Source organism: Rhinolophus sinicus, chromosome 5 (genome assembly GCF_057876585.1).
Source record: "Rhinolophus sinicus isolate RSI-liver-muscle chromosome 5, RSI-T2T, whole genome shotgun sequence".
Classification (NCBI taxonomy): domain Eukaryota; kingdom Metazoa; phylum Chordata; class Mammalia; order Chiroptera; family Rhinolophidae; genus Rhinolophus; species Rhinolophus sinicus.
In genome coordinates this window covers 41,213,380-41,265,623 of record NC_142505.1, presented here as the reverse complement: position 1 = coordinate 41,265,623, position 52,244 = coordinate 41,213,380, and the positions used below count along the sequence as shown (strand labels likewise).

Sequence of the window (52,244 nt, the reverse complement as noted above, 5' to 3'; positions counted from 1 at the left end):
CCACCCAAAATTAAAATATTCCCTTCCATATGGAACAATGCAGCATGAGGCCCCCCTAGAGCTGATAGTGAATTTCTTGTGCAAATGCAGCAGCAGTCCCTAAGGTACGGCTGCAGTCTCTGTGTCGTCATAGGCAAGCCATCTCATGGGTCACTGTTTCCTCATCCATGCAACGGAATTAAAAATAGTATCTACCTTACAGGATTGTTGTGCCTTGTTGTGGGGACAGAGCCAGGAGTGCAGTTTCCAGGCTCTCGCTGTCACATGGAAAGGTGCTGGCTCAGGTAGTAAATGGCCATCAACTGTGATTGGATGGCCATCAGCTGTGGCTAATTGGCCATCAGCTGTAACCAGTGAGCCATTGGCCACTAATATAACTGCTGCGGCTACACTAGCAGAAAATGGGAGCTAGCAAGAAAATGGTTGCTGAGCTAGCAAGAGCGGATTGCAGTTAGCACGTCGGATTGCAGCTAGCAAGTGAGGTTGGTTGGCAGAGAGAGAAGTGGACGGCAGGTTGCAGATAGTGAGGCTCCTGCTTCCTGTGTCTCCAACCCAGCTGCAAGTGAGACTATAGTGGTGTGACTCCCCTATCTAAGGCTCCGTGGCCTCACCATGTCCTGCGTTCTTATGTGGGGAGCGGGCCCAGAGACCCCGCATGACACCCTGCATGACACTTGTTTATCTCTGAGTCCCTAAAATAGCTGGCACAAAGGAGCATTCAGTGAACATATACTAAATAAATGAATGAATTTTGAAGATTAAATGAGATGACATATTTGTACTGCATGTGGCAAATATTAGATTCTGTAGTGGCAATTTGACAATATATATTAAAAGCTTAAAAAACACACAGTTCTTTTGACCCAACAATTCCATTTCTGGACTTGGAAACTTAATCCTAATAACTTTAATAATTAAGTTAATGAATTAATAATTGACAATCTTAATTATTCAGATAATTAATAATTAAAAATGCACCAAAAATTTACCTACAAGAATGCTCCTGGAAAAACAGCCTAAATGTCCACCATTTTTTGGTGAGGAATCTGTGTGTGTGACACATAGACTTTTTATTAAGGAAACACCATATTTTAATTTTGATATAGATTCGATATCAAGAGAAAATAAAATCACTATTCAGACATCATAAGGATTCTAAAAGGGTGCCAAAAGTCATGCAATTCCCTTTTTTCTGAGAGCTAATAAGCACTGAGAATTTACTGTGTCTTTTGGTCTTCAAACATCTTTTGTGGCAAGCACTAATATTCCCATTTTTCAGATGAGGTAATAGGCGTAGAGAGGAAAGGTAATTTGCCCACGATCACACAGATAACTAGTAGCAGAGCTGAGATTTTGCTCTCTTTTATTATTTTTTTCACTCTTATCCTCACTTTATTTTTTAAACTTATTTTTCAATTTAGAAAGACTTTATAAGGCTACGCTAAGGCCGTGGTCCTTGTTCCCTTGGTCACCTAACTGTTGCCCTGTGTTTTCAAATTTTGCCACGATAAATAATGTGATCTGTGGATCGGCATCACCCGGGAACTTATTAAAAATGCAAATTCTTGAGCCCCACCACACCATTACTGAATCAGAAATTCTGGGGTGGGATCCAGCAAACTTGGTTTTAACAAGCCCTCCAGGTGGCACAGATGAATGTTAAAGTTTAAGAACCACTGCTCTGAGGTATTACTAGAGTGTTTTCTTTGTGAGTGGAAGTATTTTAATGTTCTTATATTTTCTGACTTACCTGGAGTGAGCATTACATTGCCAACTGATATAAGAAAAATACCCAATAATAGAAAAAAATGGAAAAGAAGGAAAAGTAAACTCAGTGTAAGTGAAAGGGGAGAAAAACATTATAAAAAAAACAAAACATAAAAAAAAACCATTTCTACTTCCCTAATGTTTTCTTCTTTTCCCCACTTTACTTCTACCCCCCACACCAATGGGATGTTATGTATTTACAAGCTTGATTAATGTCCAGGCCATTTTGTAGCTGCTTTTGTTTTTCATTTAACATTACACAGCAGCATATCCCATGATGCCACAGGCTTCAGCATCATAATTTTTAAAATGGAGACATTAATGTTACTAAATATAGTTGTTCCCTTAGTCACCTCACTGTTCACGTTTTCAATTTTTTTGCCATCATAAATAATGTTTTTTCTTATTTGCACATACACCAATATTTGTACATACACCTTTTCTCAAATTTCAAATTATGTCCTTTAGATAGGTTCTCAGAAAAGAGGTCGCTGAATCAAAGGATAGAAACATTTTTATGGCTCCTACTAGTTGTTGCCGGACTGTTTTCCCAAAGAGCTGCTACCAGTTTCCACTGCTATTAGAATTGTATAAGACTGCCAGTTTCCAAACAGCTTCCCTAGTGTGAGGTATTATGATTTTAAACAATTTTGCTAATTTAATGGAGAAAATAAGTTATCTCCCTATTGTTTTAATTTTCACTTCTTTATTAGAGACAATTAACAGCTTCTCCCCTTTAAAAAATAAGCTACTAGTTAGTATTTATTCTTTTTTTATTTTATTTTATTGGGGAATATTGGGGAACAGTGTGTTTCTCCACGGCCCATCAGCTCCAAGTCGTTGGACTTCAATCTAGTTGTGGAGGGCGCAGCTCAGCTCCACGTCCAGTCACTGTCTTCAAACTTTAGTTGCAGGGGGCACAGCCCACCATCCCATGCGGGAATTGAACCAGCAACCTTGCTGTTAAGAGCTCCCGCTCTACCCAACTGAGCCATCCGGACACCCTAATATTTATTCTTTGGTAGATTAGATTGGGAGGAAAGCGCTCGACTTCTCACCATTTAACGTCTCAGTTTCTTCATCTACAAAATGGAGTGATACTAGAATGATTGTGAAACAAGTGATACAAATCTGTGAAAGCTGGATTCTCTATATATTCATTATTATTACCCACCCCACTTAGCCTCAAATATACCTATTTAGAAATTATACACATTCTGTTTTGTCAACAATCCAGAAAACTTCCATCACATCCCAACTCGTGAAAGCCTTATTTTTTTTGTAACCTGGAGCCTTAGAAAGGCAAAGTCCCTTCTTAATTTCCTCTGTTGTTTGCGGGGAAACATTACTGACGTGTTTGGAGTTTTAAGGAGAAGGGCCTCCATCAAAGCCTGAGGGTGTCATTACCCGACACTAGCAGGAAAGGCAAGCTCAGCCAAGTGCAGCCTCTCTGCCTCTGTTGACTGGACCTTGCGTTTGAAAGAATAGCCCCTCTCATCAGGAAAGGTCAAGGACGCTCTAAGACCCAACAGAAATGCTCCAGGTGCCAGAAACTGACCTCAGACTGACCTGGCAGGTGCAGGAGCCAGAATGCATCAGTTAATCACTCTCAGGAAGTTTCCTCCTCGCTGTTTTTTTCGTTGCTAGGAGACCTCGCTTCTCCGAGGCTCACTGGTTAGAGCCCCCTCTTGTGTCCATGCCCTGTAATAGCACCTTCAGTAGAGCGAAAAGCAAAAATTACTTTTTGTTTTAATACTTGGTTTTAATCATTTTTATTCTGGAATATAACATACAGAAAAAGCATCCAAGATATACCTATATCTTGAAAATTAGTTATAAAATAACCCCTCGTGTAACCACCACCCAGGTAAAGAAATATAGCCCCGCCAGCACCTCAGATACCCACCACCCAACATCACACTCCTTCCTCTATTCTACAGATAAATATTCTTCCAACGCTTAGAGTATCCCTTTATCGCTTTCCTTCACAGTTTTATTACTTGTATATGTATCCTTAAATAATATAGCTTTGGTTTTGTCTGTTTGGGAACTTCCCATAAATAAAACTATATGGTTTTACTAAATATCACGTTTGTAAGGTTCATTTATGTTGCTGCACAAAGATGTAGTGTATCCATTTTCATTGCGTATAACATTCCACTATATGATTTTAGTACAGTTTATCCGTTTTCCTGTTGATGGACATTTGGGCTGTTTCCAACTTGGGACTATTTTGAACAGCGCTGCTAGGAACCTTCTCGTACATGTGTTTTGCTGTGTCTTTGCATGCATTTCTCCGGGTTATATATCTAAGGATAAAAGTACTGGGCCACAGAATGTGCATCTCTGACTACTAGATAATGCCAAACAACTGTCTGAAGTGGTTGAACAAATAAGTATACTTTCCCATCCAGCTTTGGATGTTTATTCTCACTGCTCCTTGGGGCTACAGTTGGTATTGTGAGACACTAATTTTTGCCAATTTGGTGGGTGTGTAGTGGTATCTCGTTGTTATTTTAATTTTTGTTTCTTCATAATTAATGAGATCAAGCAGATTTTTATATGTTTCCTGGCCAGTTGGATTTCCTCGTAGTCGAGTGTATATTTTAAAATGTTTATCCATTTTCTTTTGGGTTGTTTGTGTTTGTAGCAGAATCCCCTAGTTCCTGCTCTTGGCTACTGTCTGATTTCAGTAGCTATTACTGTGAGCAGTTTTTTTTTTACCTTTTATTTTAACATAATTTCAGACTTATAGAAAAGTTGCTAGAATAGAACCAACCAAAATAAATCTATATCCCTCTCACCAGAATCCCAAATGTTAACATATTACCATGTTTCTTTTCTCCTTTTCTCTGTAAGTACTTTTACTTTCTGAGTTTGAACGCAAGTTGCAGACATGGTGCCTTTTACCATAAATCTTTCGGTATATGTTTACTAAAAACAAGGTCATTCCCTTACTCAGTAGCCATAGTACAATTATCAAAACCAAGAAACTAACATTGATAAATTAATGGTGTCTTCATAGTGACATATTAATATTTTATCTGTAGACCTTATTCAGATTTTGCCAGGTGTCCCAATCATGTCATCCATAACTGAAGAAAATTCAAGATCATGTCTGCATTCACTTATGATATCTCTTTTGCCTCCATTAATCTGTAAGAACTCCTCTTTGTTTTGCATGGCATTGACACTTTTGAAGAGTATGGATTAGTTGTATTGTAAAGTGTCCCTCTATCTGGGTTTGTCAGCTATTTCTTCATGATCAGATTCAGCTTATGAATTTAGACAAGAATATCTCAGAATGATGTTGTGTTCCAAAGCATTATTATAATCCTAAAATCAATCTAATGCATAGTTCTTTTATTTTTCCAGAGGCAAGAGATTGTTGAGCATAATATTAGGGATTATAGCATCATAAAAAGTGAAAGGACGAGTCACAGAGTGAGAGAAGATCATTGAAATTGATCTTTTAGAGAAAAGATCTTGATCAAGAGCGGGGAATGATAAAAGTAAACTGATATCTTGGGATGCTTAACCATGGAGCTGGGAGGACTGTGGGTGGAGCTGGGCCCCGTTGACTCTCTAGACCTGACTTCCTGTTAAACTTTGTGGTAACTTCTGGGGGGAGGGATGCTAATAAACAGAAGAGCCATCTTGGACCAAGGCCCTTATTTTCCTTTTTCAAGTGGGAGCTGGTTGGAACCCTGGGTGGGAGGTGTGCGCTCCCCACACTGAGGTGGTGGTTTTTGTTTCTTTTTCCTTTTTTTTCCCCCTGAATAAACCATTTTTTCTTGTGGATTTATCTGGAGAATTGTTTTTGCCAGTTGATAAAACATACATATTAAACATTAAATATTAAATTGAGGATAGTCTCAAAAATACATCAAGAAGTCTTACAAATCCATAGAAAAAAGGCAGATAACCCAATAGGGAAAAAATAGGCTAAAGACTTCATCCAGCTCTTCCTAAGAGAGGAAATTCAAATGGATATTAAAGATGTAAAAATGTGCTCAACCTGATTAATAAACAGGGAAATACAAATTAAAACACAACAAGATAACATTATATGCTTAACATATTGGCCCAAATGAAAGTCCTTCAATACCAAGTGTTAATGAGGTGATAGTGCTACTGGATGTGCTACAATTTAGTTAATCAACTACTTTGAAAAAGAGTTTTGCTTTAAACTAAAAAAGCTCAAGATATGCACACTCTCTGATCCAGCGATTCCAAGACTTCAGAGAAACTCCTACACCACACATACAATGTTCATAGCATCATTGTCATAATAACCGAACACGGGAAACAACCAAAGTGTTTATCAGTGAGAAAAGGGATAAATAAATTGTGATATATTTGCCCAATTATACTCTACAACAGTGCTTCTTAAATTTAAGCATGCTTCAAAATCACCTTGGGGGCTTTGTGTCCACACAAAACTTTTACATGAATCTTTATGACAGCATTATTCACTATAGCCAAAAAGTGGGAACAAACCAGTGTCCATCAGCAGACAAATGGGCAAAATATGGTCTGTCTATACAGTGGGTGTTATTCTGCCATAAACAGGAATGAAGTACTGACTCATGCTACACATGGATGAACCTTAAAAACTTTATGTTAAGTGAGAGAAACCAGACACGAAAGGTCACATATATGCTTTCATTTATGTGAAATGTTCAGAAAAGGCAAATTCATAGAGATAGAAAGTAGACTAGCAGTTGCCAGGGGCTGAGGGAAAGGGAAATGGGGACTAACTGCTACTAGGGCTTTCTTTTTGGGGTGATGGAAATGTTCCTTATTAGATTGTAATCATTGTTGCTCAACTCTGAAACACTAAAAACCGTTGAATTATATACTTCAAATGGATGAATGTATGGTGTGAATGATATCTCAATAAAGCTGTTAAAAATCACACATGCAGATTTTGAGCTGCACCCCACGGAGTTTCTGATTTAGTGGGTCTCAGGGTGGGGCCCAAGGCTTTTCCTTTCAAACAAGATCCCAGAAGAAGATGATGGTGATGGTTCCCCGACCACACTTAGAGAACCACTGCTGTGCGGCAGTCAGAACGAGCAAGTTACAGATACACACAATTATTCCAAACCAGCATTTACTTTGCTTTTTGAAACCTTAAAACCTTAAAAATTCACCTCCTGGGACCTGGGCCTCCCTGTTTTACTCCCATTTGATTTACTAACGCTGAGAATGGTGACCAGCCAGGTGGCTGGGGCAAGGCGGGTCTCCCCCTCCTCCCTCCTTAGCCCCTCCTATGCCAGAATTGGCTTCTGCCCTATGTAAAAAGGGGTGGGAGTGGGGGGCAGGTGGGACTGCTCCCCACATGACTCTTAACCACTCTGTTCTCTCCTTGCTCCCCTTCCACTCCAGAGGCCACCCTCCTTATTAGAAGACTCTCCGGACCTCAAGGCTAGTTTCCCTCTTAAACTGCACAGACACTGCAGTCCCAGGTGCACCAGGTCCACCATCCGCTCCTCGAGGGCCTTTGTTCTCGCCTCTGAGCTCTAGGTTAAGTAAAAAGGGATGGGTGAGGGAAGCAAGGTTCATTTTTAACCTTTGTTGAGCTCTTGGTTAACCTTTGTATGAGAAGCCTGTGAGGGTACAGTGGGTACTTCTGAAGAGGTCAGAGGTCAGGGGCAGGCAGAGAGTGGCAGGAAGCACACTAGTCCAGGTGGGCGGGGCCAGATGGTAAAGGAGCCCAGGAGCTGGGGCTTATTCCTGATGGCAGTGGGGAGCTATGGAAGGGAATTGTGGGAGGGGCATGCAATAATCAGCTCTGAGTTTGGGGGAGGTCCTTCTGACTGCAAAGTGGGGACAGGCTGGAGGAAGCCTGGAGGAGAGAAAACCAAGGCAGGGAGATGGAGGGTATTGGTCAGGAGGACATGAGGAGCCCTGAACTGCTGCAGGAATGGGAGGAGGCAAAAGACTGGACAGCAGCAGGCTGGTGTTGTATAGGAGCTTTCTAGTTTGATGTAGTCCGGCTTGTTTATTTCTGTTTTTGTTTCCTTGCTGTTGGTGTCAAGCTCACAAAAACATTGCTAAGACTAATGTCCAGAAGAATCTACTGTCATTTTATTACATCACTTAGGCCTTTTGGATGCAAGGGACAGAAACTCCAACTCAAACTGGGTGAAAGAAAAGAGGGGAGTTTATTGCCTCATAAAACAGGACTAGCTTGAAGGGCAGATTGATCCATGTTGTAGAACACTGTCGTCCGGGCTTGGTTTCGTAGACTCTTTTGGTTCCACTCTATTCCCTGTGTGGACTTCATTCTCAGACTGACGCTGGTGGTAGCAAGGGGGCTAAGTTCACACCCTCACATTATGAAATACAACAGAAGAGAAGGTACTTCTCTCAGAAGCCCCAGTACAGTGGTTCATTTTATATTTCAACTTGGCCGGGCCATGGGTGCCAGATATTTGGTTAAACATTATTCTGAGTGTGTCCATGAAAGTGTTTCTGAATAACATTAACATTTGAATCAGGACTGAATAATGCAGGTTGCCCTCCCCAATGTGAGTGAGCCTTATCCAATGCACTGAAGGCCTGAACAGAACAAAAAGGTGGAGAAAGGGAGAATTTACTCTCTCTGCCTGACTCCTTGAGCTGGATATCAGTCTTCTCTTGTTCTTGGACTGAAACTTAACATCATCCATTCTCCTGGTTCTCAGGCCTTCAGATTCAGGCTGGAACTACACCACCAGCTCTCTTGGGTCTTCAGCTTGCCAACCGCAGACCTCCACAATTACATGAGCCAATTTCTTATAATAAATAGCTTTCTATATCTCTTATTGGTTCTGTATCTCTGAAGAACCCTGACTAATACACCCAGCAAAGATCTCTGTTTAATGATCTGTTGCAGTGTAAAAAACCATCACAATTTTTTTTTTTTTTTTTTAAGGAGGGAGCAGCTCAAAGTGGCCCATGCGGGGATCGAACCGGCAACCTTGGTGTCAATAGCACTACACTCTAACCAACTGAGCTAACCAGACGCACACCATTGCAAATCTTGATGTCTTAAATTTATTGGTTTTCATCATCCTTCAATATGGTCTGAGTTCAGTAGGGTGGATCTTCTGCTTCATATGGTGTCTGCAGGAGCTCGCAAGTCCAAGATGCTTGTTCATTCACACGTGTGAAGCCTCAGCTGGGATGGCTGAAACACTTGGGGCTGACCAGACCTCTCTCTACCTAGCTTTCCCTAGCTTGGGCTTTTTCACAGCATGGATGGCTTAGGATAGTCAGATTTCTTACATGGAGGCTGAATTCCTGGAGGAAAAGCAGAAGCTTCCAGGCATCTTAAAAGCTAGGCCTGGGACAGTCACATGTCACTTCTGCTACATTCTATTTCCATTGGTCAAGTCAAGTCATAGTTCCAGCTAAGATTCAGGGGGCAAGGAAATAGATTCCACCCCTTGATGGCAGAAATAGCACATGCATACAAGGAGGGGAGAGATGGTTGGGGTCAGTCTGTGGACACTAGTCACCTGGTGACCATGGGTTCTGTTGAGTTCTGACCCTGGATTAGTTGGTTTACAGACTTCTGCTGAGAGACCAAAAAGGGGAAAAGAAAGAATAGATGCTGGGGGTAACTTATGTCTCTGTCACAGGCCCCTCCCTGAATCAGTGACTGGAATATGCTGAATGCCCGCTGGAACCCATCCCTAGAGCTAGAGATGGGGTCAACCCTCCCAAAATCTATTGGGTGTAGAATTTTTTTTTTAATTTAACTTTTTTTTATTGTGGTAAAATATACATAACATAAAATTTACCATTTAACCATTTTAAGTGTATAGTTCATTATGTAAATTCACAATGTCTTCTATCACCATTATTCATTTCCAGAACTTTCTCATCACTCCAAACATAAACTCTGTACCCATTAAGTAAGCAATAACACTCTATCTCACCCTCCCCTCAGCCCCTGGTAACTTCTATTATACCTTCTGTCTCTGTGAATTTGCCTATTCTAGTATCTCATATAAATGAAATTATACAATATGTGTTCCTTTACGACTGGTTTATTTCACTTAGCATAATGTTCTTAAGGTTCATCCATGTTGTAGCAGGTGTCAGAATCTTGTTCCTTTTTGTGGCTGAATACTATTCCATTGTGTGTTTAGAGCATATTTTGTTTACCCATTCATTCATCCATCAGTGGACACTTGGGTTGCTTCCACATTTCAGCTATTGTGAATAACGCTGCTATGAACATAGGCATACAAGTACCGGTTTCAGTCCCTGTTTTCAATTCTTTTGAGTATATATCTAGGCGTAGAATTGATGGGCTCTATGTTTAACTTTTGAGAAACCCTGCCAAATTATTTTTCACAGTAGCTGCCCCATTTTTACCTTCCCACCAGGAATGCATGAGGGTTCCAGTTTCTCCACATCCTCACTAATACTTGCTATTTTCCATTTTTTTAAATAATAGCCTTTCTAATGGGTATGACATAATATTCATTTTCATTTCCCTAATGACTAATGAGAACTGAGCATCTTTTGTGCTTATTGACCATTTTAATATATCTTCTTTGGAGAAATGTCTATTTAATTCCTTTGACTTGTTTTCCTCCCATTTTTGAATTGGGGTTGTTTGCTTTATTATTGTGGAGTTGTGGTAGTTCTTTATATATTCTGGATATTCAATCCTTATCAGATACATGATTTGCAAATATTTTCTCCTATTCTGTGTGTTGTCTTTTCACTCTCTTGATAGTGTCCTTTGGTGCACAAGAGTGCAGGTTTATGCACAAACGAGTGTAGGAAGATTGGAGTGGCAAAAAAACACCCAGAGGGCAAATAACAAATATTGACTACAACCATTTGCCAAACTGCCCAAACTGGAGCTCTCAGATCATCCCAGGCTCCCCTTTTCCCTTTAACTTCATTAGTTCACTCACTCATTAACTCATTCATTTATTTATTGAACAAACTCAGAATCTAGAGGAGGAGACCAATATGGATTCCCATGCTGGGTGTTAAGAGCTCCAATCATGGGGAAAGCCCAGGGGGCTGCGGGTAGGCATACACTTCAAGTCATACTGTGGATTACATATCTAAAACGTCTTCAAATTCACCTTTCCTCTCTGCTGTTATGCCTACTGGTACCCCCGTCTCTAGTCTCACCCCATGAGTCTGAGCCCTCTGAGAAGCTGGTGCCAGGATGGAATGAAATGTAGAAGGACTTCATTAGGAAAAACACCTGTGGGAGAGAAAATCGGAAGGGAGCAGAAGGCTGGAAGAGTCATCAGGCTGTGGTGTAAATTTAGCCCCAGCTGAAGAAGACAGAGAAGGTGGGTGGAAGGATCTAGTCGGCCAGGTTGTCTAAGGAAGGTGTGGCAGGTGTTGGGGATCCTGTGTCTCCCAGGAATGAGCCTGCCTTAGTGTCCTTCTTGTAGCTAAGTCACCAACTGGGAGCATCCCCCAGGAAGTATGGCCTCGGTGCAAACACTGAGCACAGCAGCTCTCGGTCAATTACAATCCCTTGTAGTTGAAGGTCTACGAGTCTCATTTTCATGATCCCAACAGCCCCCACCAGGCTACCAGAGTGACCTTTCTAAAATGCAATCTCACTATGCTGTTCCTCTGCTCAAACGCCTTCCATGGCTCCCCAGTGTCCCAGGCTAAACAAAGTCCCAACTTCTTATCCCAGCTCTCAAGGACCTGCTGGGCGAAAAAGGACAATTCACCTTGTGTGCTCCATTGCCCATTAACCCTCACTCCTACTCACAGTTTATGTGCCTCAGTCACACTGGGCTGACTACCCGGTGTTCCCTATACACGTATCCTTTTTCTTTCCTCCATGCCTTTGCCCACACGGTGCCCTTTGCCTGGAAAGCCCTTCCCTACATCTCCCCCTTCAAAGCCTAGATCAAAGTCAAGTGCTTTCACCAGCTTCCCAGGTTCAGTCAGCAGCATCCCCTGGCTCTATCTCTGGTCCAGACCCAGGTCGTCTGGAGTAGACAGAGGATTCCTGGGGCCGTGTCAGGAGAACAGGACAAACAACTGCTAGAGTCAGTCCTCTTGGGCTTCTCACCTTTCCTTCCAGTGCAAGCTGGCTTTTATGGCCTCAAAATACTCTCATACCCCCGTCCTCCCTCCGCTGTGATTACAGCAGAAATCCAGTTCACAGAGTCCGGGGAAGTCAGAGGTAGAGCCCCACCCCGCACCCACTCCCAGCACTTTCCACCTACCCCCTCCATTCTGCAACCTTGCCTTCCTGGGCTCAGGACTCAACACTTTATTTTTAGACCACTTGTTGGACTGACTGGGGCTCTAATAATCCGCCTGACGTCTGAGGTGTAACCAGACCCCAGGCTGGCACTGGCGTTGAGCTCTAGTTGGGCAGAGGAGCGGCGAGAGGGTCCATGGTCAGTGCTAAGGGCCCCACGGAGGCAGCACGCTAGGGCGCACAGAACTTCTGCTGAAATCTGGAGAGTATGGGGATTTCTTCCAGGGAATGAGGTGCTCCAACACCTGGCCTTCCTAAACCCATTCTTGACAACTGGGGCCCAGAGAGGCCAAGGTTAGCAGCAGCAGAACTGGGATTGAACTCATGTTTTCACAATGCAGTCAGGCTGCCAAAAATTGGAAAGTGGAACAGAAAAGGTTGTGTCCTTGTTCTTGGTCTGGCTTTCTCTCCCATTCTATGTGTATCTTCGTCAGCTCCCGTCTCCGGCTTTACACTACGGAGAGCCCCCAGTGCAAACACTGTAAGCCGAAGGCCTGCAGGCCAGATCCAGTTTGGTTTTAACACAAATAATTTGAAATATTTTTTAATTTTGGTAAAACACACATAATATAACATTTACCATCTTAATCATTTTTAAGTGTCCAGTTCAGTGGTATGAAGTACTTTCAAACTGTTGTGCAGCCATCACCACCATTTGTCTCCAGAACTTTTTCATTTTCCCAGCTAAAATTCTGTACCTGTTTTAACACTTACTCCCCATTTCCCTCTCCCCCCAACTGCTGGCAACCACCATTCTACACTGTGTCTCTATAAATCTGACTACTCTAGGGACCTCATATAAGTATAATTATATAATATGTGTCCTTTTATGACTGGTTCATTTCACTTAGCATAATGTCCTTAAGGTTCATCCATATGGTAGCACGTGGCAGAATTTTCTTCCTTTCTAAGGCAGAATAATATTCAATTGTATGTATACACCACGTTTTGTTAATCCAGTTATCTGTCGAAGGACACCTGGGTTGCTGCCACCTTTTGGCTGTTGTGAATCAAGCTGCTATGAATAGAGGTGTGCAAACATTTCTTTGAGTCCGTGCTTTCAATTCTTTTGGGTCTATATCCAGAGGCAGACTTGCTTGATTATACGGTAATTCTATTTTTAAGTTTTTGAGGAACCACTATACTGTTTCTACAGCAGAATTTGAAATTAAAAAAAATTAGTTGCCAACATTAAAAAAAATCTGGGTTTCGTGCCTCTGTTGAGAAATTGGAGGACTGAGACCACTGGTCCTGCTCTCCTAGCACCAGCCTCATCAGGCCCCCCTCAGAGACACCAGCGCCAACAGACAATGCCTCTGCCTCAGAGGTCAGGGTCCCAGCTCTGTAGGACACTCTCCCAAGCTTCCTGGTCCTAAACTTCTTTCCTTTGTTCTCCCAGCCCTTGGTGGTAATTGCTTCTCTCTGCTAAAATACCTGGTGTGGCTCTGTTTTCCTGGCTGGCTCTGGTGTAGCTCTGTTTTCCTGGTTGGCTCTGCCTGGCGACATTGGACAGAAGCTGCCTCCTTTGGTCAGGTATTGGCTCTCTTGGTCCCCTCTCTCCCACTCCCCATTATTTTACATCTGGCTGACTTTGCCTACCTGAGTGTAAGGTATCTGATGTATGCCCCTGCTCTGATCATGTAACTCCTGCTTACTGAGCACCTACTATGTGCCAGAGACTGTGTATAAGACTTGATATAATTATCTCATGTACTCTTCTCCACTGTGAGGAGGCACTGCTGTTATCCCCATTGTATAGATGAAGAAACTGAGGCCAAGACAGGGAAGGCTAACCACACTGTCCTTAAGTCAGCAAGTTTCATATTTCTATCATGAACACTTGCGTTCTATTTATACGTTTGATAAATATCTGATCCATGCACTCCAGGCTCCCTTTAGAAGAAAGTGTTAATAAGTTATAGACAAGTGCTTGAAATCAAAACCTCAGAAATTAGCATTCCCTGTCTTAGTTTTCTCCTCTGTAAAATCGCAGATACTACCTCACAGGGTTTCGATGAGGATTAAATGACAGAATGTGCGCAAAGTGCTTAGCTCCACATCCAGCTCATAAAAAACACTAATCAAATGTTAGCGATTCCCTTATTACCTAAATATAGAAGGATTATTATGCAAAGCATGAAATACACAGTAGCTGGAAATGATGCTTATGGAGCGTATGTAGTAATGGGAAAATGCTTATTATATGTGAAAAAAACAGGGCCCAAAATAAAAATTAATGAACTCACACACTAAAAAGACTCACAGGAGGGGCGGCCAGATGGCTCAGTTGGTTAGAGTGCGAGCTCTGAACAACAGGGTTGCCAGTTGGATTCCCACATGGGCCAATGAGCTGTGCCCCCACGACTAGATTAAAGGACAATGACTTGGAGTTGACGGGCCCTGGAGAAACACACTGTTCCCTAATATTACCCAATTGAAAAAAAAAATCTGAAAATTATAAAAAAAAAAAAAAAAAAAAAAAGGTTCACAGGAAACACACCAAAATATTAACTGCAGTTGATTTGGGGTGCTGGGATTTGGCATAATTTCTTTTCTAATGAAAATGTAAAAAATGCAATCCTATCAGCATTCCCATTGGCTTCTTTACAGAAATTGACAAGCTGATCCTACAACGTGTATGGAAATGCAAGGGACCCAGAACAACCAAAACAATCCTGAAAAAGGCGCACACAATTGGAGGACTGGGCCACAGGCACGAATGTCAGGGCTGAGCTAAGAGCTGAGTGTTGAGGCTGTTAAGAGTATTCCCTACTTGTAGGTGACTATTCTTCTGAAAGAATGCCCTAAGCTTCATTGACACAAATATCTTAGAGTATGAGTAAAAATCTCCTACAGTAGGAGTTGCTTTGGGAGGTAGTGAGGCTTTCAGCACGTGAGGTGTGGGAGCTGAGTTGGAAAACCCCCAAAACAAGAGAATGTAAATGCTCTAGTCTTAGGGTTTCCAAAAGACAATTTTTTCACCAGACAACAGTGAGTTGAGGAAAAAGGACAGACAGTAATATTTTCATTAGGTTTAGTTTATTCATTTTGAACCCCATTTTGTTTCTGATGATCATTTCCCTGATTTTTTTATGTAAAACTGTCCTTTCTTTTATGCAATGATGCTGATACTTGATTTTTGTTGTTGTTTTTATTGTCCTCAGTTGGCAAGGTAGAGTTGGCAGCCCTTCCTTTCTCACTTTTAAAAAATGTTCTATAACTCTGAGAATCGCAAAGTCTGGGAGACACTGGGGAAAACTCACAGCTCTGCCACTTGTTTGCTGTGGAAACTTGAGCACATTAGTAAACCTCTTTGAATCTGTTTCTCCATCTGAAATGAGGACGATTCACACATCTCAAGGCTGCTGCGAGAATTAAGCCAGACCACATATGTGACTACCTGGACCATCACAACTGCTTGAGAAAGTGTCTTCCAGAGTCTGTGAGCTCAGGAAAGGCCCCCACTTTTCTCTTCTGCAAGTTGAAGAGTTCTTGTTTCTTCAATTGTTCTCTATATTCCCACTCAGATCTCTTCTGTGTGTTCTCAGTTTGTCACTATTGTTCTTAATACGTGAGTCTAAAACTGACCATGTTATTGGTGTGGCCTGGCCATGTATAGCAAACCTACTACCATCTCCTTCAATCCAGACTCTGTACCTCCATTACTTCTACCCAAATTTATAATGGATTTTGCTTTGTGCCCTTTTCTCACCCCTATGGTATTGGCTGAGCTGAGAGTACCTAATAGCCCCAGATCTTTTTCACAAAAATGTTTGCAAAGCCCTGTCTCCCATTCCAAACCTGTGCAATTGAAGTCTTGGACCTAAAATGAGAGGCTTTATATTGATTCCCTTTTATACTTTATTATATAGGACAAGGAGCCCTCCCTGACTAGATGAAGTCAAAGAAAGCCTCCAAAGGTATTCTCACACTCAAGAAACCTAAAGGAATATTGTACTGACTCTTTTTAGTCCAGGGAAGAAAATGTTTATTTGGATCTTAATAGAGTACAGGGCTGCATGCTGGCACTAGGGGATGGTGCCCAAATGCTGGGCTTTTGTCCCCAACATCTCACCAGCATCAAGCTCACCCCAGGGGCTCGACATGATGGCTCCCTGCCTCTCGGCAATGGACTGTCTGTCTGTCCTGGGATGGCTCTGTAGGAACTGAGAGCCCACCAGGACAGAGTGGGGATTTGAGACAAACCAGGAGCCCAGATATATTACAGCTTGCAGGGCCCAGGGGTCTCCTACTATCTCCTGAGAGTGGTGATGTCCCAGAATCTTCCTGCCAATCCAGGTATCACGAAGGGCTCAGACCCTGCACCCTCCCTCTGCCTTCCACCCTGGCAGCTGGATTGCATGCCAGTGCTGCCTGAATGATAGCTCAGCCTGCACGGGCGCCAATGTTCAGATCACGTAGAAGGAAAAGTGCTCTCTTTTTTGCCCGAGCCTGGCCTGCCTGTGGATCTTCCAGAACATTGCTCTGTGCTCGGAAGATGTAGTGGTAATCACACTGGGGCCTGGCTTGGCTGTCTGCCTGGCACTGGCCTCAGTCAGTCTTCCTGAAACCTGGAAGGGAAAGACCACAGGATGGCATGGGGTTCTGAAAGCAGTCAGGCCTCATCCCCACCATCACCCCATATGCCTAAATACTCCTCATAGCTGAGATAATGGAGTTACCCCGGAAGCCACAATTTCCATGACCCACAGCCATTGCAACTAATTTCCCCTTTATGAATTAAATGAGTTAAAGGAGACAGAAATCCCCAGCACAGAGACACACAACCCTCTGGCCTCTCAGTTGAGTAGGCACAGAGCTGCTGTTATGAAAGAGGATCTCCTTTAGTTCAGCTCAGACACTTTAGCTGTGTGACCCTGGGCAAGTCACTCCACCTCTCTGAATCTCAGTTTCATCAGATCAGTGCAAGATAAGTAAAGCCCATCTTCACCCCCAGTTGCTATTAGGCAAATAAAATCACGGAGAAGATAGCGTTTGGGGAAATGTAAAATTCTATGACAGAATACCCGACTCCCTTCACAGGATTTCACACGTAAGGACTTCTGCATTCATTCCTCACATGATTTTCACAACACCGTTGTGTAGTAGATATTATTACACTAATTTTTCAGTTGAGGAAACTGAGACTAAAAGAGGCTCCAGGGCCCCAGGGATGGTAAATCGGAAGAGGTAAGACTTGAACCCAGGCCCCAACTCCAGGCCCTGTGCTCTTTCCTATAGGCTAAGCCTGTTGGCAACAGAAGACCCTTATGGGGAGAGAAAAAGTGAACATAGGAAGGATGTAAAAGTTACCCATCAGCCTGAACTTCTGGAAAAGGGGGATGAAGCCATGCAGGACGCTGTGAATCCGGTACACTGCTCAGAGACAAAAGGAAAGGTGACTGAACTGTGTGCCTCCTCAGGGACCCGGGTTCAGACATCCTCCCGCCCACCCTTGGACCAAGGCCTAACTCACACAAACAAGGCTCTAATGGTGGAATTTCAAGCAGCGGCCTAAGCTTAAATAATAGAGCTAGAGTTATTATTAAAAACAACAGCCACGAATAGCAATAACAGTGCCAGGAAAAGGCAAATGCAGTACCCAACCCCATTAACTAACTTGTTTTCGATATCTGCCTAATTCTGTTTGTTTGCCACTTTCAGCTGTTTTTGTTGCATTTTTATGGAGCTGCCCATTTTTTTCCACAGGGTTTTGCCAGAAACCTCACAGTGACCTTCAGAGCGGTTAGGAAGAAAACAGGAGCATAAAGAAATCTTTAAAAAGTATTTAGGTTGTGGCTTTCTGGCCCTTGGCAAGCATCTGTAGTCCATCCAGCCACTGCCCTCCAAGAGTTGGGGCGGGTGACTTACCCAAACCAAAGTAGATGCCGACGGTCTCTAGGGAGGCAAAGGTGAGCAGGCCGACCCCAAGGGACATGAACCAGTCTGCAAGGGCAGCCAGGGAGAGAAACTGGTTAGCCTGCAGGTCTGGACCCCTCCCCCCACCCCCTGTTCCCACAGCCCCCCACTCACCTGCATAATAGTGATAACACACCAGCAAGGCCCCAATGGCAAAGCAGAGGAGGACGAAGTGGAAAAACTCATCTGTAAGGGCAGAGGAAGTGGGGGATTTGCTGTTTGCTTCTTTCTCCCTCTTTTTTAATTACTAAAAGGATTCCCATCTCTGCTGAAATGTCAGAGATGCTGCTTCTGACCAGCCCAACTACAATAGCACCCCAAGCCCCATCCCTTTCCAGTCTTTATCTCACTTTAGTATTTTTCCAACACTTATCACCATTCAACTGGTTATATTTTCATTTCTGTGTTTATTCTCTGTCCCCCTCAGGAGGATGGTGTGGGTGGGGATTTTGCCCGGCAACTAAAGAAGTGCCGTATACTTTTTTTGTGGAATGAATGTTACACACAATTGCAAAAAATACAAACGTGTCAAGTTTAAAAGTTTCACATTGCCCCATTCTCTCTTCCTAATCTCACTCTTTAAAATCAAGTGATAATTGGCAAAACCTTTCCATATTTTTAAAAACAAAAGCAGGGGAGTGGCTGGATGGCTCAGTTGGTTAGAGCAGGAGCTCTCAACAAGAAACTTGATGGTTCAAGTCCCGCATGGGATGGTGGCTTGCGTCCCCGGTGACTAAGATGGAAAACAACGATTAGACTTGGAGCTGAGCGGCACCCTCCACAACTCAATTGAAAGAACAATGACTTGGAGCTGATGGCCCCTGGAAAAATACACTGTTCCCCAATAAAAAATAATAATAACAAAAACAAAAGCAGGATCCATTTGTACACCTGCTGCTCTATAATTTGATTTTTCCCTCTCATTGATGGATTGGGGCAATCTTTCCATCTCATGTTCTTTTTCATGGCTGTATAGTATTCTATGGTATAAAGTTACCCTAGTTTATTTAACCAGTCTCCTGACAATGAACCTGTTGGTGTCAGATATTTGCTGTTACCACCAATGCTGCACCAAACATCACTACACATGAACCTCTGTGTATATGTGCAGGTATTTCTGCGGGCCAAATGCCCAGAAATGGAATTGCAGGCTTGGAATGTTATTATATTAACAGAATGTATTATAGTTAACAGAGATAGAGGAGCTGAGAGACAGGGCCCATGTCTTGGGCAGGAATTTGGCAGGGGGAGTTCTGTGAAAGAGGCCCCCCGTACTTTGTCAGGCACTGTACAGGGAGAACACAGGGCCTCGACCCAGGCAGGGGGCTGTGATTAGAAGAGATGCCAAGAAAGGTGTTAAGAAGAAAGAAAGAAAAAGAACAAAGAGAAGACAATTCCGGGGTGGTTCCCTGGAATGAGGCAGGTTTCCTGAGTGGGTGTTGAAGCTGCCTGGAATGTCGTAGTTTAGTCCAGTTCAGGCACTGATGTGCTGTGAAGCTTTGGACAAGTGTCCTGACCCCTCTGAGTCTCAGTGTTCTCACCAATAAATGGAGAACAACGTTTATACCACTGAGAGGATGGATGGGGGTCTTGGACGGGAAAGTACTCTGTAAATGGTAAAAGGCAGCGTGATACTGCATATCACTGCTGTCGAGCGACTTTCAAAGGCAAAGGAGTGAAAGGTAAGGAGGGTATCTCTGTGAAAAAACTGAAATGAGTATTTCTAAAACATTGGCTCTGAAGTCAGTTTACCCTTTAGGAAAAAGTGGACATTATGCAGAAATGGACTTAATGTTTAAGAAAGCGTCAGGCTTAGGTGTCTCCAGAGACGTGAAAACCTAGGGGTGAGGTAGACTAGAGAACTCTTTCCTTCCCTCTTCCTCACCCAATCTTTCAGAAATATAAAATGAGTTCCTAACAGAGAAGTTCTCCGTGCATCTTATTTTCATTTTTCTTACAAGTAAATATTTAGAAAATACAAGTGTTTGAGCGATTTGGGGGACATTAACAAAATGCAAGATCAAACAGAGGACTGGAAGGGTAAGATGGTTTAGTTTGAAAAATGAAAAAATATCAGAAACAACCTAAATGCCTATCCAGTGATGAATCGTGAGCACCTCATAATGTACCCATACTGTGGAATTTCATGCAGTTGTTAAGATGTAAACATTTAGGAGTCATCATGGCTGGCTTCGTGGAAGAATAAGAGTTTGAGCTGGGCCTTAACGACAGTCAAGGCAATAGGACTTGAAGGAGAGAGAAGGGAATGTGTGTGTGTGTACGCGCGCTACTTGGGAGGCACAGCATGAGACAAGGGAAGGAGGTGGGACCAAGGCACAGACCGAGTAAAGTGAAGGGTTGGTTCAACCAGGTGAGTAGAGGGCCTGTTGGGAACTAGAAGATTTGGAGGCTAAAGAGATCAAGCCAGGATAAGGGCTCCAAGGTTACGTTTGAGCCCGAAGGGACCTAGAGGATCATTCTTGTCTGATTTTTCTGATTTCCACACACTACCTTTGTGGTTTTTGCCATTTCAATGTACCACTGCTTACTGTCTTCACAATCTCATGCTAATCCAAGGACCATCTGTACTAATATTTACTTAAGAGTTTTCTTTAAACAGGTTCCTTTTTTCCTTAAATAGATTTACATTAAAAGGAAACTATGTCACAAAAGTAAATGGAAAACCAGGATCTTAATGGAAAACCTGTCTTAATGAAAAGTTCTCATGACAAGAAAAAGAAATTCTGTAACTATGTATAGTGACGGATGTTCACTAGGCTTATTGTTCACAATGTAGACAAAAATCAGATCATTATGTTGTACACTTGAAACTAATATAATGTATGTCAATTATATCTCAACCTAAAAAAAAATTGAACACCTAAATTTCATTCAGAGAGTCAGAGGCATCTTATTATAAAATTAAACAAATATAAAGCTCTGCTCCTCTAAAGAAAAGAGCAAAACAGCAGTATTTTTCATTCATAAGAACTATAGTTATTATTTCATCAAAAATAAGCATAAGGTAAATGGTAATACTTTATTTTGTAAAACAGTAGTTCTTTGCCCCAATTGCCAGATTTTGCTAAGAATGTAGAAAAAATAAAAATAAACACAAGGCATACAAAGCAAGATGGTGAAGTTCTAGCCAGCCCCACTGCCTGCTCACAGGGAAATTCTTGCTCTGTCTGAAGGGCAATGAACAAGGGTCAGGGTGGCATTAAAAGCATGAGGGCTCTGAACCGAGACCACGCTCTAAGAGAGTGGAAAGGGGACTCACCTTCTCACTTTGGGGGATAACGCCTTGTCCTGAAGCAAGTTGGACATGATCTGCACTCTGGGAGCCTCAGTTTTAGTTTGATGAGGCTCACTTTCTAGCCCAGGAAAGTTGAATAGTGTGTCCTGGTCATCTAGTTGGACAGAGGCAGAGCCAGGGGCTCAGACTCAGGTCTCTGCTCTTTGAAGTTGGGCTTTTGCAACAACTCAAAATGTTTCTAGAACTGCCATTTGTTTAATCAAAAATCATGGTCTCCCTTCCCACCTCCACGAAGACCCCATGGATTCCAGGCTGGAGTGGAGGGGGTCCCTCTGAGCCTCATCGCTCCTCCTCTAGAGTCTCGTCTAAGCTAACCTCACCGCTTTCTCAACCTGGCCATTTCCAGCTCTCCATCCTGGCCATAGGCCTGGAGGGCATTTATCATCCTAGTGACTCCACATATAGCAGAAAGAGGATAAAACCAGGATTCAAGCCCAGGTAGTGCCACTTGCTATCTGTAAGACCATTCCCCATCCTTGAGTCTCAGTTTCCATATCTGCAAAATGGGAGTCATTGTACAACCTTCTCGAGGTGATTCTAAGCTGAGAAGTTTGTAAACTGCAGGGCACAGGACAGAGATGGGTTATGATTACTGTTGTTCTCAGCCACCGGCTGACTTTCTACTCATAGAAATCTGGACCTGACAGGTGAAAGCAGCTTTGAGACACCAATTTCCTTACCATCTTTCTTTATATTCAGTCTTCTTAACTGAGAGGCCTCCACTTCTCCTTAGGAACAAGAGACAGACGAGTGTTTAACTTTGATGTGGGACAGCAGGTGGGGTTTTACTCTTCCCTGCCTCTGAGAATGGCTCTCCTGAGTTCTTTTTCCTGGGTCAGAGGGCACTCCCAGCAGGACTGGTCAGGGCATAGCTGTGAAGGAGGGGGTGGCTGTCCTTAGGACCCCCACTGACTCCCTCCTCCCTTCACACGCCTGAGTCTGCATTCTGTTCCGTTTCCCCTGAGCTTGGAGATTCCTTTCCTGAATCATGGTGACACTGGCTGGCGATGGCATCCCTACTGTTCAGACCCACCCTTCCAGGCTGGCTGCGGTCCCATCTTACACCCCTGGAATCCAGGCCTCCTCCCACTCTCCTCTTGGAGTTTGCGTACTTACCACTTGCTAGGTCTGAGTCTCTCCTTCGGAGTCCTTGAAATTAGAAACTAAACATTAGTGCCCAGGCCAGCTTGGGTTCTTAACAGCTGCTTCCACTCTGGGGGAGGCCATAGGTGGCCTATGAAAATGCCCTCCATCAACTCCAGGCCCCAAGGGCTCTTTCTATCCATCCATTGCATTGTTTGTTGTGATCCCTTTACCTCTTGCCCAAACCTCCTTTCTAATATCCACCGGCTCCCTGCCTTGTGCCGCAGCCAGTCGTGCCTGCTTGCTGAGCCCAGGTCAAGAGCCCCAGGCCCCCAAGTGGACTTGGAGTCCATGTCTCACAGCCACGAACCCTGATAGCAGCTGGCAGTCTTGGAGGAAAGACAATGCCCAGACGTCCCTGAACACCAGCACCGATAACCCCTCTCCCCAACTGGACAGTCACCTGATTCTCCAGAGAGCATCACTTCCCCAGAGGCACCTGCACAGAAGGAAAATCGGTGATCACAGATCCATTATCCTCTGGGGTGGGGAGAAATTACACTGCGAGGATGGTGGATGTCACTCAGAGAGTTTCCATTTGATCTGAGTTAGGCTGAACGGTGCCTGGAGCAAGCTGGAGGGTTCCTATTCCATCTACAGCGCCAGGCACCACCCACCAGCCGCTAAAGCTGCTGTCTTTGATTCACTCTTTGTATTCCAGTGAATCAAAGAGTTTGTGAGACATGACATGATTTTATTTTACTATGTAAGGAAAATCACTGCCAATTATCATTGCAAGTTACCAGTGATTTTAAGATGCATCCTGATTTCAGATATGTCCAAATGTGAAAAAGTGTGGGTTGTAGAAATGATGAAATATATGAATCATAGTTTTTAAAAACACACTGTGAGCCAGATAAAACACATGTGCACATACGTAGGCCAGCAGTTTGCAACCTGTGCCTGTTCATGCACATCCAGATCCAGGGGATGACACCTAGCCCCAACCCCACCAGGCCCTGAGCTCCTGGGAGCCAAGATGTGTTATACATGGGAACCCCCCAGCCCCCCACACTGAGTGTCAAGGCCCTGGTCTGGGTGAGTTGAGCCCTATAAACCTGCTCTGAGCGGCAGTATTCCCAGTAATCTGGTCTGGGGTGGCCCCTTGTCCCATTTACCTTCTGGTTCTTGGTGTCTATTCTAGGTCCTGGTGACCTCTTTTCTAGCCTGTCAACTCCTTCCCCTCAAGGGCAAGCAGGACACCTTGTAACCAGCCCCCACCACCAGGAGCCCCCACTCCTGTACACTTCCTCTTCTTTAGGTCAGCCCCAGGACACTCAGCACATGACAGTAAACATTTAGCACATTCAACTGCCTTTAGAGCTAATATGCAAATAGGAAGTGACTAGTGACCAAAGAGTGACCAGTACTGAGGTAGGAGCATATTCCAAGAATGGCCTGAAATGAAACTCCAGCTGTGTAATTCACTAAGCATCTCCAGTGCCTTGGGGGTGGGGTAGGGGAGAAAGTAATTCACAAATGTGTGACAATACCTACATTTTCTCTTTTTCTTTCTTTTTTTTTTTTTAATTAAAGATTATTGCAGTGACAATTGTTAGTAAAGTTACATAGATTTCAGGTGTACAATTCTATAATACATTATCTATACCTCACATTATGTGTTCACCATCCAGAGTCAGTTCTCTTTCCATCACCATATATTAGAAATATCTACATTTTCTACAGTAAATATAAATTACGTTTATGATGAGAAAAATATTTTTAAATATATGTAAACATTTTACACCCAGTGAAAGCTTTCTTTCATACTTAAGTAATTAAAAGCATTTTCTAAACAAAGTAATACTTGTTTTTGTAAAAATAAAAAGAGACAGAAAGAAAGAGAGACAATCAGAAAATTCAGATAAGCAAATAAAACAAAATAAAGATTACTCATGATGCTATCACCCAGAGGCAGCTACTGGTAATTTCCTGATGCACAACATCAAAATATTTCATTTACTTTTCTTCAGAAGTATACACACTTGTGTGTTCCTGTTGTTTTTCTTGGTTTATGATCAGAAGTTAGGAGACAAAGTCGATTATGGAAATATTGGATTAAGCAAAGTTAAATAGGTTTTCTTATCTGGCCATGTGCATTGGTCAGGCTTTTTGGGAAACTGGGTTTATTCCTGCAAATTCCCCCACTTCATCAGAGTGCTACAAAGCAAAGGACCATAATGTTTAGATCTCCATGGTATAAAAATCACGATGCTTGGAGACAATTATTCCATAATATGCGTTTTACAGAGTCAGATCCTTAATTTTCTGTTACAGGCTTAAACAGCACAGTATTCCAAGAGAATGGTTATTGATCAAGTCCCATTTTGCTGGTTGGGAAGATGAGGCCCAGAAACGTTGGGTGACTGGTCAAGGTCACCCTGCAAATCAAGGTTACGGTTCAGAGGAGAACCCAGGACAGTCTCACCATGGTGCAAAATGCTTGCCCTCATTCCTATCTGCCAATGTTGTAAGCACTCTCCTTGCCACATCGCCTATATTTTCCCATGACTTTTTAGCTCATGGAATACACTTATGATCTCATTTCTGCCCAACAAACCCTTAGGCCCTCATGCCCTTTGTCTAATTCTGTTTTTTTCCAAAGCACTGGACAAACAATTACCTCCATAGAGTTGAAGCTCATTTTTCAAAATGTCAGGCTGCCCATGCTCAGCACCTGGGTGGAAACAAACCCCATTAGTCAGCTCTCCACAGGCACAGTACCCCAAGGCAGCTTCCATCGCTCACCTCCCTAAGCCTCAAAAAGTCACACAGTTCTTGTGCTGGGGGTGAGCTGGGCGGTCTTGAAGAGGCAAGACAGCCTTACGAGTGCTTCCCTTTACTCTGTCGGATTCCCCCCACCCCCAGCACACCCACAAAAGACCATGTTCAGTTTACTAAGAAAGAATCAGGGGCCTGAGGACTTGATTCAAAGTCAATAACAATAGTCGCCATTTATTGAGTACTTAATACGTGCCAACACTATGAAGTAATATATATATTTAATATTTCATTTGATCCTCATGGAAATCCTATGAAGAAAGTATTAGTACATCTCCCTTCCCCATTTTACAGATAAGGAAACTGAAGCTTACAAAGTTCAATTATTCCCTGAAGGTCAACTCTAGGGTTCAAACCCAGGTCTGCCGCCAAAGCCTTCAATCCTAATCATTTTTATCTCCAGAAATAGAACCCAGAAGCTCAACTCCAACTTTAAGGGTAGCATTTATTAAGCCCCTCACATGTGTCACTATCTGTACTAGGCATTAATCCAGGCTCTTTCCCCTATGCTATTTTTCCTATGATCCATTTGGGCTGAAATTTTTCTTTTGTTTGTTTGTCTTGTTTTTGCAAAAATATTCTTCTGATTATAAAAATAAAACATGCTCATTGTAACATATTTATACTACAGGATAGTTCAAAACAGAGAAAATCCACCCATAATTTAACTATTCAGAGATAACCACTAGTAACATTTGGATGTTTTTCCTTCCAGTCTTGTTTATAGCCATATATGTGTGAATATTTACATAATGTATATGAGCTCAGACAGTTACATGATTTGACATCTTTCTTTTTCACTTCAGAGAGATACAAAGAACAGCGCTCTAACCAGAACAGGGTGTAGCATCATTGATCTATTTTACTATTTATTAGGGTTGTTTCCCACTGTTGCCCTACTATAAACAACACTGCAAGGAACATCTTCACACAGACATGCTTAGTCCCACTGAAAACTCAACAGTGAGCCTAATGGGCAAAGGAGAAATGGTAAGGCCTATTGCCTACCGGGTGAGCTGCCCCTGTGGTGGTGTCCAGCCCCCTGGCTCTGCCGACGTTTTCTGGTTTCTCTGGGGTTCTGGTCCTCATCACTGCTTTCTGCAGGGAACGAACAAAAGCTATAGGAGAACCTCAGCCTGGAACAAGCCTGGAAAATGTTCATTCTGGTGTTCATTCTCAGAATTTCGTTTATGTGGTGGGGAGGGGCAGGAAGAGATCTATTTAGGGGGTTGGGGAACCGGAGATCTGCCACAAACTTTCTGTGTGACCTTGGACAAATCACTTAATATTCCTGTTGCTGCTTTCCTAAGGCTTTCTTCATGATAAGACAAATTGTAGGAGGTATATTATTGAGATGGTTTCCCTCCCACCTCATGCTGGGCTGTCATTTCGGTATCTCCACAAAGCCATGCTGACTGTGTTTGCTCATGCTGTCTCCCACCTGGAATGCTCTTCCCATCTGTATCCCTTATCCTGAAGGGTAAGCTGATGTCTTATCTCCTGTAGAAAGGCTTTTCCAACTGCTTCACCTCACTCATCTTGCCTTCCCTCCTCTGGGGTTTCTATAGCACCTACTATCTGCTTGACATAGTGGGTATAAGGGTCAGTGGTGTGGTGCTTGTCTCTCCATCCCGAGCTCCCAAAGGACAAGGCCTGGGCCCTCACTCTCCCAAGGGTGTCCAACCTGGAGCAGGATCCTGATCAAGACTTAAAGAATGATTGCATCGTTTGTACCCTTGGACCAGTCAGCATTCCAGGAATTCCGGCCTAGGAGTTTCTGGCCCTGGGTCTGGAGGACTCCATTTCCTCAAGACGACCAAGATGGCGCCAGCAAAGCTGATATCCCTCCACATGTTTGGAGACCTCCTGCCCCATGAATAAATTTTAAAATTCCAGGAAACCAGGTTAATTGTGCTTAAAAATCAGTGTATATGTGATCTCAGCTAGATACAGAGAAAGACGTATCAGGAAGTACGTCAAGATAATAACAGTGGAATTTATCTCAGGAGATAGGATTTGGGGTGGCTTCTATTTTCTTCTTTTCCATATTTTACAAATATTAATCCATGCCAAAAAAAAAAAGGCTTTTTCATTGAATTTCACAAAAAAATCAAATAATACAGAAAGTAATGAAAGCAAAATTTACTCCAAATACTCTTGGCCAGAGACAACCTGTATCAATATGCAATGAACATTATTTTAGCTTTCTCTATGATATGTTCATAATATATAATTTTTCATAATATATAATTTTTTATAAAAGGTATTATATAGACTTATGTGCTCTGTAAAATGAGGACAATTTTTGTAAGTGCTCTCCAATGCAATTATTTAAAAAATTCACCCTGGCAGGAACCACAATTGGTTGCTAGTATCCCCAGTATCCATTCCAGAGCCTAATACTCAGCAAACATTTATTGAATAAATGTAAGGAAATACACTACTATGTGTTTAGTGGTTATCTCTGGCTGACAGGGCAAAGGATGATTTATTTGTTCTCCTTTCTACTTTATAGGTTCCACATTTTCTACAATGCGCCTATGTGTAATCTTTCACAACAAAAAAAGTTTTAATCAAAAAAATAACAGGATATATTAAGAACAAAAAGATGCAGGGAAAGCAGTGCTGGATGACAGACTGTAAGTTAGGGTCCTGCATGTAGGGGAAGGTTGGAGGCTGCAGTGAGGCACCCAGGCTTGGGATCCTGTGGTCACTATCTGAGCCTGAAGAAAGGGCACGGTCTGAGTTCTAGCATCAGGCCAGCCATTGTGGATCTGAGGCCAGGATCCTGAATATCAGTCTGTCTCTGCTTCTGCGTTTATTTTCCTGTTGCTTTCTCTTAGAGTTTAGGCCCACTCACTACAGCCAGTCCCATGTGTACTGCGGAGACAGGAGGGAAGTGGCTTATGGCCCCACTTTAGGGAGAACATTTGTTGGGGAGCAGCGCCCCCTAAGGGTCAACTAGAATCAAAAGACAATGTTCCCTCCCACCAGGAGGGAGAAACAAAGGGACCCCGGCAAGAGTTCCACTACACCTGGAAGCCCTTCTTCCGGAGCTAAACCTCATAGCGGGTGGGTTTGTATACTTTTTAATAAGGATGGTGGCTTCCTTTCTAGTCCCATTTGGACACTAGCTACATACAAAGCCATTGGAGCCACTAACTACTCTCCCTAGCATGGATTTTGTGGCTTTGAGCCTCAGTCTCATTATTTGCAACATGAGGACATGAGGCCACCAGTGCCAGGGCTTTACAAGCATTTAAAAAAATTTTAGCCTGAGATTGCTTTCATCAAATAAAATCTCAGGCCTTGGCCCACTATGTAAAATGCTCATAGTTCAGGAGGTCTTGATGTGAAGGAGTAAACCAGAGCCGACTCTTAGGTTCCCCAGTCCCAGAAAGAACTCCAGGGAATCCTAGGTTAGTTACTGAGCCCTCTTACAGCAGGTCAGTTAGCCTCTCAGTGCCTCAGTTTCCTCACCTGTAAAATGGAGTAATAATAGTACCTTCCTCAATGAGTTGCTACGAGAATTAACTGGGTTCTTACAGTGCTCAGGACAGTAGCTGGCACACAGTAAGCGCTCAATAAATGCTAGCTATGGCATTGGGGAAAATACCCAATTCTATGGCGTTACTGCTGCTGCTGCTATAAATTCAGCCTTATATTTTGAATCAAATGAATAAAAGTGAGACTAATGTGGCAATCTATAATCCAGACCCAGTTAGAGACACTCATCCCTCTAAACCCACTAAAGTACTTTTGGGAAAAGGATACTTAGGACATGATCTATATGAACAATTCAAAAAGCAAAAGCTTTTGAGCAAGGATGCTTCCTGAGTGTAATAAACTGGTGGGGTGGGGGGGACAGGGACCGAGCTTAACAATAACAGGTCTTTTTTGAGCTTTTTACTATGTGCTGGGTGCTAAGACTTTACATGTGTAAAGAATGTTATCCTCCCAAGGATCCTATGAGGTAATAACTTTTGTTATCATCCCCATCTTAGAGAGGACCCCAAGGCATACAAGGTTAAACAATTTACCCAAGGACACACAGCTAGTTGGTGGCAAAGAAAGCATTTGAACCCAGGCAGCCTGTTTGAATGGACAGAGGCACCGATTCCCGCACGAGTGTCTTAGGAAACCACTGTTACTTTACATGAGATGCAGCCACTTGAGGGGGGTTATTCGAGAGGCATGAAGAACAGCTGCAAAGATCTTACAGAATAACATGGCAAAATGTATGGAAGAAGACAGCAAAAACAAAATTTAAACTGAAGACAAAATTATCTACACGATCAGTTATAGCTGTGTACTAGCCATGTTGTACAGACTGACAGGCTCTGGAAGGGACTGTGGGAAAACAGAACTGAAGTGTCAAGGTGGGAGAGTATGGGGGATGGTTTTCCCATATACACGCTTTTCTTAAATGATTGTATAAGAATATATATATATATATGTATACATTTTAAATCTTTGCTGTACCTGAGGAAGAGGAGGAAGAAGAGGAGGAAGAAGAGGAGGAGGAGGAAGAAGAGGAGGAGGAAGAAGAAGACTTGTCTTTCTCATGTTGGTCTTGAGAAGAAAGTCCAGCCTCCCTGTCTTGCTTGTGGAAATCCGTCTCTCCATCTGGGAGGCACACATAGGCAAGGATGAGCATTTCCCACCCTTCCCACCCCAGAGACCACCAAGGCCTCCCCAGGGGTCTACCTGGACTTGGGGAGTCCGAAGGGGCTGGTTTCTCTGGGATGCTCTTCCCAAACCCCTAGGGCCAATGGAAGGGGCAGACGTTCAGGGCTCTCAGAGGCCCCAGGGGCTCTAGGAAGTCCCAAGACAAAAATTTCCCTGAATATGGAGCCCAGAGAGGGGCTTCTAAGGACCTTGTCCTGCTCAGAGACCACTAGACTGTGAGTAGTTGCCAATCTTGGATTCTCTGTAAAGTATAGGGCAGGTGGGATCTGATCAAGCCCTAACCCTTCCTATTCCGCATTCTAGAGCCATGCAGAACCTTTCCCTTCTGGGGACCCTCCTTAGTGCCAGCCCAAGCCCCCAGAGCATCCTGGAAATTTGGGGGGCAACTGAGGGTCCCCATAGCACGAAAGTGCTGGGGGAACAGCCTGGACCAAGCCCATACATACATATGTGTGTGAGCACGTAAAATCACTACTTTTCTAGAGGTTCCAAGTGTCACTTGAGCCATTGTACCGCACGAGCTAAGCAGGATCTCCCCACTGCTGGACTCCACTTCCCATGTGGCTTTGCCCAGAGGGTCAGAGAAGGCAAACATACTGTCTAGATCTTCTGTTTCTCTGTGGACTCGACTGTGGTCTTGAGTCTGGGAGGAGAATCCTGAAGTCTCCATGGCCTTGCCTGGAGGGACAACAATAGTAAGTAATTGGTATCACCTTACTTAATAGCTTTACTATATAAAGACCTTGGCACATAAATTAAAAAGGAAAAACACCCAATTCTTAAAAATATAAGAAGAAAAATTTACATAAAAAGAAATACACAACTAGGGAAATTTGAATAATGATCATCCTTTAACAATATTAAGAACTTATTTATTTTTAAAAAATAGACTTTAATTTTTAGAGCAGGTACCCAGCAAAACTGAGTGGACGGTACAGAGATTTCCCGTATACCTCCTACACCCAAACATGCATAGCTTCCCACACTATGGACACCTTCCAGCAGAATGTTTTTTTTTTTAGGTGTGATACTTAAATTGAGGTTATGTTTACTTTAAGTATCCTTAAAGGTAGAGCTAAATACTAAAATATTTATGATAAAATTATATGATGTCTGGGACTTGCTTCAAAATAATCTTGTTGGGGAGTTGGAAGGCATAGGTGGGGGTCCAAATAAACAAACGTGACATCAATTAATAGTTGTTGGAGCTATATCAAAATATAAATAGTGGGTCTCTCTGGGTGGTGGTATTATGGGTAGTTTTAGTTTCTTATTTTTATTTTGCATTTTCTAAATTTTTAACAGTATTGCTTTTGTTATGATAAAGTAATCAATTATTTTTCATCACTGAAAAATGTAACATGCTTCCTGATATAAGTATAGTACTTAATGGTATTACAAAGGGTTATTTGTATAATTCATGTAAGCCTGATCACAAACAGTCAGGTGGGAAATGGGATTAATTACTCCTCACATTTGAATTGTAATTTCTAGACAATTAAACTTCCCAAAAGATTGTCTCATTTGAGACTTACAATAACCCTGAAAGTTTTATTATTCCCATTTTACAGAGGAGGAAACTGACGCTCAAAGAGATGAAGTGACTTGTACAAGTTGTGACCCCAGAACCCATATTCTATTTAATGCACTCAAAATGTTGGTCTGTAGCACAAAACTGCTCAAAGGCCACCACGGAGTCAAGCTCCCCTGGAATGAAATGCTGAGTGTCCCCTGGGGACAAAAATCACTCCCACTTGAGTGATCTAGACAATCGACTCTTTAAAAAAATGTTTAATTTATTTTAAAAAAAATTTTTTTTTGACAGACAGAAGAATAGGCAACATGATTGAACTAAGATGCCACCCTGCTGGCTGTGAAGGTGGAGGAAAAGGCCAGGAGCCAAAGAATGCAAGGAATGTAGCTCTAGAAGATGAAGAAGGAAACAGATTCTCTTCTAGAGGCATTGGAGGGAGCTCAGTCCTGATTTTGGATTTCGATCACCAGAACTGTTCTAAGATAATAAATGCGTGCGTGTGTATGTGTGTGTTAAAATTTTTTTTTAATTGAGATATAATTGGCATATAACATTATATTATTTTCAGATATGCAGCATAGTGATTCGATCTTTACATACATTGCAAAAGGATCACCACAATAAGTCTAGTTAACATCCATCACCATACATGGCTTCAAAACATCGTTTTTTCTTGTGATGAGAACTTTTAAGAGCTACTCTCTTAGCAACCTTCAAATACACAATACAGTATTATTAACGATATTCACCATACTGGACATTACATCCCCAGGACTTATTTATTTTGTAACTGGAAGTTAGTACCTTTTGACCCCTTCATCCATTTTGCCCACCCCCGATGCCCACCTCTGACTACCACCACCTGTCTGCTCTCTGTATCTCTGAGTTCCAGTTGTTTGTTTTTTTAGTAGAGAATCTACTCTTCATCCACCACAAAACCTTGGCAAGGCAATATCTTTCCCTGTGTCGCGGAGCCGGACCAGCTGGGTTTGAATCCTATGTGACACTTCCAGCTGTGGGAGCTGGGCATGTTACTGAACCTCTTGTCATGCCTCAGATTCCTCATCTGTAAAACAGGGACAATAATAGTGCTTACCTCATAGTATTGTTGTGAGAATGGCATGGGTTAAAACACCTGAAGCACTTAGAACAATGCTTGGTACAGAGCAAGTATTGAATAAATAAATGCCAGCTGAAATGATGACCATTATTATGACACGGGGGTGGGAGCGGGAGACAGTATTTGTGTAGTGGCAAGAACATGTGCTTTGGGGTCAGACTGACCAGGGTCCAACCCCACTTCTGTCACCTGTGCAAAGGATGACCTTGGACAGGGCTGTCCCTTTCTCTAAGCTCTAGTTACCTCAGTTGTGAACTGGCGATGGCAGAGCTTTAGGGAGGAAAGATGACCAGTGCCTGCCCTTAGAGGGCTCAGAAAATGTGAGTTCCCTCTTCTACTGGCCTCCTATTTAGTGTCCCGCCCTGCCGCTCATCCCCTATCTCCAAGGCCCCTGGGTTCTATTAGCTCCTTTCTAGAATAAAAATTCCCATTTATCAGGGTAGAGTTCAGCTAAGCAGTAGGAAGTCACTAGCTAATAAAACTAATATTCAGCTATGAATGACTGACAACCGTAAGCCTCTAGGGCATATCTATATTTTGAAAAGGACTCTTTGTACATAGCAGGTGTCCAGTATGCGTTCATTGGCTAAGATGATCTCTAATGGTGGAATTTCAGATGGAGTGGAGGAAGAGATTTAGAGTCGTCTGGGGGAAAGAGGGCCTCTGGCTGATGCCAAACACCAAAAGCTCACCAAGCTGGTCTTATCTTTTTCCTGCTCTAGCTGTCTCGGCCACTTGGCAGTCCCTGGTTACACAGCATTTTCAGGCCTCCAGAATTCCACCTAGACCGTTTTTTCCTATTGCCAAAATTGTATCTGACCTTCTAGGCACAACTCAAATAACACCTCCTTCATGAAGCCCTATGCTAGTTGCCTCACCAAACCCTTCCTCCCGACTCCTCCATAAGCCCTCCTCCCCCCACCACCCTGGACTTCTTCCTTGCTAACAGAACTGCAATTTTGTTTTTCCAGCTCTAGTTAGATACTTGTTTTCCCAGGCTTTGTTGTGGCTGGGTGTGGCCGTGTGACCCAGTTTTGGCTAATAAAAAGTGAGCAGAAGTCAGCCGGGGTTCAGGAATGGTTTTGCTTCTCCTGACAAAAGAGGCCAACAGAGCTAGCGCTGTGTCTTGCCTCTCCTTCCTTCCTCCAACATGAATGTGATAGCAGGAGCTAGAGTGGCCACCTCGAGGAAAAGCCAAAACAAAGGCAGAGATGATGTTGAGCTGCTGAGCCCTTGCCAGCAACTGCTCGCTTTCTTGTTATTTGAGAAAAATAAACCTCATTTTGGTTAAGCCTCTATAGTTAGGATTTTTGGCATTTGTAGCTGAACACAATTCTCACTGGTGCACATTCCCTGTCTGACATCCCCGCATTTATTGAGCACCCACTGTGTGCTAGCATGGGGATACCATGGTGAGCAACCCTGTCCTTAAGGAATTTCAAAGTAGACCAGGGGGCTCTGGGATGCCAGGGACCTAATCAGACCAGGGTCAGTCAGGGAAAGTTCCTGATGGAGGGGATGCGGGGGGTGAGTCTGGAAGGGCCAGAGGGAACAATGCGCAAAGGCACCCAGGCAAGGGGCTGTGGCCCACATGGGAAACAGTTGACAAGAAGCAGCTTTAAAGAAGAATGAGATTGAGGAGAGGCTGGCCCAGAGAACACCCCCACCCTGTCCCCTGGCACATTGCTCTCCTGGGCCTTGTACCAGACTCTTTTTCTTCAAGGTAGGGCACCTTGTTGCATAACTCCAGGGGCCACTGTTCCTACTCATCTTCAGACCTGTGCCCAGGACTCAGCAGAGTGTCTGACACACGCAGGGCATGTCTTCTCCACGAGATTATGAATCCAGCCAGGGTTCATCTACTGAGGCTGGTTCATCTATGTGCTACCCGAACCCTGCACAGGACCTGGCAGAAAGCAGACAATAACAAATAAGTGCTTACTCTCTGCCAGGCAATGATCTAAGCACATTACACCTATTAACTCATGTATTCCTTACCACAACACTATGAGGCCGCACTGTGGTTGTGCCCATTTTATAGGTAAGAACACTAAGGCACGGAGAGGCTAAGAAACTTGTCAGGGCCACAGAGCTAGTAAGTGGTTGAGCAAGGGTACTTGCTCAGTCCACACTGAGGGATGGACTGATGCTGACACCTTTTCCCAGTCTCGTCATTTGTACCAGGCACGAAGCCACTAACAGTCATGGGAATGTTATGCAAATGATGCTGGCTTGGCTTATGTTTAGCGGCTGGTGGAGCCCTGAGCAAGTGTCCTCAGAATCAAGGGCACTTCCTCAGGCAGTTCTTCAGCACACTGATCATCGGGAGAGGGGAAACGGTAGCACCTGCAGTAGCCCTGTTTTACCTTTCAGTGTCCTTGCCCCATCCTTCCTCCACCCATATTTCTGCTATGAGAAAGGATAAATAGAACTTTAAAAATTTTAAACTCAAGGATCACTGAGAAAGGCAAGGCTTAACACAAAGGATAACACTCCAGTGGTGGAACATCAGACTCCAGCAGAGCCCTGCTGAGAGGGGCCTCTAAAGGCTCAAGTTCAGCGCCTGTGACTTTGAACCAAGATGGACCATGGGGAGTTGACAGAAAGAAGAAAGTGGGAAGAGGAAAAGGAACATGGCACGTTCCCTGCGATCTTATTTCATTCATAACAAGTCTTAATTTACATGGAATAAAACTGTGGTTCAGTTTTATAGATGAAGTGACTTGTCCAACGTCTCCCAGGTTACAGATTAGATTCAAATCTGACCCCTGCCTCAATAGAGAGCCCCCATTCCCCAGCCCTGGTTAGAGGGCTCTCGGGCCTCCTCTGTCAGATGGCCCCACATCTGAAGCTGATCCTACCAGGAAATGGAATGCCTGACTTTCTAGCACTTTTCTCCAAAAAGCCCAGCCTTGCTGAGTCACTGGTGAGGCCAGGGCCTCTGTACCCACAGGTCTTGCTAAACTTGATTCCCTCTTCAGTTCAGCCCAGATTTCCTAAGCTCCTGCTGTCACATGGGCCCGGGCCCAGGGTGGGAGGGATATGAAGAGACACTGAGCCATCACAGCCTCATAGCGTTTTCCCCACACAGCTCTCTTGATCCTCACATTATCTAGGAAGGAGGCAGGGTGGATTATTGTCCTGTTTTACAGATGGGGAAACTGAGGCCTGGAAACAGAGGAATTTGCCTAAGATCACGTAGCAACTCAGGGGAAAGGCTGGCTCCAGAACCCTGTCTCTTGACTCAGGGCTGCTTATCTTTCCCGGGAATCCCACGCTGGAGGAGGAGGCTGAGGCAACTAAGATTGAGTTGGATTTCAACAGGTGGCAAAAAGCAGAGTGGAATAAAATTTTAGTGGAGAGGGTGGGTGGCAGTGGACCGTTGAAAGGGTAGGAGCCCCGTGAAGTTGGGGACATTATCCTGGGCCTTGAATGCCAGGCTAATAATGGTGAACTTTTCCTGCAGGTGGACTGTGAGGAACGTTCCTAGGGGCCATGAACGCAAGGCCAGCTCAGTTCAACAAACCCAGGTCAGGAAGTAGGGGGGTGGGATATTGGAAGCAGAAACAGCAGCTGGGAGGGCAACAGAGGCAACAGGGTGGGCACTTGCTGTTTCTGGCAATTACACCACGGGATCAAGTTAGAGCCCTCAATAATCTCCCCCAGCTTCCTACGGCCCCCAGACAATCATGCGCCCTAATCTCAAACATATCCTGGTCAGGCAGATGCAGCTCCAGGGCAGGCATCCCCAAACTGATTGCACCGCCTCCCCATGTTCCTCTGATGTGAAAATTCTGTTTAGACCATCAGTCTCTCCCTCCCAGGAATCAGACTTGTGACATGTGGGATACAAAAGCCTAAATCAACCCTGGCACTGGTCGGCCCTGAGGCAGAGCCCTGAAGAGGCTGTCCTCTTGTTTCAGCTCCTGGCCACATTGGTGCTCATATGGGGTCGTGGATAGGAAAGTAAAATTATGCTCTGAGCCAGGATGCTGTACTGAGAAGTTTCTTGACTAAGTTGCTCCAGCCATGGGGTCTGACAGAGCCTACTGCAAGCCATGCTTCTCACTTTACCTCCCAGCTCTGTGACTTTCGGCATATCGCTTCACCTCTCTGAGTCTCAGTTTCTTTGTCTGTAAAATAGTGTCACTATCTTGCCAGGTTGCTGTGAGGATTCAGGTCAAAAGCACTTAAATTCTGAGCTCCCTGGAAATAGGAATCATGTTTTCTTACTTTCTGTGATATTCTAGCCCCTGGCTTATACAAAGTTGCTTCATAAAAAGAAGTCATAGTGTTGAATTTAAGATCTTGGAGAAATAATGTGAGGCCGGCAAAGTATTTTCAGCATCTCCCTCTTCCCTTTAGAAGATCTTGTGCTTGTTCACACCCCTTCTCCTTCTTCAGCACCCTCCTCCTTCCTGCTCCAGGCTCACCTTACCCCCTCTCACCACACCGGCTTCCTGGGTTTGGCGGTCTCTCCCTTTCCCCAAGCTAGAATTCCACAGAGTTGCAGCCAGGAGATCAAACCTGAGCCCAAGAAAGAGAAAGAGACTTGCCCAAGGCCACACAGCAAGGAGTCTGAATATGAACTCAGATCTGAGGCTGAGTCCAAGCATGAGGGACAGAAGGAAGACACCACAGTTTCCACCTCCTCTGCCTTTTTGTCCCAAGTCTGTCCAGACAGTTGGACGGTGGGATAACAACCCATACTGCCCAGCCAGCTGACTACAGACTAAAGGGAATCTGGGTGTGGTCAGCTGGCTGAGCAGTATGAGTTGAATCTGGGTGAACCTTGTGACCACAGCATACCCCAGGATGTAGCCAGGGCCTGGGGTCGCCCCTGAGGAGTACAGGATGACACCTAGGCTGAAACGAGTCGGTGCAAAGGGACAAAATCAAGTTTGTGCAGAAAGAGGATGGGTGGGCCCAGCCTGGAGGCTGTTCATACAGAAAGACCTAGGATTATTGAAAGACACTCTGAAAAGTAAGTAAACGTCAACACAAATATCTAACTTAGTGTCTAGTACATAGCAGGTACCCAATCAATGTTTGTTAAAGTGCAATAGAAGCCAACAAGGTGATAGAGCTATAAAGCAAAGCTAACACAGCCTTAGGTCATATTAATAGAAGCACAGAGTCTACAGTAAGGAAGGTGACCCACATCCCACCATCCCTCATCCTGGGTTCAGTCCTGGGTCCTGCACAGAATAGGCTTTAGACAAACCAAGAGAATCCAGAGGATGTGGGGTACAGAGACCACATCCAAGAGAAGGGCTTGGTGGAGAAGCGTGCTCAGCCTAGGGATGAGCAGTGCCGGGACAGAGCTGGTCACTCTCCTCGAGTCTCTACAGGACCCCTCCAGGGCAGGGGACACGTGGGGCTGTAAACACACAGGGAGGGGTCAGGACCTTGGGGAGCCACCAGGACAGAGGCCAGCTCAGTATATGAAAGAATTTTCTTAAAGTGACAGCTATATGGGGGTGGTCATGAGCACCCTACCATGAGAGGTGGCCAGCTGAGGTATGGCAGGGGTTGGCTTAGATGTCCTTAGCTCAGAACCTATTAGTCTCTCAAACAATAATCTCTAAAGTGCTGGAGGAAAATGTTAGTTCACCTATTTCTATTTAACCTTTTTGGTTAATAGCATATAGTTCAATTCTGAAGTGCACCTTTGGCCAGATGTCAGACAACAAATGTCATGTCCACTAAATGGGGTCCCCAGAGGCCAGTGGGGAGCCCAACAATACAGACAGGTCTGCTGCAGCCACATTTTCCAATTTCTACCTTCAGCCTATTGCAACATATTGTGGTGAACTGGTGCTGGCTTAGGTGGATTTGAGAATCAAACAATACCGCTTTCATTGAATCAGGCCCATAGCGTGGACAGACAAGTGGCTTCAAAGAGTTCCTGCAAAGGAACCACAGATCGCAATAACTCTAATCTAGAAAATACAAGCAAGCAGCAGGAAATATGGGAGACATATATCTGCCCCTGCTGCTAGTTCAAGTTCTTCATTATCCTCGTTACCATGTTGAAAACAACAGTGAATGGGATCTCACACACACACACTTGCCTACCGAAATAATAAGAAAACTACTTGAAGAGTGGACTTCCATCCACGATCATTGATAAGGAAATTCACTCAGATGTGTATTGGGCCTTGAGACATGAGCTAATGGTCATAGTACTTGTATATAATGTGTATATAATAAATCTATAAATATGTCTATGTTGGGGGGTGCCTAAAGCATTTTTCTGGAGAAGGGTGCACAGTCAAAAAGTGTGACAACCACTGCTCCAGACTTAGGGACCAAGAAAAACTAGGCAGGAGTGTGTCCCCCAATAAACTTTTTTGAGGCCCCCAAAATGTTTGAAAATTAATGGGAAGAAACAAAAAACTCTTAAACGGTTTTCCCTGGTTCTGACTCTCCCAGGTGTGTGACTATTTAAACAGCCAGTCCAGTCTCCTCTTTCTTATCCTCTCATCTGAGTGTCTCTGTCCTCCTGTTCTCCCTCTCTCTCTCTCTCTATCTCTCTTTCTCTCTCTCATATGCACATTTGCAATTGGCAACGACAAAAACCAGAATGGTTTTTGTGCAGAGAAAAATAAGGTGACTAAAATAAGAAATACAGACAACAACAAATGTTGGTGATGATGTGGAAAATTGGAGCCTTCACACATAGTTGGTGGGATTGTAAAATGGTACAGCCACTTTGGAAAACAGTTTGACAGTTCCTTGAAATGTTAAATGTAGACTTATCATATGACCCAGCAACCCCACTCCTAGAACACCCAAGAGAATTGAAAACTTATGTCCACACAAGGACTTATACATGAATATTCACAGAAGCATTATTCATAATAACCAAAAGGTGGGAACAACCCAAGTGTCTATCAACTGAGGAATGGATAAACAAAATGTGATATAATTCTACAATACGATATTATTCAGCCATAAAGAGGAAAAAGTGCTGACGCATGCTACAACATGTATAAGCGTTGAAAACATTATGTTCAGTGAAAGAAGCCAGTCAGAAAAGATCATCTATTATATGATTCCATTTATATGAAATATCTAGAATAAGCAAATCCATAGAGACAGAAAGCAGATTAGTGTTTGCCAGGGGAAGGGAAAATGGGGAATGTCTGCTAAGGGGTACAAGGTTTATTTTGAGAAGATAAAAATTTTCTAAATTAGATAGTAATGATGGTTGAACTACTCTTTGAATATACGAAAACCCACGGAATTGTACACTTTAAAGGGGTAAATTTTATGGCATGTGAATGCTATCTCAGATGGAAGGAGAACAGAGTCTAGGTGGTGAACACACAATGCAATATATAGATGACATATTATAGAAATGTACACTTAAAACTTATATAATTTTACTAACTAATATCACCCCAATAAATTTAGTAAAAATTTTTTTAAAAAAGAGGACTTCTCACACAGGATTGTTATGATAGTAAAATAGGGCCTCTGGCAGAGCAATGCCCATCATGGGCCCTGGAACATAGTCAGTATAGTGTCTTTTCAAGGGTTGCGGGGTACAGTGTTTTAGAGGGCTACACTGGTCCGAATTCTAGGAATTTCAGAGCCAGAAAGGAGTCTCCTTTATTATTTATAGATCTGCTTATTTTGGACCCCAAACAAGACACCCTACACCTCACTCAATACAACTCCTCTAACACACACTCCTGACTCAAATTTTCTGGCAGTTTGTAAACAAAACAGAATAAAATAATAGGTACATGACCATGTATAATCTTTCTTATCCCCCTTAAAAGGAAAATGAATGGGCTCGAGACCCAAAGGCCACCTCTGAGGAGAGGGGCTGGGAAGCTCCGAGCAGAGGTGGCTCCCCTGATTTAGGATGACAGCCAGGGGTTGGCAGACAGGGCGGGGCTTAGACTGGGAGGTGGGGAAAGGGCGATCTCCCCTACAGGCCAGCCACCTGGATGAGCCTCTTATAGGCAGCAGGGTAACTTCCCCCAAGGCCCAGCTCTCTCGGTTCAACATTTTTGGCCCAAAGGTACCTTTGAGCCTGAAACAGAGGAGACAACTGGCCTGTCTTCCCATATGTAACAGGCCTGGTTCAGGGTCCAGGGCGGCTTCCAAGTGAGGACAGGAGGGTGCCTGCCTTCACTTGCTGGTCAAAGTACAGAGGCTAGGAGGTTTTGAGGGGACACATCCTCACCCTTCAAAACTCCCCTCCCCACAAGTGCAGAGTGGGAGAAGCCTTCAGCGAGATCTCTTCGGACCCTTCGTTTCACAAATGGGGAAACTGAGGTTCAGAGAGGTCAAGAGGTTTTCTGAAGGTCCCACAGCAAGTTAGTGACAGAATCGGGAGTTGGCCACCAGCTGTGCCTGGCTGAAGCCGCAAAACAACCCCAGGGGGTGAATATTTGTCATCTTCCCCTGATTTTTCCAGAGATGGAGACTGAGGTGCTTACTCAGCTGGGAAGACAAAAAGTTGGGATTCAAATCCAGGTCCACCTAGGAACCACAAAGCGTCAGACCTGTTGAAGAGCCGATTCTCTTAAAAAGTTTAACCCCTCACTCAGCCTGTCCCATGTCCCATTACCTGTGGTCCCGAGGCCTGTCAGTTGCAAGGCGAGCTGTGTGTGGACTGTGCCGAGGCCACTGCTGGGCAGGGGAAGAGAGGGCTGTGGGGAAGGCCTGGCCACACCTTCATGACGGGAAGGGGCGGGGCGTGACTAGTCCCTGGGCCCCACTTGCTCATACTCATCCGAGTTGCATTCCTTCCTGCCAGTGCTATCAGCCCCAGGCCTTCCTGTCTGACTTGACTCTTCCCTATAACACCTCAGGAGTGGCATATGGGGAAGCTGCACCCCCAAACCCACCCCCTGGGCCACAGCCACGCCCTCTGTCTCCAAGGGGAAGTGATGCGGGGATCAGTTGCACCACCTTCGGCTGTGCAGAGCTCTGGGCAGAGTGGAGGTGGGTTGTGTCCCAAGGCCCCCCCTCCACGTGAATGGGTAAGGCTGACTCAGCCAAGCCATGTGGGCCAATTTGATGCTACTGGGAAGGATGAATTGGGCAGAGAGCGGGAGAGGACCCGGTTGGGATGGAGTGGGGGACACAAGGGGCTGGAGGACTCTTGTGAGCAAACTGGCGGTGCCCTCTCCTGGTGAAGACATTGGGTAAAAGCTAGAACATCCACTGCCTTGTGCAGATGGTAAAACACAAGTGAGAGGGGTAGAGACTGACCTCTCACAGCTGAGGCCAGGAGTAACACCAGCTCAGTCTGTCTCTGCCTCTCATTCACTTATCGAATACTCTTGAAGCCTGACAGTAAGCAAATCCTACCGCACCCTGGGGAGTACCAGGCCAGAGGGAGACAGGCCATGACACGCTTCATAAGGGCAAGGCCCTGGGAGCTGTGGGTTCCCAGAAGGGTTTCCTGAAAGAGGCGTCATTTATATCCTAAGTTCAGGCCAAAGTCTTAGAGCAATCCTTGACTCTGCTCTTTCATACTCTGTACGTGACCCACCTTCAACATATCCTGAATTTGGCCCCTTCTTTCCACGTCCATGGCAACCACCCTGGTCCAGACAACACAATCACTAGTCTCTCTGCTCCTTTCCTCAGACCACCATCTACTGTCATCACAGCAACCAGAAGGATCCAGTTAATCCCAGTTCAGCTCATGTCCCTCCTCCACTCAGCACCCTCCCAGGGCTCCCACCTCACTCAAGATAAAACTCAAGTTCTTAACACAGCCCTGCACAATCTGCCACCCACCTCTTGCTCTCTCTGATCTTAATTCCTACGACTTTCTCTCTCACTCTGCCCCAGTCACACTGGAATGTGCCCCAAATATACAGTCAGGGTCCCCTCTCAGGGCCTTAGGACTGGCTGCTCCCTCTACCTAGAATGCTTTTCCCCAGACAGCCACCTGGCTCCTTTCCTCACTTCTTCAGGTCTCTACTCAAATGTCACCTTCTCCAAGAGGCCTTTCCTGACCACCCTGTATAAAGTAGTAACCTCCAGCACCACCTTTCCCTTTTATCCTGCCTTATTGTTCACCATCTAGCATACTGGATCTTTTCTTGTTATGCATATTTCCTTGTTATGTAGTTCTCTGCTCCAGGATCCAGAACAGTGCCTGTCACATAGTGGGTGCTCAATAAATTTTGTGGAACGAATAAGTGGACTGAAAGGGTAGCCCAAGAAGCATACCAACGGCATTCTAAGCAGAGGGAATTGTGTGTGCAAAGACTTAGAGGTAAGAGGCACTACTGTGTTGAGGATCTGTGAATAATTCATACAGTGTGAGAGTGGGGGCCTTGGGGACTGGAGGAAGGGAGAAGAAAAACCTAGAGAGGCAGAGCCTCAGAAGCCAGATCAAGGAGGCCGACATTATCCTGAGATTGATGGGACACAATCAAATTTACATTTGACAATAATTTGGCTGCCATCTTGTGGATTGGTGGGGCATCCAGGGAGCACAGCTACGGCAGGGGAGAGAAAGACTAGGGTAGGATCACTGCACTGTCCAAAACAATAGCCACCAGCCACATGTGGTTATGGAGCCCTTGACATGTAGCTGGTCAGAATTGAGATGTGCTGCAAATGTAAACTACACAATGAATTTTCAAGATTTAGTATAAAAAAAGAAAAGAATATACCATAGTTCATTAAAAATTTTTACATTGATTACCTGTGTAAAAGATATTTTGGATATATTGGGTTAAATACAATTTATTTAAATTAGTTTCACCTGCTTCTTTCTGCTATTTCTAACATAGCTACTGGGAAATTAAATTTTTTCGTAGGTACATAGAGCTCACAGTATATTTCTATTGGACAGCACTGATTTAGAGGGTAGAATGGACAGGGCTTGGTGGTCAATGGACTGTGGGGCTGAGGGAGATCCTCGTTCTAATAGCAAGTACCCTTCAGTTGCTCCTTTGTGATGAAAGCATGTGGTCCAGAGGCAGAAAGAAGGGGCCATGTGGGAAAGCCGGAAGAGTTAGTTTTCATCTCCACACAAGCGCACATAAAAAATTAAAATCTTCACCATAAGAACTATCTAGGATCGAATATATGGTGATAGAAGGAGAACTGACTCTGGGTGATGAACACACAATGGGATTTATAGATGATGTAATACAGAATTGTACACCTGAAATCTATGTAATTTTACTAACAATTGTCACCCCATAAATTTAATAAAATAAAAAAAAAAAAAAAAAAAAACTATCTAGAAATAGGTTGACAGGATAGGCAACCTCTGTCCTGGAAGCATGTAAGAAGGAACTTGAAGACCACCATTAATCAGGGGAAAGGAAGTTGAACAAATTAGTTATTCTCAAAATGTGGTCTCTGGACCAGCAGTGTCACCATCACCTTTTAGAAATGCAAACTCTCAGGTCCCATCCCAGTCCTATTGAATCAGAAACTCTGGCAGTGGGACCTGTAGTTCGGCACCTGAGGTGATACCTCCTCAAGTTTAAGAACCACTGGACTAAATAATACTTCCTACTATTTAAGGTTTCAATGACTGGCACATAGTAGGTGCTCAAAAAATAACCAGCCACGACCTTCTGTTTGCCTTCTAGTCTCAGGTTAAGGTACTTCCCCTCTCTGAGCAAATGAAGAGTTTACCTCCTGTACCACCTGGTTGTATGTGAACTTGGCACAGGATGGAGGCACAACCTCAGGGTATTTCCTATCTCTCTGCCATGGGCACATCTCCAGGGCCATGACAGAGCTGCCAGAGGCGTAAGGGAGGCCCCAGCTCAGCTCCATCCTGAGATGACCTCACTACCTATGTGTAATGGTGATTCATGAGACAACCTTCCTCTGTCCTGTGGACACAGCTGACAGCCCTGGGGAGCCAGCTCAGCAGCTGAGCGTGGCATCTGGCTTTCCTGCATTCCAGAACTACCAGCCGGGGGCCCACCTGACTCAGCAGGCACGTGCACTCTGGGGACAACAGACAGCTCAGCCTCAGTCTCCACAACCATAAGAATGGGATGAAGGCAGCCCCTGTCCATGGTGAGATTATTTGTATAAAGTTCTCAGAGCATTGCCTGGACAGGCAGCCCACACTATGCCTTAACATTTCTGTGCTGTGGCCAGGGGACACCTCATGCTGATGGGAACTCCCCAAGGACTTCTTAGGTCTGAGAATCATGCCCAATAGGTATAGTGGGAAAACAATGTGCACCCACTATGAGCACCCAGTTCCTGAAAAAGAGTTCCTAAAACCCTTGTAATTTCCTTAGTTGCTGGAGGTTATAGGATCACCTCACACAGAGCTCCTAAATCCCCTGACATTTTCTGAGTGATAGAAACATCTTTTGGTTTAATAAGGCAACTCTTGGAGAGCTCTTAGATACATAGCTCCAGGACGGAGGCTGGTCACCAGAAAGACCAAGTCATGATTAGAAGCTTGAAACTTTCAGCCTCCGAGGAGGGGAGAGAGCATGGAGATGGAGTTACTATTTGATCATGCCTACGTGATGAAGCTTCCATAAAAATTCCTAAGCTGTGGGGTTTAGAGAACTTCCAGGTTGGTGAACACATCCATATGCCAGGAAGGTGGCGTACCCCACCTCCATGGGGACAGAAGCTCCTACGCTTGGGGCCCTTCCAGACCTCACCCCTTGTACTTCTTCCTCTGGCTGTTCACCTACACCCTTTATATCTCTATAATAAACCGGTAAACATAAGTAAACATTTTCCTAATTTCGTGAGCCATTCTAGCTGATGATTGAACCTGAGGAATAGGTCGTGGGAACCCTCAATTTACAGCCGGTCAGTCAGAAATATGTGAGGCCTAGACTTGCAATTAGGGTCTGAAGTGGAGGCAGTGTGATGGAGATAAGCCCTTAACCTTGGGGTCTGTGCTAACTATGGGTAATTAGCGTCAGAATTGCTTGGTGTGAAAAAAAACACACCACACATTTGGTATCAGAAGCTAGTGAATAGAGAAACTCTCAACACAGAATACTAGGATTGAACGGATAAGTAAATATTTTGTAGATAATGAGAGCAACATTTACCCTTGTTAAAGAAAGAAATTACAAATAAGGAAAGGGGGAAGGCTAAAATGAACCCTGTGGTGTTGGATTAAAATCAGAGGTATTAGTATGAACTTGTGGTTTTTATTATAGATGCAGCATCTTAGTCTGTTAGGGTTGCTATAACAAAATACCATCCGCTGAGTGGGTTATAAACAATGGAAATTTATTTCTCACAGTTCTGGAAGCTGGGAAGTCCAAGATCAAGGCACCAGCAGTTTCAATGTCTGGTGAAGGCCTGATTCTTGGTTCAAGGGCAGCCACCTTTTCACTGTGTCCTCACATGGCAGAAGGGGTGAGGGATCTCTCTGGAGTGTCTTTTATAAGGGCATTAATCTCATTCATGAGGGCTCCACTCTCACGACTTCGTGACCTCCTAAAGGCCCCCATCTCCTGATATTATCATCTTTGGGATTAGGGTTTCAACAAATATTAAGACTTGTAGATATTTAAACAAATAGAATAAAATTTAAATGCAAATTTACAAAATTATAAATATATTAATTACAAAGAGAAACATAGGAACTTTATAGTGGAGAAAAACCAGCTTAACCAAGACATAGTTTAGCTAAATGACCAAAGTTAACATCACCAGTCACAAGATTTATTGACATCATGAAGGCCCTGATATGATGCACTGAAAAAGATCCTAACACGACTTTGGTCGTATTGTCGCGAAAAAATGCAGAACCTCAATCTAATCATGAAAAAGCTTTAGACAAACCCAAACTGAGGGACAGTCCATAAAAAAACTGACTACCTAGTTCTCTTTGAAGCTGTCAAGGTAATTTAAAAAAAAAAAAAAAGGAAAGAAGGAGGAAAAATCAGAGACCAAAGAGGAAGTGACAACTAAATGTAATGTGGGGCCCTGAATTGGATCCTGGGACAGAAAAAGGATATTGTAGGAAAAATTGGTGAAATCCAAATAAGGTTTATGGTTAGGTAAGTAATGTGTTGTACCAATATTAATTTCCTGGTTTTGATCATTGTTACATGATAATATACTTGTAAAATGCTAATATTAGGGGAAGCTGGGTGAAGGGTATAAGGAAACTCTCCATACTATTTTGCAATTTTTTGGTAAGTCTAAAATTATTTCAAAATAAAAAGTTTACAGGAGATCCACCAAAAACATTATCCTGAAAGATTTAAACTAAAAGTATATAAAAGGGGGGGGGGCAGGTAACTTCTAACAATGAGAAAACAGGTGTCACTATATTTGTGACAGAAATTGCTTCAAAGCAAGAAATGTTATTTTGGAAAAAGATGATCACTACATAATAATAAAGGGAATACTTCACCAGGATATGTGTTTATCTAGTAATAATGTATCATCTAGCAATATGAAAATATGTAAGCAAAAATGAATTATTTAGAAGAAATTGACAAATTAACTACCAAAGTGAGAATTTTTAACACAGCTTTCTCAGTAAGGGATAGATTAAACAAACAAAAATCATTAGGGATACTGATACCAATTTAGAAGATTGGTATAATACACAAACATAAAACCCCACCTAGCACTTAGAAAATACATGTTCTTTTAAGCACATGTGGATATTTATAAAAATTGACCATCTAATAGGTCATAAGGCAGGCCCAACAAATTCTGAAGAACTGGTATTCTATAGATTGGAACAGCAGCATCCTTGAGTTTTTGCCACAAGGAGTGAAATATCTCTCAGCCAAGTGTTGCAAAAACAATCCAATTTTTGGTTTCCCTGTCATTTATTGAGTACTTATTCCAAGATTCTAGGCTCTGCATTAAGTGTTTGCTGTGTTCCTTCTCCGGAACATAGTGTCCAGGTAGACCTAATTTCCCAGACTCCTTTGCAATTAGACATGACCATGTGACTGAGTCTAACCAATGTCGGGAGACTGGAAGCAATGTCTGGGACTTGAGACACTGGGTATGGGCTCTTACACACTATTGCCCCTTCTGCTGGCTGGAACCCAGATGTGCCACTGATCCAGCTTCAATCAAGCAGTTGAGGACAATGTCCTAGGGGATGACAGAACAATAAACTGGAGGGAGCCTGAGCTCCTGAATACATAAAGGAAGCCAAGCTGCATTACTGGCCTCAGAACTCTTATGAGAGAGAAATTCATTTAGCTTTTCAAAGCACATGATGGTTGTGGGCTGTTTGTCATAGCAGCTTCACCTTTATCCTAATACATCAGCTTCACTCTGGACAAGAATCTCCCACCCCCACCTTCGATAATAAGTTATTTTCCCCCCAATTTTTTTCATTGTGATAAAATATACATAACATAAAATTTACCATCTTAACCACTTTTAAGTGTACAGTTCACTGGTATTAAATCCATTCATAATGATGTGCAACCATCACCACCATAACTCTTCATCTTGCAAAACTAAAATCAACCCATTGAACACTAACTCCCCATTCACTCTACCCACACACTCCAGCCAAGGCAACCACCATTCTACTTCCTGTCTTTATGAGTTTGACTACTCTAAGTACCTTATATAAGTGGAATCATACAGTATTTGTCTTTTTGTGACTGGCATCTTTCACTTGGCATGAAGTCCTCAAGTTTCATCTATGTTGTAGCTGTGTCAGAATTTCCTTTCTTTTTAAGGCTAAATAATATTCCCTTATATGTATATACTACATTTTGCTTATCCATTCATCTGTCAATGGACACTTGGGTTGCTTCCACGTTTTAGCTATTGTAGAATAATGTTGCTATGAACATGGTGATACAAATATCTCTTCGAGACCCTGCTTTCAGCTAAATCACATAGTAATTCTATTTTTAATTATTTGAGGAACTGCCAACTGTTTCTACAGTGGTTGTACCATTTTACATTCCCACCAACGGTGCACAAGGGTGCCAATTTCTCTACAACCTTCCAACACTTATTTTCTGTTTTTTTTAATAGTAGCCAGCTATTATTTTTAATAACTGTGAGTAACAGTTATTATATATTTTTAGTAACAGTTATTTTTTAATGTGAGTCCTTTATGTACCCAATCTCATTGACTCCTTTTTTTTTTCTTTTGCTTGAGTGCCCATGACTCCTCTTCTTTATTGAGGAGTAACTTACATATAGTAAGTCCAGCTTTCTTAAGAGTACAGCTTGATAAGTTTTGACAAGTTTAGCCAGTAGCCAGTATATATTCATGTAATCACCATCATAATAAAGATGCAAAACATTTCCATCACCCCAAACAGTTCCCTCAGGCCCCTTTGCACTCTATCTCCCCTGGCAACCACTGATCTGATTTCTCTTATTATAGTATTGCCTTTTCTGGACATTTCACATAAATGGAATCAAATAATACATAAACTTTTGTGTCTGGCTCCTTTCACTTATCATAATGTTCTTTTTTTTAAAAACTTTTTATTTATTTTAAGTGTGTTTTTCCAGGATCCATCAGCTCCAAGTCAAGTAGTTGTTTCAATCTAGTTGTGGAGGGCACAGCTCACAGTGGCCCACGTGGGGAGCAACCTTGTTGTTAAGAGCACCATGCTCTAACCAACTGAACTAACCAGCCGCCCAAGCATAATGTTCTTGAGATTTGTCCATTTTGTTGTACGTGTCAGTTATTCGCTCCTTTCTATTGCTAGGTAAAAATTCCATTATATGGATGTGTCACAATTTGTTTCTCCATTCACCAGTTGATGGACATTTGAGTTATGCTATGAACATTTCATGCATAAGTGTTAGTGTGAATATAGGTTTGCATTTCTTGGGTAAATAACTAAAAGAGTAATTGCTGGGTCATATTATAAATATACGTTATGAGAAACTGTCAAACTATTTTCCAAAGTGACTGAATCATTATTTATTTAATTGTTTTTTACTTTTAAAAATATATTCACTGCCTTGTATTATTATTACAAAATATTGTTCAACATAAAAAATTGTTAAACTGTGTATTTATTTCATTTCCCTCCTTTTCATTGAGGAACATTTCCATGTAGCAAAGAACAGCTCGATAAATTTTTACCTATGTATATAACCATAATCACCACCCCAGTCAAGATAGAGAATATTTACAGCACACAAAGATGGCTTCCTTGTGCCCCTTCCCAATTAGTACTCCTCAATGGTAACTACTGTTCTGACTTTTATCACCTTTAGCCTAGTTTTGCTTGGTTTTGAACTTCACACGAAAGTAACCATACAGTATGCATTCCTGAGTCAGGCTTCTTTTATTCAGCATAATATCTCTAAGGTTCATTCATGTTATTTTGTGTAGCAGTAGTTCATTTGTTTTCATTGCTATGTAGTATTGATTTCATGAATATACCATCATTTGTTTATCCACTCACTTGTCAATGAACACTTGGGTTGTCTCTTATTTTTGGCTATTCTAAATAAAGCTGCTCTGAACAGTCTTTTGTTGAGCACATACGAGTAAGCATTCATATATCTTCAATACATGCCTGAAAGTGGAACTGCTTATCTGAACAGGTCAAGGTAGGTAGGTATACGCTTAACTTTTGTAAATATTGCCAAGCAGTTTTCCAGTGCAGTTGTGTCGATTTAAAGCTCCCACCAGCACCACAGAAGAGTTATATTTGTTCCATATCCTCAGTAACATTTAACATCTCCATCCTTGTATACTCCACCTCTGTGTGAAGACCTTCCCTCCATCTTTATCTCCAATGCAGGGCTCTCCCCTGATGCAATTAGTGTATCCAATTGTCAATATGACATTTCTCTTTGATGTCTTGCCATTATCTCCAAGATAACAACTCAATGCAGAGCTCTCAAGTTCTCTTTCCTCTTAAAGGGTTCCTTTCCCTGACTTCCTCCTGCTCATAACGAAAGCACCACTAACTACTTAGCCACTCCAGCTAAAAACCTATAATTCCTCTCTTTCCCTCACCTCTATATCCAATCCTTCAGCAAAGCTGTTGTATTCTATTTCTACATTATATCCAGAATCTGTCCATTTCTTCCCATCTTCACCACCATTCCCCTAAAGCAAACAACCATCATTCTTGACTGCTCAGCAGCCAGGAGGATATGTCTAAAAAATAAAACAATCAATTACCTCCTTGCTTAATGCCCTCCAGTGCCCCTCTAGTGCTCTGACATAAAATCCTAACTCCTCATCTTGGCCTGAAAGGTGGTGAATGATCTGGTTCCTACCCATCTCTCTGACCTCATCTCCTCCCTTAAGGGACTGACCACATTCCAGCCATTGCCTTTTCTTAAATACATCAGGCTTGTTCCCACCTCAGTACCTTTGCACTTGCTGTTTCCTCTGTCTGGGAAGCTCTTCCCTCAAGTCTTTGCCCAGCTGCCTCCTTTTCATCTGTTTGGGCCTTAGCCCAAATGTCTCTTCCTCGAAAAAGGCCTTCCCTGACCACCTTGGCTAAAGTTGCCCCTTCACACCCAGGTACTCTCTATTCCCCTCACCTTCTTTTAACTTCTGTATAGATCTCATTTTCCTTATTTAATCACTTACTTCCTTAATGCTGATGTCCTCCACTAGAATGTCAGGTCCTCAAGGGGCAGGGGGTGTGTATATCTAGTCCCCTGCTATGTCCCTACTATCCAGAACTGCACTGTCCACTATGGTAGCCAATAGCCAGAGGTGGCTATTTAAATTTAAATTAATTAAAAGTAGGTAGTATTTAGAATTCAGTTCCTCAATCACACCACCCACATTTCAAGTGCTCAATAACCACATGTGGCTAGTGGCTACCATGTGGGACAGTGTAGATGTAGAAAATTTCCAACAGTGCAGAAAGTTCTGTTGGACAGTATTGCTCTAGGACCCAGGTACCCATAATAAACAGGTACCTAACAAGTGTGTTATAAAATAAAGATTTATTTTATCCCCATCTAATGGGTAAGAAAAACATAGGCCAGAGAGGTTGTGTCATTATCCCAAAGCCACTCAGCCAGGAAGCAGCCTAGCATGGATTTGAACCCAGGATTGTCTTGCTTCGAAGCATATGCTACTCCTTTTCCCAAGAGCCAGCAGCCTTCTGGCTGTTTAGAGAGGCACACAATTCTCTTTGTCCTACTATAGATCCTCCCACCCTGAGCTTGTACCTAACTGTGGAGAAACTGTGAAATGCTTCCTGGAAGGATTATTGCCCAAGGCATTAAGAGTTCTGGGGTCAGTCCTGATTCCATGCCAGATTCATTGGCTTTGTGACCCTTAGTAAGTCTCTTTGCCTCTCTGGGCCTCAGCTACATCACTATAAAATGAAGAAACTGATTAAGGGACCTCTAGGACATCAAGTCTACCAACATTCTCATCACATGGGGTACCAGAAGGAGAACAGAGAAAGCAAGGAATTGAAGATATAATGAGGGAAAACTTCCCTAACCTAGTGAAGGAAATAGATATTCAAGCCCAGGAAGTGCAAAGAGTCCCAAACAAGATGAACCCAAAGAGACCCACCCCAAGACACATCATAATTAAAACACTAAAGTGTAAAGACAAAGAAAGAATCTTAAAAGCAGCAAGAGAAAAGCAGTTAGTTACCTATAAGGGAACTCCTATACGACTGTCAGCTGATTTCGCAACAGAAACTTTGCAGGCCAGAAGGGATTGGCATGAAATATTCAAAGTGATGAAAAGCAAGGACCTAAAACCAAGACTATTCTACCCAGCAAAGTTATCATTTAAAATCGAAAGACAGATAAAGAGCTTCCCAGATGAGAAAAA

At 43.3% G+C, this 52,244-nt stretch overlaps 1 protein-coding gene across 4 annotated transcripts; it reads right to left on the bottom strand.

The window, feature by feature from the left end:
- Window positions 1-15,055: 15,055 nt before the first annotated feature.
- On the bottom strand, window positions 15,056-41,337 carry TMEM40 (transmembrane protein 40). Of its 4 annotated transcripts, XM_019746521.3 has the most exons (12): window positions 41,112-41,337; window positions 30,468-30,548; window positions 29,664-29,807; window positions 26,190-26,279; window positions 25,024-25,077; window positions 22,804-22,839; window positions 22,374-22,406; window positions 21,938-21,985; window positions 18,056-18,127; window positions 17,894-17,968; window positions 17,336-17,398; window positions 15,056-16,593 (listed from the first exon to the last, which is right to left on the bottom strand). In XM_019746521.3, the coding sequence occupies exons 2-12, from the start codon at window positions 30,538-30,540 to the stop codon at window positions 16,574-16,576; spliced, it is 708 nt and encodes a 235-aa protein (XP_019602080.1). In that variant the 5' UTR covers window positions 30,541-30,548; window positions 41,112-41,337; the 3' UTR covers window positions 15,056-16,573. The 4 variants fall into 4 exon arrangements, with proteins under 4 accessions (XP_019602080.1, XP_088654519.1, XP_074169063.1 ...); XM_088798393.1 differs by lacking the exon at window positions 22,374-22,406; XM_074312962.2 differs by lacking the exon at window positions 26,190-26,279.
- Between the last annotated feature and the right edge of the window lie 10,907 nt (window positions 41,338-52,244).

Coding starts and splice junctions, on each gene's coding strand:
- TMEM40 (XM_019746521.3), bottom strand. CDS start 30,540: ATGGAGACTTCAGGATTCTCCTCCCAGACTCAAGACCACAGTCGAGTC. Junction 26,280..29,663: donor TTCTTCCTCCTCTTCCTCAG/GTACAGCAAAGA, acceptor CGTTCCCTGCAG/AAAGCAGTGATGAGGACCAG. Junction 21,986..22,373: donor AGACTCAGACCTAGCAAGTG/GTAAGTACGCAA, acceptor CTTGTTCCTAAG/GAGAAGTGGAGGCCTCTCAG.